Consider the following 72,089-nt stretch of genomic DNA (forward strand, 5'->3'; position numbering starts at 1 on the left):
TGTGACACTTATCAAACATGTGAAGTTTGGGGCAGATTTGACCATGTACAGTGGAGTTACATAGCACTTCCTGTTTCGTGGCGAAACATGGAAATTCGACGCCTCGCCACGCCCACGCCGTTGGAGGAAAACTCAAGCTTTTAATGATTTTTCATCGTCAAGGTCTGTTATGTACGCTGAGCAAGTTTGAGGTGGATCCGATTAACCTCCTAGGAGGAGTTCGTTAAAGTATGAACCCTGTAAATGGCCAAAAACGCACAAAAATGCCACAATCAATTCAAAATGGCTGACTTCCTGTTGGGTTTAGGTCATGGCACGTATTGATGTTTTTTGTAAGTATGGACATGATACATGTGCCAACCAAATTTGGTACATTTAGGTGAAACGTAGAGCGATGAGTATTTTTTTGAAATTTTGTAGGGGGCGCTATTGAGCCATTTTGCCACACCCATGCGCGAGACCCATAAAATACGTAATTTTTCAGCACTTCTGACGCATGTGCAAAGTTTCGCAACTTTTCCAGCACCTTTAGCCCCTCAAAAATGCGATTCTTTTGGACAAAGAATAATAATAATAATTAAAGCTGCAAGCAGCGATGATCGGGCCCTCGCACTTCGCGCATGTCGGGGTGTGCCGCAGTCGCGGCATCGTTACTGGACACCGACCGGTCGATGCGGCTCTGAATTTTTAGTATAAAACGTGTCATTTCCTGTGTTGCCAGTAGGTGGCGCTATGTCTATAACTGAATATTGGCCTGTGGATGTGTTCAGGCTGGGACACTTAGCAAACATGTGAAGTTTGGGGCAGATTTGACCACGTACAGCCGAGTTACAAACCACTTCCTGTTTTGCCAGTAGGTGGCGCTATGACTATGACTAAATATTGCCATGTAGATTTGTTCAGGCTGGGACTGTCATCAAACATGTGAAGTTTGGGTCAGATTAGACCACGTACAGCCGAGTTACAAGCCATTTCCTGTGTTGCCAGTAGGTGGCGCTATGACTATAACAGAATATTGGCATGTAGAAATGTTGAGGCCAGGACTCTCATAAAAAATGTGAAGTTTGGGGCAGATTTGACCACGTACAGCCGAGATCCAAACCACTTCCTCTTTTGCCAGTAGGTGGCGCTATGACTATAACTGAATATTGGCCTTTAGATGTGTTCAGACTGTGACACTTAGCAAACATGTGAAGTTTGGGCCAGATTTGACCATGTACAGTGGAGTTACATACCACTTCCTGTTTCGTGGCGAAACATGGAAATGCGACGCCCCGCCCATGACTATAACTGAATATTGGCCTTTAGATGTGTTCAGACTGTGACACTTAGCAAACATGTGAAGTTTGGGGCAGATTTGACCATGTACAGTGGAGTTACAAACCACTTCCTGTTTCGTGGCGAAACATGGAAATTCGACGCCCCGCCCATGACTATAACTGAATATTGGCCTTTAGATGTGTTCAGACTGTGACACTTAGCAAACATGTGAAGTTTGGGGCAGACTTGACCATGTACAGTGGAGTTACAAACCACTTCCTGTTTCGTGGCGAAACATGGAAATTCGACGCCCCGCCCATGACTATAACTGAATATTGGCCTTTAGATGTGTTCAGACTGTGACACTTATCAAACATGTGAAGTTTGGGGCAGATTTGACCATGTACAGTGCAGTTACATAGCACTTCCTGTTTCGTGGCGAAACATGGAAATTCGACGCCTTGCCACGCCCACGCCGTTCGAGGAAAACTCAAGCTTTTAACAATTTTTCATCGTCAAGGTCTGTTATATACGCTGCGCAAGTTTGAGGTTGATCCGATTAACCGTCTAGGAGGAGTTCGTTAAAGTATGAACCCTGTAAATGGCCAAAAACGCACAAAAATGCCACAATCAATTCAAAATGGCTGACTTCCTGTTGGGTTTAGGTCATGGCACCTATTGATGTTTTTTGTAGGTCTGGACATGATACATGTGCCTACCAAATTTGGTACATGTAGGTGAAACGTAGAGCGATGAGTATTTTTTTGAAATTTTGTAGGGGGCGCTATTGAGCCATTTAGCCAAACCCATGCGCAAGACCCATAAAATATGTAATTTTTCACCACTTCTGATGTGTGTGCAAAGTTTCGCAACTTTCCGAGCACGTTTAGCCCCTCAAAAATGTGTTTTTTTTTTACAAAGAAAAATAATAATAATTCCTTGAAATACAATAGGTCCTCGCACCGGACGGTGCTCGGGCCCTAATTAAAGCTGCAAGCAGCGATGATCGGGCCCTCGCACTTCGTGCACGTCGGGGTGAGCCGCAACCGCGGCATCGTTACTGGACACCGACCGGTCGACGCGGCTCAGAATTTTCATTATATAACATGTCATTTCCTGTGTTGCCAGTAGGTGGCGCTATGACTATAACTGAATATTGGCATGTAGATGTCTTCAGGCCAGGACTGTCATCAAACGTGTGAAGTTTCGGGCAGATGTGACCAAGTACAGCTGAGTTACAAACCACTTCCTGTGTTGCCAGTAGGTGGCGCTATGACTGTGATTGAAAATTCGCATGTAGAAATGTTGAGGCCGGGAGTCACATCAAACATGTGAAGTTTGGGGCAGATGTGACCACGTACAGCCGAGTTACAAAGCACTTCCTGTTTGCCAGTAGGTGGCGCTATGACTATAACTGAATATTGCCATGTCGATGTCTTGAGGCCATGACACTTATCAAACATGTGAAGTTTGGGCCAGATTTGATCATGTACGGCCGAGTTACAAAGCACTTCCTGTTTCGTGGCGAAACATGGAAATTCGACGCCTCGCCACGCACACGCCGTTCGAGGAAAACTCAAGCTTTTAATAACTTTTCATCGTCAAGGTCTGTTATATACGCTGAGCAAGTTTGAGGTGGATCCGATTAACCGTCTAGGAGGAGTTCGTTAAAGTATGACCCCTGTAAATGGGCAAAAACGCACAAAAATGCCACAATCAATTCAAAATGGCTGACTTCCTGTTGGGTTTAGGTCATGGCAGCTATTGACGTTTTTTGTAGGTGTGGACTTGATACATGTGCCTACCAAATTTGGTACATGTAGGTGAAACGTAGAGCGATGAGTATTTTTTTGAAATTTTGTAGGGGGCGCTATTGAGCCATTTTGCCACACCCATGCGCAAGACCCATAAAATATGTAATTTTTCACCACTTCTGAGGCATGTGCAAAGTTGCGCAACTTTTTGAGCATCTTTAGCCCCTCAAAAATGCAATTCATTCGGCAGAAAAATAATAATAATTCCTTGCATTACAATAGGTCCTCGCACCGGACGGTGCTCAGGCCCTAATAATAATTCCTTGAAATACAATAGGTCCTCGCACCGGACGGTGCTCGGGCCCTAATAATTCCTTGCATTACAATAGGTCCTCGCACCGGTCGGTGCTCGGGCCCTAATAATAATTCCTTGCATTACAATAGGTCCTCGCACAGGTCGGTGCTCGGGCCCTAATAATAATAATAATAATAATTCCTTGCATTACAATAGCAATTACAATTACAATAGCATTACAATGCTCGGGCCCTAATAATAATAATAATAATAATTCCTTGCATTTCAATAGGTCCTCGCACCGGTCGGTGCTCGGGCCCTAATAATTCCTTGCATTTCAATAGGGCTTCGCACCGGTCGGTGCTCGGGCCCTAATAATCGGAACAATTACAATAGGGTTCCCAGCACTACGTGCTAGGACCCCTAATAATAATCGGAACAATTACAATAGGGTTCCCAGCACTACGTGCTAGGACCCCTAATAATAATAATAATTCCTTGCATTTCAATAGGGCTTCGCACCGGTCGGTGCTCGGGCCCTAATAATCGGAACAATTACAATAGGGTTCCCAGCACTACGTGCTAGGACCCCTAATAATAATCGGAACAATTACAATAGGGTTCCCAGCACTACGTGCTAGGACCCCTAATAATAATAATAATTCCTTGCATTTCAATAGGGCTTCGCACCGGTCGGTGCTCGGGCCCTAATTATGATGCTAGCTATTATGGTTTCGATTTTAGAGCCATCTAAACAGCATGATGCAAATGAGGCGGCCTATCTGAGTTTTAAGGGTTAAATGACAAAACTTAATTATCATTTCTAGATTTAACAAAGTCAACAAGAGAATTCTCTGAGAACATAAAACAGCTTTTCAGTACAGAAAGACATAGAAGGCGAAGCAAGTTCACAGAGTCAGTCCCACCGGCAGAGGGAGCCGGTCGTGCCCAGGGAAATAGTTTATTTGTATTTTATCTTGACTCAACATGAATAATTCAGTGGCTCAATTTACCCACTTTCTAGGATCAATTTACCAAAATTCAGCCAAGGGACCACATTTTTTTTAAAGAAGTTGTATTTTCATTGTTCTTTCGCTGCATTCGTCCATTCGTTCATTTGAAAGTCAACATCCTGAAATATCGCATTTGTTTTAGTTCTGTCTCATTGTTTTAGTTCTGTCCCTTGCCAAGATAACATTTTCAGTAAGAACTGGCTCATCTTACCCCACTCTCCCCTATGTCTCCTGTCTTATCTGAAGGACTTGTGCATGTGACTTAAGTCACATGAGTTATGCCAGCCAGTCATAACTCCTGTCTAGGTGATTCTACTCCATTGATTGAAGCTACACCCCCAGGTTTTACTCATTTACATCAACCCAGGCTATCTGGTCGTAGTGGCGGGGTAGCTGTTGTTCACAAAAATCACATAAAATGTTCCCCTATCTTTAATGGCACTTTATCCACTTTTGAATCACTTAGTTTCCTGGTAAATGGTAAGGCTCCCTTGCTATGTGTCTTAGTCTACAGACCCCCTAAACTGAACCATGATTTCATCCAGGAATTCTCTGACCTTCTGTCTCTCATCATGCCTAAATATGATAGAATTTTAATACTTGGTGATTTTAACATCCATGTGTGTTGCCCATCACATGCACTTGTCACTGATTTTATGCAGCTTATCCTTATTCAACCTGTTAGTGAGCCTACTCATGTGAAGGGCCATACTCTTGACCTTGTACTCTCATTTGGTTTGCCCCTAAATAATCTTGAGACAAAGGATATGTGTGTGTGTGCGACCACAAGGCAATTGTATTTGATGCACAGGTACTTCCTTCTACCTCAAAGCCATCCTCTCTACTTGGCTCTCGCATTTTTAACACAACTTCTGCATCCAAATTCTCTGAGGCTTTCTTGGCGACTCACAGTGATATATCTTTAATGACATCCTGCAGTCACACTGATGAGCTAGTCACTCATTTTAATCAAACCTGTTTGGTAGTACTCGATTGCTTCTCTCAAAAACAGGAGGTCAAAACCTCAAGCTCTTCCGTGGCTCAATGATAACACTCTGGCCTTTCTAAGAGAATGGAGAAAAGCTGAGCGTAAATGGAAGGCTAATAAATTACAGATCTTCCATGATATTTTGAGAAATCGAATGCTCACATGTCAGAAAATGGTTAAGGATGCAAGAGCTCAGACCTTATATCTAAAAACTGTCACAACTCTAAGGTTCTGTTCAAAGGCATAGATTCTGTCATTAGCCCTTCCACCAGCCACAGCCTTGAAGCCTCCCCAGAGAAGTGTGAGGAATTTTTCATTTGTTTTACTCAAAAGGTTGAAAATATAAGATGTCAGATCTCCCCTGCTGACGGACTTCTCTGTTATGTCAGATAATTCAGCTGTTTTAAATAGTTTTCAACCAGTTTCTTTATTGTTTTTAAAGGATATTGTCTCGCAAATGAGGTCCTCTACTTGCTCTTCTGATGTTCCAACAAAATTCTCAAAGATGTCTTTGACACTATGTCCTAGCATTCTGTCTATTGTCAACAACCCAGCCTTGATCCATCTAATCTCAGTAACTTTAGACCCATCTCTAAACTGCCATTTTTATCAAAAGTTTTAGAAAAAACTGTTTTTACACAATTAATATCTTATTTAAACCATAATGCAGGGTTTCCCATTAATGTATTAAACGGTGGTGCACCGCCACGTCGCTGAGAAAGAAATTTTGCCATTATTATTAATAGTTTTATTATTGTTTTTGCGGCTGCGTTCACATTGCGGAGCGGTTTCCGCTCAAAACGCCATTATTTCCTATGGAAGGTCGCGGATTCCGTGCTCACGGCCGGCTGCACGGCGGATCGCAGATTTTTCCACCACAGTTGGTCGCGCAAAGAGTTGAAAATAGTTCAACTTGAGCGGATAAGATCCGTGCGTCATGCGTCACTACTCAAGACAACAACTCAGCGCTACTTTGGTTACCTGGCAACAAACAACACATTACGGCTGCGCTTTGTTTCTGCCACTTTTTTCAAAGCGAGGCGGGTCGCGGTTTTCAAGTGGAAAAAGCTTTTTGGCTGCTTTTACTCTGTACTCTTTTACTCTGTAGGCTTTACTCTATGTAAGCTGATTCTATGTAAGCTAATGCAAATGAGGGATGAAATGAGGGATAAAAGGAATGTCGTCTCGTGTATAAGGGGCAATAGCTAGTGTTACTTTATCCTAAATGTTCATCCAATTCGACATTTGTTTTAAGCAGAATGAGTATTTTAAAATACTTCAAGAAAAGGCAAAGAGATGAGGGAGTAGCAGTATGAGTGAAAATTCAACTCAATTCAACCATTATTTTTAGCTGCATGCTTACACCCTTAGTTTTTGCTGTATGTTTACACCCTTTACTTAAACAAAACAGGAGATGATGAGAAACAACCAACATCAGAGGTAGCATGGTAATAATCGAGCATTTTCATTTTTATGAAAAATATAGGCTAACTCCACAACATAAATATATGCATTAATCAATAACATAGGCTTGTTTGTATTTATAATATGTAGTCATGAATGCATTGCTTACAAAAGCACAAAATTCATAATGGATCTAGGATCCGAACCCAGAATATAATAGAGAGTAAGGTAAGGTAAAGAATGGAGCAGAAAATAAGGAAAAAAGCATGAATGTCTCTGGAGTTTGGAGAAGGGGTGGTCAGGAAGGGAGGGCTACAGATTGAATAGAACAGAATAGAATAGAGTGCAGTCTGTCCTGGTCAGGACTAAGCTGCTTCAGTCTAGGTTAAGCGTGAGTAATCTGTAGTGGCTCAATAGCCCCCCAATACCCCCAGTACCCCCACTCCCTGCCTCGTCCTCTGTCCTTAATCTGCTTCTCACTACCTGTCCCTCTGCCCTGCCCCCCTCTATCTGCCGTCACCCCCTGCTAGACAGTTGAAAGAGTTGATCAACCTAGTATTAGTGGTGGTGGTGGTGTGAATGTGTGGGTGGGGGAATTGGGGGGGCTGGGGGGGCACTGGAACCACCGACAAGCTTAGCAAGCATTTGTATTCTCATTTATCAAGTTTATTTAAGACAAATTATCAAAAAGTCCAAATATTATTCCAGCACTGGCAGATGATTTTCTACGTCTTAGAAATGCCTCTTTTTAAATATTTAAATGTGACTTTTTCATGACTCATGAAAACATCTTGAAACAAGAAACTCCATTTGAATAAACTTTGCATTTTCATAAATCAAGATAAAATCACCTGCTACGTTTTATTGCAGCAGTAAAAGAGGAAGAGGAGGAGAAAGAAAGGGATGAAAGGAAGGGATGAGTTGATCATTTTATCTTCATAGTTGATTAGTCGGCAATGAAAACTGCAGGCGCAGAGAGAGATTGTTTTTTTCAGACATTCAAATACTGCAAAACCTTCAACATGAGAAGGTTGTCATATCCAATCTATGAAGAAATCATTGAAAATCAATGAATGCTCTGTTATTAGCAAAAGAGTTTGCAGTTTACATTTGCTATATAGTGAAGTGAACCAGGCCTACTGGGCAGGCTGTCACCTCGCTCTACTCCATGCTCCACAGGACAAGAAAAGAGGGATGAAAGGAGGAGTTAATTTTTTGTCAGGGGATAGATGTCTCTATCTCTCTTCCACATTCTCCAACCTCAAGCCTTTTTCTCCCTTTCTCTGAATTTCTATTTTCATACTGTTTTACTTAGTCTTTCTATCACTCTCACTTTATCCATATCTCCCTCCTTCCCTCTTTTTTATCCCTTTATCTTTAAGTCTTTTTTTATGGCTTCCAATTAAAACAAATGTTTATTTTAAAGAATGTTTTTTCCAACATTTTCAAGAAGATAAAAGGTTGTTTTAGAAGTAGAGGAAGAACATTACATTATTATTATTATAGTGCTGTAGTAGTTGCAGTAGTACCAAAATTCTCTCTGTAGTTGTACAAGTGCTACCTGTTAACTGAGAGCCTTGTAATTACAAATCAGTCAGTGTGCAGGGTGCTCTCAATGATTTACACAAGCCATTATCGCAATCGACTGAACAGTGCTGTTGAAAAAACCAACAGCGAGCACTTTAAACAGTAGCTTTGAGTTTGTGACACCGTTACAATGGACTCACTGGTTTGGTTATTAGTTTATTTCCATTGTATGTATAGTGATTTGCACAACAAAAGGATTTGTGCAAACCACTGCACAGTGCAATGTGCAATCAGTCAAGAAGTAGTTGAACAGTTTTGTCTAGTCATTCTAGTGAAATTAGTGGAGACACAAACCACTCTACATGGATTTGAAGTGTTAAGTGATTTCTACAACAAGTGATTAGCTGAAGCCACTGAGCAGTGAGTTGGGAAATAAACCAAATTTAAATTGTATCTACGAGTCTCACACATGTATGCAGCCTTCTACAGAGTCAGCGGTTTGATTATTGGTGTAATTCTAGTGTGTTTAGTGAGTTATCCAACAAATGTTCACAAGAGACTGAGAGACCAGGGGAGGGACTGAAAGAGAGGATGAGAGAGGGACATATTTGTAGTGTGTTTAGCAATTGACATTATCATATGTAAATTTAAACAAGTGTTTGCAACAGCTGAAGCAGAATTGGTTTAACCATTATTTGCGTCAAACTTTCCTCTCCCTCTCTCTCTGACATTTCCATATCAGGACCAATTTGTTACACCAGATGAACTAGCCCAACTGACAAATCATTTCTATTGGCAACAAGACCCAGAAACAACCAATCAAGTTTTTTGTTATTAAAAATTCTGGCCAATGAAGGATGTCTCCACCCTGCAGTTTGAGATGCTGCCCTCTGTGAAGCACTACTAAGAATGTTACACTGAAAAATAATGTATAATACAAATGTACACTGAAACAAGAGTAAGGGAGTCATTCATAAAATTCGCAAAGTCTCACAGAACACGCAAAATCTGCGACCCGGTAATTTTACCTGATTCATAAATTTACCATAGCCGTGAATACCGTGTCGGAGCCACATTACCGCTGTGTTATCCTCAGCTGTTGGCCCGGTGACAGTCAATCAAAACCAACATGTTAATTAAGCTTTACATATTTAACAGCTTGTCCATGCCTGTGTGTCAGTGCACTCCTACCGCTGTAATGTTGGCCATAATAAACCGAATGTTTACGATATTACTTACTGAAATTGACCATAGGTGGTGATCTTGACCTGATGAAGACCTATCAAAATGTTATAAGATAAATAAATATATGGGAGCATTGGCAGCAGTGTGCAGCGTTCTCTTTCTTAAATACTTTAGCTGTAGTTCAGCAGCTGCTAAAAAGTTTATGGGATGTGCGTATGGTCATCATATGGAAACTTTATAAACACAATCAGAGTGGTAATTAATAATTGCAAAGCCAGTGTGTGACTCATATTAAACATTTTCATGTTTTCAATGATAATTAATGCCCTGGGACACAATGTAAATTTATCTATTGATTTTTTAAATAATTAATATGTTTTCATTATTTAACATTAATTTCTACCATCTGACTAGAGCAGGTGGTATTTTTTGCATTGCGGTGTGGTTTTATGAATTGCTTTCACAATATGTAAATGGTAAAAAAGGGGTGGAAGTACGGGGAAAATGGTAACGCTAATAACATTCCGGTATTTCACGTTTATGAATGAGAAAACACCCTACTGTGACGGTATCTGCCATACACAGAACACTTGAAATGAGAGAGGAATAAGATTGCATAAGAAAAAGGACAAAAACTTTTGGATTATATTGTTATTGTCAATTACTTGGCAGAGCAATATATTCATACATACACACATTACATTATGTCATTTAGCAGACGCTTTTGTCCAAAGCAACTTACAATAGTACATTTTGTCAACAGTAGTGAAACCAACTGTGCATCACAGTCTTCATCAGCTAAGCCTGTAGGCGAGTACCAGTGTCTTGAACTTGATGCGTGCAGAGATGGGAAGAACAGTGAAGCGACCGGAAGAGGGGAGTGACGTGAGAGAATTTTGGTTGGTTGAACACCAGACGGGCTACAGCGTTCTGAATGCGCTGTAAAGGTCCGATGGCAGAGGCAGGTAGCCCGGCCAGAAGAACGTTGCAGTAGTCCAGGCGGGAGATGACAAGTGCCTGGACCAGGAGTTGTGTCGCTTCCCTCGTAAGGAACCTGTGAATTTTGCAGATGTTGTAGCGGGAGAACCTACAGGAGCGGGTTGTCGCTGCAATGTAGGCAGAGCAGGACAGCTGGTTGTCCAGGATCACCCCTAGGTTCTTGGCAGTCTGAGAGGGTAACACAGTAGTGTTGTCAATGGAGAGGTTTTTGAGAGGGCAATCTTTCCCTGGGAGAAAGAGTAGCTCCGTCTTTTCAAGATTGAGCTTGAGGTGGTGCACAGACATCCAAGCACTGATGTCTTTGAGACATGCGGAGATGCGTCCATCAATTTGTGTATCTGAGGGGGGGAAGGAGAGGTAGAGTTGAGTGTCGTCGGCGTAACAGTGATAGGAGAAGCCATGAGAGGAGATCACATGGCCGAGGGATTTAGTATAGAGAGAGAATAGCATGGGCCCCAGGACTGAGCCCTGAGGGACACCGGTGTTAAGAGTGCAGGGTCTGGACAGAGATCCCCTCCATGAGACCTGGTAAGAGCGGTTAGACAGATAGGATGCGAACCAGGAGTGTGCAGATCCAGTGATTCCCAGTTCAGATAGGATGGAGAGAAGGATTTGGTGGTCAACTGTATCAAAAGCAGCAGACAATTCAAGGAGGACAAGGACAGAGGAGAAGGATGAAGCCCTGGCAGTGTGCAGGGCCTCTGTGACAGCAAGGAGTGCAGTCTCAGTAGAGTGAGAAGACCTCCTGCATTGTCCCGGTGCCCAAGAAAGGACGTCCCAGCGCTCTCAATGACTACAGGCCAGTCGCTATGACTTCACACGTCATGAAGACCTTTGAGAGACTGATTCTGCCACATATCAGGCCCCTGGTGGTCGGCTCCCTGGACCCCCTGCAGTTCGCTTACCAGGCCCACATTGGAGTGGAGGACGCCATCATCTACCTGCTCCACAGGGCTTACTCACACCTGGAGAGGCCAGGGGGCGCTGTGAGAATCATGTTCTTTGACTTCTCCAGTGCCTTCAACACCATCCAGCCCCTCCTCCTGGCAGAGAAGCTCTCAGAGACGCAGGTAGACCACAACCTTGTGGACTGGATTACAGACTACCTCACCGGCAGGCTGCAGTACATCCGGCTGCAGGGCAGCCTGTCAGACGTGGTGGTGGGCAACACCGGCGTACCCCAAGGAACTACATTGTCACCATTTCTTTATACCCCCTACACCTCGGACTTCTGCTTTAACTCTGGATCGTGCCACCTACAGAAGTTCTCTGACGACTCCTCCATTGTAGGCTGCATCACGGAGGACAATGAGGAGGAATACAGAGAACTGGTAGAGAGCTTTGTAGGTTGGTGCGACAACAACCACCTCCAGCTCAACATCATGAAGACCAAGGAGCTGGTGGTGGACTTCAGAAGGAGTAGGAGGCCCCCAACCCTTGTCACCATCCAGGGGGAGGAGGTGGAGATGGTGAACTCCTATCGGTTCCTAGGAGTGCAGCTCAACAATAAACTGGACTGGTCGGACAACACTGAGGCCCTCTACAGGAAAGGACAGAGCAGGCTGTACTCAGGAGACTCAGGTCCTTCAATGTGTGCAACAGGCTGCTGCAGATGTTGTACCAGTCTGTAGTAGCCAGTGCACTCTTCTTTGCTGTGGTGTGCTGGGGAGGCGGCGTCAAGGCAGGGGAAGCCAACAGACTGAACAAGCTGGTGAAGAAGGCTGGCTCTGTTGTTGGAGTCAAACTGGACAGTGGAGGCAGTGGCAGAGAGGAGGATGAGGGGAAAGATCAATGCCATCCTGGAGAACCCCTCTCACCCTCTCTACGACGAGCTGAGGTTGATGAGGAGCAGCTTCAGCCACAGGCTCCTCCTCCCACGATGCAGGACAGAGCGGCTCAGGCGTTCCTTTGTGCCGGCGGCCATTGGACTATTCAACAACATCAGCGACCCCTGTGCCGGCCAGTCATAACTCCTAAACCCCCCACCACACACACATACCCCCACACCCTGCACATGACTCAGACCTGGACTTGGACCCTAGCCCCTCAGACCCCCCCCCCTCTGCTCAGAAATTGATATTGGAAAAAAGTAACTTGCCTGGGCAAATTGACAATTATTATTGAACCCTGGTGTGTTGGCACTTTTAGGCATGTGCATTAGGGCAGAGCGGGGTAAATTGTCACGTGGGTAAGTTGTCTCAGTGGCTTTATTTCTGAAACAATTTTTTAGAGCCAAAAGTCCAATTACAAAAATGTTTACTTTCTTAATAAGAGTTACCTATGTTGATTACGACAGTCTAAGTCAAAATACTCTAACATAAAAGCAATTTGTATAGCTGAAAGTAAATAATGAAAATCTTAGTGTTTTTCTTTCTCATTTTTTTCTTCTAAAGGAATCAAAATAATTATACATTGTGACACATAAAAGGGTCAGCTATAACCTGATAATACATTTGAATGGTTTAGTGAAACTATGTGCTCAGGAATGCTTTGTTGGGGCATGTTGTCACATTGATTTCGGGGCATGTTGTTATAACTATCCAAATCCTTTTTTTGATTCGAAAAACATTCTTTCTTGCACCCACAAACCTTTGGCTTGTGTATCAAGTGGCCTCTCTGCTGGACCAGCCTCACATACAGTCACAGAGGCAGATTACTATTATTACAGTTTTCTTTAAGTGATTAAGAAGCCATTTTACATAATAAAACATCAAATTAAATGTGTATATATTACATGTACATTAATATATCATACTGTTAGAAATTGTATGAGCATCCAAGGATAGGTGACGGAGGGGTTATTTTACCTGGTGTGTGGTGGGTGTTGATTTCTGAGATGAAGTATGTTGTTTACAATATTCAGTATATTTTTCATGTTATTATTGTACATATACTTCAGAGGAAATGGAATTGTGTACAAGAACAGCATACTTGTCTATGTGACAACATGCCCCGTCATGTGTGACAACATGCCCTGATATGGGATAAGTTGTCAAATGGTATTTCATCAGTAATAACTTTTTCTTCCAGTAAATTATTTGAAATGTGAAAATGCCATTTTTTAGAGAAGACCTTAATCTAGCTAAAAACATATATATCAGTAGTAAGGCACTACTGAGAAATACAGCAATGAGTAAAAAGTGTGACAACATGCTCTGCTCTCCCCTACTGTTCTACTGACAACAGGCAGACATTAGAAACAAAAGTCAAATTAGTCATAACATCAACATTTACCATCCTTCTACTGCTTCATTTTGAAGAGCATTCTCTGTCTCACTCCTCTCTGCTGCTGAGGGACAGCTTGATAGGAAACTGTGTGGTGGCATCAAATGATGTAAGGTCAAGATGCTGTCCTCCCAGAGCTCCCGCCCAGAGCTCTTCAAGTTCATGCTGACCTCCTCAAGAAGTTGGGCCAACATAGCTGTCATTCTCCTGACAGCAATACCATGGGAAGGACAATGCTGATTAATATCTTTTTTCACTGTTAACTGCAAAGCAGGTTTAACAGACTATTGAGTTAACATGAACAATTGTGCTACATGTTTACCTTAGTTTAGCTAAGATGTCTTCTTCTTACTTTGCGTCATGCAACATTTAAACATGACATAATTTAGGAGCCCCTAAGTGGTGAAAAGAGTCAACAAGAGAATTTACCTTTCAGATGACGTAATCTTGGTCAGGTCATATGATCCTGTGCCTGGACCATACATGTCTTGACCTGAATTTTTCAAAATAAAAATAAAACATAACCAATACTAATAATACCACAGCCACTGGAAGTTCAGTAAACCTGCTTTCCACATAAACTCAAATTATCTTGGCAAAGGAGAAGTGCTCACTAACACGGATTTAAACAAATTTGTGAACAAAATTTGAGAGAAATAAGCCTTTTGTGTGCATAGAAAAAGTCTTAGATCTTTTATTTCAACTCATGAAAAATGGGAGCAAAAACAAAAGTGTTATTGTGTGATATATTTTTGTTCAGTGAAAGAGTTAGCTGATAGATGTCTCTTAATAAGAGCACATTCATTACACCAGGTCAGCCAAATAGGTTAATGTAGGCAATTATATTATGAGTTTTGCCACCACAACACCAGGTGACAAGGTGGTTATTTAAACATTCGGTGGAAGTCTGACGCAACAACATCCAGCTGCTGACAGCAAGAAGAAAGTTAAAGTAACTTCCATTTAGGCTTTTGTATACAAATTGCAAGCTGAATTACACCAGGTAATTTGTTACATACAGATTTAGAGAACTGTCCGTCTACATCTGTTTTTTGGTGAAAGTAAACGTTTTTTTGGGGTTGTTGAAAAGACAGCTATGAAAAGATGTCCCTCTAGATCCAGTTTTGGTTGAAAGTTAGTTTAAAAGATGTCTAATTTATTTTTAATAATTTTTATTGCTTATTCTGCAACATTACAAAACAAATCAAGACTAAAATCTGATACTAAAAACTATGGGTAACATGTCATAAAAGCAAACTGGCCTGATTTACTTAGCACATGGATGCCTATATTTCTGTATCCCAAATCCCCAGCTCGGCCAGAGGCATACTTAAGGTGATCCCAACCAATGCCGGGGTGGGTAATCGGGAGAACCGGGAAGATTCATGGTGGGCAACTGTTGTTGTTGGTCCATGACGGGGTCGGGAAACATAACAATTTTGTAAATGGATCATTAGGCTATGTAGGCTGATCTTACTGCAGCGTGGGACGTTAATGAGACTTCTGCTCTCTGTCCTTCACATGCACACATACATTGCTACTGACGCCTCTGTTTCCCAGACAACCTGCCACAGCAAAAACTTGCTGATGAGGGGAGGAGGGGGTGAGAGTGGCCCACTCTATAGATTGTGATTGGTCTGATCTGACATGACAAGTTCATGTCAGACCTGTCGAGTATGATTTGAAAAATATTTTGAGGGCTAGACATGTTAAGTTTTGAAGCTACAGTATATTCATTTGCTGTAAAAGAGATTGTTTTCCATAGAAAAGGATACTGTGAAATAACAGAGCTGCAGAGAATAGTTCCATATGTATTTATTAAGGGTTCTTTTCTTTTGTTCTTTTCTCTAACAAAGTCGATGGAAACAAATGTTATTTTATCAATTACCTGTTGACTTTATTTTTTACTTTACAGTATTTATACCTCTTGACTATGATTAAAAATAATAATAATAATAATAATAATAATAATAATAATAATAAAGTAAGATTATCAAAAGAGCTAGGACTGTCAATTTTTCACTGTGGTCACAAGTGTCCAGACAGCACATGTATTGGGACGTACTCAGTGGCCACTTTATTAGTACCCCTGCTCTTCAGATCAGTTACACCGAAAAGATGAAAGCTGTGATACCCTATTTTTCTCACGGCGCAGCCGAGGGCATGAGGAGCCACATTCAGGTCAGACAGTCAAGTCCAACACCTGTCGCTTTGTTAGATGATGCGCTTTGTGAGATGGCCTCTAGGGGGCGTCTTCGACTAAGAAATCGCCTCTCGCCTATGGGCTAAATGGCACATTCAGTCTCACACACTGATAAATGCCACAGAGCCCCACTTTCCGCTGATTTACAGATCCATCTCTTCTGCTGTCCTGCAGACCTTAACTGGAGGTAATGTAATTGTGGTATTGAAGTGACGTTAGTGGAATATGTGGTGGAATAGGTGATTTAACTGATAACTGTGTCGCGCTAGCTGACCATTGCTCCCCACACACTGAGCCACACTCTCCACTGTTAATTTACAGAAATCCTCTTGTGCCACCCTACCAACTTTAACGACAGGTAACTTTATTACCTGTGGTATTTAAGTTAATAATGGCGACAATGATCCATTGTGTCTGTCCGTCTCAAGGAGGTTCCGTCTTTCTTTCTTTTTATTTCAATTCATTTTCAATAACAACAAAGGAGAAGCCATGCACGCTGCTTCTTGACAATCATGAGTCGCATCTGTCCATTGGTGGCCTCAATTGTGCCAAGGACAATGGTGTGGTGTTGCTCTCGTTCCCTCCACATTGTTCACACCCATCACCAGCCACTTGATCAGTCAGTCTATGGCCATTCAAGAAACATATAAACACCTCCTGTGACTTCTGGATGCTGAGGAACCCTGGGAAGACAATGAGCATTTATGACATTCCAGAGGTTGTTGCAATAGCTTATCCACTTGCAGCAATACCTCTGAGCATCCAGGCGGGTTTCAGGGTCAGCAGAATTGATCCTTTTGATCAGAATGTTCAGAATCAGAATTTGTGTGACTGATCGTCCAGTGCCAAGTCCCAGTGGCCCTCCTCTCACTCCCAGCCACACAATATCAAGGAGGTTAGCTTGGACTCAGGTTCCAAAGTCTGGCTTGTTCATTCCGCTCCTCCACCCTTGCAGGTCGCCTAGCCCCTCCATCGCTCCGTGGACTCTCATCCCTGGCACCACAATGGTAGAACAAGCTCCCCCCTTCTGTCAGAACAGCTGAATCATTACCCATCTTTCGCCAGAGACTGCATGCAGAGACACATCTAGTCAGGTTACACCTGGACCCCACTTGAATTAATCTTTCTATCATTTAACAATCTACTTCCCCTTCTACTCTTAATAAAATACAATCTCTACATTGCACAACCGGAAATCCTCAAAAACTATCTTCAGATGACATTTAGTAACAAAACGATTGTAAAGGAAGGGGATAACAACATTGGAATTCAATCTGAACACATTAAGACCCGACCCCACACCCCACCCAAGAGTACAAATCAAGTTTATGGCTATTTTTATATTGTTTTATACTGTTGGCGTTGGAGAGAAATAACATGGTAACATTTGAAACAGAACTGTAACAAACATTCACTCAAAGTTATATTCAATTGTTTTCTTTGTTTGGCTGGCAGAATAAGTTGTAGTCAAGCCAGTACCACTAACAAGATGATGTTAAAGCAGGAAATCCGTGTGTGTGTGTGTGTGTGTGTGTGTGTGTATGTGTCTGTGTTTGTGTGTGTGTGTGTGTGTGTGTAGCTTGGTGACACTACTGGAGGGAACTGTTATGACATGCCTATTGCTATAGCAACTCCAGGTCGAAGAGGGAGGGAGGATCTGTCAAGGACCATTTTACACTCCCAGAGGGGGGGTGCATAAACACACACACACGCACACAGGCACACACACATAGTTGTTTACCAGTGTGTGGGTGTGTGTGGCAGGCTGAAACATGGCGGAATCTCTTGGGTTTTCACTGTGTGTCAGTTTGGCCCCAGGGGCCCCAAGGAAAACAACTGTACTCCCCAACTAAATTATGACAAACATTGTCTGGGAGAGTGAATGTGTGTGTGTGTGTGTGTGCGTGCGTGCATGCTTGCTAATAGGTGAGAAACAGAGTTTCAAGCAGCTTGACTCCTGCTCATTACCCTGACCCAGTGGTTATCAGTGTTTCTCCCTGGAGAGCCAGTATTAAAAAGATAAAAAAATTCAAAACTGCTTTTCTGTACACCTATTAACATATTTTTCTGAAGGTTTGTAATACATGAAACTGCAGGCTCACTGACTTGAAAAGGAGGAGAAAGGGATAAACACAATGTTGGTTGGGGGTCGAGGGAGAAAAAAGGCCATGGTGTGAGATTCTGTAAAATTCACCGGTGTGATACAGGGTAAGAGCTTACATCAGTTTGATTTGTGCACACTGACATTTATCACTATAATGATTTGGCAAATTAAAAAGTAGCTAGCCCATGCCTACATCAGCTATCTGCACCAAGGCTAAATTTATTAAAATGTATTGTACTGGTAATATGCAACATGATTAATATAATATGATTGTTTATAAATGGAGATTAAAGTTTTCTCTGAGCACGAAAAAGCTTTCACAGGCTGTGCACTGCACAGCTATAATGGCTACTGAGTTCTTCTCTTCATTTAAAACAAACCGCTGATGCTCAGGAACTTGTGTCCACCACCTGGTGGTCAAAGTCGGTATTATCGGTGTATCAATCAATCAATCATCATTTATTTATATAACACATTTCATACACAGAATGCAGCGCAATGTGCTTCACACAATATAAACAGCAAAACATTGAATTAAATAAGACCACTGGTATGTCATATTAAAAGCAGGAGAAAATTGCCACAGATTACCATACAAGATAAAAACAAAAACCAACTAACATGGTGGGTAAAAAGAGATACATAAGTTAAAATAAACAAGAGAAAATTGCAGCAAATTATTACACAAAATGAAGACCAACAAATGGATAAAAGAGATATGTAAATTGAGATAAGATAAGCCAGTATTTTGCCATATCAAACCGGTTTTCATTTTTAGCCCCGCTCGCTCTGTTCACCACTTTATGGGTCACATGGCCCGCAGGGAGTTAGACAGCAGACTCTCAAGCGGGAGACCCAAGTTTGATTCCCGGGCAGAGACACTTCCACAAAATTCAACGTCGCGGGTCTGTTAGACTCTTAGTCTTGTTTGTTAAGTGGTCATTGAAATGTTGTATTGCAATGAATGCAGGCACAGGCCTAACATAATAGAGACAGTTAATGTTGACTGCGGCTAATAAACAACAGCAAAACCTACCCGTCCAAAAGAAAACGCACCACATCTGCATTGCTTGTCACCGTTCCTTCTAATCTTGGAGTATTTTTCATCTTGGAAAGGCAATGCCAATATTTACTGTAGTTTTGACTCAAGCAAAACAGTTGCTTTGCTTTACTGAAATTAATAAATGCTATACAAAATATATTTAATATATATTGTTTAATAATATGTGTAAAGTCTAGTCTTAATGTGCTTCACAGTTGACCTGATAATTAAATTATTAATCCAGTTTGCCAAAGTCAAAGTGTCATGGGGTACAGGCCTTGTTGAGCTGAATGTCATAACTTTGATGCTCAAGATCTCATAATTGCACTCACCCACATAGAACCTAAGAATTCCAAGCTCTCAGTTAATTCACATCCAATTTCCTACACACACACACACACACACACACGCACACACACACGCACACACACACAAACGACACTCAGTACATTCAGTACATTTCCATGGATATATGTTATAATAGAAACTTAATCACTGGAGGCTTAAAGACATTTGCTAGTATTGAGTATTGTGTTTTGCTATTACACAGAAGCTTCACAGCTTGAATTCATGCTCTATTTTATTTTAATAATATCGAAAGAATAATTGGCAGACAACAAAGATCATGCCAATTATAATGTCTCTATTGTTAACTTCTCCTTCTGTGTGTGTGTGTGTGTGTGTGTGTGTGTGTGTGTGTGTGTGTGTGTGTGTTTGTGTGTGGTAGGATAATACACATTTGGACAAATGACCCAGTGGTTTTTGGCGGGATTTTGACTCAAAACACACACACACGCGCACGCATGCACGCTCGCACGCACACACACACACACACACACACACACCTCCCAGAGGATCCCCCATAGCCTTGTATCTGCTCTGATTTAAGTCTTGTTGGCCTGTAGAAGCAACATGCCTCGGTGAACACACAAATACAGAATGTTTTTATTTTCTGACACTACAGTGAAAGGAAAACTAAACTAAACAGAAACAGAAAGAGAGTAAACAGTGATTTGTACAATGTACTTAAAATCAACTTAAAAGAAAAAACAACAACAAAATGTTAAAAATATATTCATTAAACATGTTCATTAAGAGGCAAAAAAGACAACAGGTTTAGTTTTTTCTCTCCTTTTTCTTTTATGCAAGGCACCTGTTTGGGGCTTCATGCTTGATTTATTACTTGTCAAATGGACACTTAAAGGCAAATGTCAATTATGGATCAAATATTCATGTTTCAATGTATGTATTTTTGTATTTGAAAATACAAATTACATGTATTCTAGATACATTTTACTGTATTTTTGCCCATCTGAGTACTAGTAGCCATATGTTTTAATGAGAGATTTACTGAGTCATTTACTCAGTTTGGATTCTGGGGTAAAAAAAAACTTGAAGCCCTGGTTTAGCCTTTTGTTTGTAGGTTAGTCTTTTAAGTTACCAGGGTGGGCTGAACATCTCTATAAGATCTCTCTGTGTAGCTGTCTATTGTACTGGTGTCATGTATTTAGCGAAAGCCTCTTACTAGACCTCCCTCCCTTACTTTAGCCCTTTAGGTTAGCCACAGTAAGCAGAACACTTCTATTGGATTTCTCCATGCTCTGTATTGTTTTGATAGCACACAGCTAGCAATGAGCTAAAGCCTCTTATGCTAGCAATGCACCCTATTTGCCACAATGAGTAGTAACATATTGAGACACTTTGCCCTCTCTTCACATAGGATAGCTCTCATATCAGTAAACTCTCCTATTAGTCATCCTCCTCAGGCTTGCCTCCTATTAGTCGTCCTCCTCAGGCTTGCCTCCTATAGCAGGCTATTACGGTTGGTTACTCATTTAGCTTAGCTTTTAAGATTTGCGTGGCTATAGTGTGGTTGTGGAGCTATTTTATTGTTGTCATTTAACTAAATGCTAATAGTTCAAACCTTATTCTAGGGGTCCGTTACTTGCTGAACCTTCTGACTGTGCACCGGTCCTGTGTTAACCTTTCATTGTTGCTTAGTCTTAAATTGTCATCTTTTATGATGAACCTTTTTATGCTAGCTATCTTTTCACTAGGACTTTTTTTTTTCCCGAAATTTAAAATTTATTGAAAACAATGTATAATACAAGACTGGGACAATATACAGAACAAACAGAAAGAAAAGATACACCAGGAGTGTAGTAGAAATTAAAGGAGAAAATTAAACAAAATAAAAATAAATATGATCACAAATTAAGTTATGAGGCGCATAAACCCATCACATATGCAAGGACATCACAATAACATAAAACACAATTTATCAATTGATGTTTGCAGATATGTCAATTTGAATTTCAATCAAAATTCCAGCGGCCCCGTTAACAGATCATTGTTCTATCTACCTCTCCCTCTGTATAGAAAAAAATAATAGGATCTTCAAGTCATATTGGAAATTTAATTCAACCCTGTTAAAAATGAATCTTTTTGTAGTCTTAAATCTATAAACATGGAAACATCACATACTGCTGCTAGCAGATGTGAATTGATGGCATACAAAGTACTATGTCTGACTATAAGTTATGGAAAAAGCTACCTCAATTCAAATTTTCTAAACAGATGGAAATAATAACTGAAATTAATAAATTTAGCAATGCTAATAACCTAAATGATGAAAAAAATGTGGAGCTTGTAAAATACCAGTGTGACCTGGATGATATTTACCGTGAAAAAGCTCAGGGTGCTTTCATTTGTTCCAAAGCAAAATGGATAGAGTAAGGTAATCTTTTCACTAGAATAGCTTAACAGTATCATAGTTGTTTTCACAGAACTCAGACATGTGAATACTTTTGACTGTAATGTGTGTCCTCCATTTGGTACTGGTAGCCTACCATATAGCAGGAGTTGCCAACCACCCCTTATAATACAGAATTGTCCTGTAATTGAGAACAAATGTTGCGTCCCTTAATAAATCAATACAGATGTTTTGTTTTTCCATATTTTATGCCAGGGTGATCAAGGTGAGAAAAGCATATTTATGAATCAGTGTAGGACTTAAGTTTCATCAGCAGAAACTACAGAAAAGAAAACAAATCAACAGAGTGAAAGTGACAGAAATGGGAAACAGACTGACTTTCTATCTCACTGCCTCACTGTGTTTGAAAAATGAGACAGAAATATGGGGACAAATATTAGGTAAAAGCTTTCCATCTCTGGTATTGTTTAGATGCACAGTGTCCAGAATTTAAGTGTCCAGTATGTGAAGTGTCCAGTATATGAAGTTTCCAGTGTATAAATTGACCAGTATGTGACGTGTCTAGCAAGTGAAGTGACCAGCATGCAGTCCATAGTAGCCTGGTAAAGAATACTGTAGACTTTGCCTTAAAGGGAAAACCACTCTGAAAAATCTGTTATTGCTATTACTCCGGAGAGTCAAAATATTAACAGCTCTCTCTCAAAGCAAGAAAACAGAACTAAAACTTGAATTTGCTTCTGAATGATATATGGTATCTTTTCCAATTAATTCTCTATGGAGCATCTCCAGATCTTTGTAATACTGTAGGTTCAGGTATATGTTCTCTACTTAAAGCTACAATAAACTGGAACTCAAGCTAGCGCTAGCCTAAAGTTAATAAAGAAAAGCCAACTCCTCTGCACCCAGCCCCTACCTCTTTCTTTTTTTGTGAAGTTTTTTTTTTTTAGTAGTAGTACCACCTATCTAGTCTATCTAGCTAAGCTGTAAGCTTCAAAACGTCTATCCTGCTGGCAGAATTGGCACACATCCTATTTCAAATAGATAACCCCTCCTACCTGTGGTTGCCAGAATGGTAAAAACCAGTAAAAAAGTACAGTGAGGCAAAACGCCAAGCAGACAAGGCTCGTTCCAAAATGAGAGTAAATCTGTTGGCTTTCACCTGTTTTGTATTTAAGGAGAGGATGGGGATGAAGAGCGACGCAGAGTTGGCCTGTTTTCTGTTGGACAGGTAGGTGCCGGTTAGCTTAGCTATCAGCTTTTCTACTACAACGAAGCTATGCTAATGGTAGCTAGCTGCCAGCTCACGATACACACTAGCTCTGACCAGTTGCTCTGTTTTAGAGTTCGGGACCGCTACCGTAGCCAGCGTGGCTTTTATATATAAAACGATTTAGCAGTAGTTTTGATTGCACACCTGCTGCCAAAAGATTGACGCCTGGAAACATCCCGAACATTCAGAAATAAGAAAATCCAGGCAGAAGGCAGGGTCTCTGCAAACACACACACTGTCACAGACTACCAATGGGCCATAAGTAATGATTGAGTAGGATAATTTTTGGATGAGTTTATGTTATTTCAAGGGGGAAAATCCTGCTCAGTATGCCTTTAAACATTTATTTAACCAGCTAAATCCATTGAGAACCAATTCTCCTTTGCAAGGACACCAATGAAAATATGGACTGATAAGCAGATGCCAGTCACTTCCGTTGATGGCCAGTCCATTAAATTACTCCACTGGGGAGCACACTTGTTCATTCTCATGCTGTAACCATGGCTGTAACGTTATTACGTTTGATAAACAAGCACAGAGCCTGTACAGGTTCACGGCGCGTGTTCAATTCAATTCAATGCGCTGCATTGAAGCATTGCCACACGGTTATCTGATAAATTACCTAATTCCACTAATATTACTTAAATACCACAGGGTAAAATTGTTACTGTTTCTGCTGCTGCTATGGATTTTAAGGGTATGTAACAATTTAACACATCTGGAGCAGATTGTCAAAGTTTGGAGCAGATTGTGGAATTTTAAGTTTCACTTTAATTTTCACAACGAGAGATTCTGTTGGATTGAGTACAATGCTGCTGGTCTACTGGTCTGTGTATTGCTGTGAAGGACCGAGCAGGTAGGAGGTAGGCACAAGAGGCAAAAATAAGGTGCAAAAACTAAGGGTTTTTATTAATCCAAAAATATGTACAAATAGGATGGGTAACAAAAACCAGATTTAAAGTGCTGATAAATAGAAAACTGAAATGCAAATTAAGTTATGTACAACCTACCTCCTATGTGAAGCTATAAAACTGTTCTAAGCCTCAAACTGTAACTGATGTCAAAGAAACAGAACAGAACTTAAGACAAAGCAACATAACCAGTGCACAACTAAACCAAGACTGCCCGGCACAAAGTAGGTCCTATATATACACTGAACAAAAATATAAATGCAACACTTTTGTTTTTGCTCCCATTTTTCATGAGTTGAAATAAAAGATCTAAGACTTTTTCTGTGGACACAAAAGGCTTATTTCTCTCAAATTTTGTTCACAAATTTGTTTAAATCCGTGTTAGTGAGCACTTCTCCTTTGCCAAGATAATCCATCCACCTGACAGGTGTGCCTTGGGCTGGTCACAATAAAAGGCCATTCTAAAATGTGCAGTTTTATCTTGAAAAATGACATTTATTAGGCACTGAACTATGGATCTCACATGACTAGGGCTACAGATATGCATTTTTTGAAAACCAGTCAGTATCTGGTGTGACCACCATTTGCCTCATGCAGTGCGACACATCTCCTTCGCATAGAGTTGATCAGGTTGTTGATTGTGAGCTGTGGAATGTTGGTCCACTCCTCTTCAATGGCTGTGCGTAGTTGCTGGATATTGGCAGGAATTGGAACACGCTGTCGTACACGCCGATCCAGAGCATCCCAAACATGCTCAATGGGTGACATGTCTGGTGAGTATGCAGGCCATGCAAGAACTGGGATGTTTTCAGCTTCCAGGAATTGTGTACAGATCCTTGCAACATGGGGTGATGGCGGTAGATGAATGGAACGACAATGGGCCTCAGGATCTCGTCACGGTATCTCTGTGCATTCAAATTGCCATCAATAAAATGCACCTGTGTTCGTTGTCCGTAGCCTATGTCTGCCCATACCATAACCCCACCGCCACCATGGGGCACTCTGTTCACAACGTTGACATCAGCAAACCGCTCGCCCACACAACGCCATACACGCTGTCTGCCATCTGCCCGGTACAGTGAAAACCGGGATTCATCTGTGAAGAGAACACTTCTCCAAAGTGCCAGACGCCATCGAAGGTGAGCATTTGCCCACTCAAGTCGGTTACGACGACGAACTGCAGTCAGGTCAAGACCCTGGTGAGGACGACGAGCACGCAGATGAGCTTCCCTGAGACGGTTTCTGACAGTTTGTGCAGAAATTCTTTGGTTTTGCAAACCAACTGTTGCATCAGCTGTCCGGGTGGCTGGTCTCAGATGATCTCGCAGGTGAAGAAGCTGGATGTGGAGGTCCTGGGCTGGCGTGGTTACACGTGGTCTGCGGTTGTGAGGCCGGTTGGATGTACTGCCAAATTCTCGGAAACGACATTGGAGACGGCTTATGGTAGTGAAATGAACATTCAATTCACGGGCAACAGCTCTGGTGGACATTCCTGCAGTCAGCATGCCAATTGCACGCTCCCTCAAAACTTGTGACATCTGTGGCATTGTGTTGTGTGATAAAACTGCACATTTTAGAGTGGCCTTTTATTGTGACCAGCCCAAGGCACACCTGTGCAATAATCATGCTGTTTAATCAGCATCTTGATATGCCACACCTGTCAGGTGGATCACTAACACGGATTTAAACAAATTTGTGAACAAAATTTGAGAGAAATAAGCCTTTTGTGTGCATAGAAAAAGTCTTAGATCTTTTATTTCAACTCATGAAAAATGGGAGCAAAAACAAGTGTTGCGTTTATATTTTTGTTCAGTGTATATTATGCTGGCCAGTCCATAGTACATCACAGATCCAGAATACTCAAGCAAACTTATACATCTTAAAGTTTAAAATTCAGTTATGTTATATTAGTTAATTTACTTTCTAGTACAATATAAATTATCACATATCATACTGTAAAGGACACAGATTAACTCCAAATCCCATCAATTACACTACATCTCCCGGAAGATGGTTCGTTTCACCACCCCCACAGACAGTATTTGGGATCTGGTTCCTCAGTTGTGTCAGGTTATGTGTCCTGCCTTCTGCTACCTTGATTGGCCGTAATCGCCACATACAACTCCATACTCGGATTATGTTACTTGATGTGTGTTTAGAGTAGTTCATTACTGCAGTTCATAGCATCAGAATAGTAAAATGTTGGATAGGCTAGGTTCACGACAGTGATCCCCCAAACATCTGTTTATCCGAATTCTCACAATAGCAAACTACTTAATAGTACAATTCTGTCTTTAGGAATAATATAGGAACTAATGCTTGAGCTACAGTTATCTGCAGCAGTACTTTGTTTACATATTCCAGCTGTATGGAGGGGGGTATCGTAAACGCCGCCAAGATGTCGCAAAGACTTTTGTGACAGTGTCTTTTTTTAGCACTACCACTCAGAGTTGCCAAAATCAACAATTTTTAAATCCTACACATAGGGGCTTTAAATTCTCACCTCCAGTTCTCGCTGAAGGACGAACAACCTGTGTTGCCAGACACAGCATTTTATCCCAAGCATCTTACAGTATTATATATACAAAATGTGATGGCAGTAAAATCGACAGAGTGCAGTTGCGAATTCTGACCAGAGTAGCCGCTAACGTGCTGTTATCACATGGAGCTTTAAGTTTCTCCTTATGTGTGTGATGCAACCCAATTTCAAAATCGGTTAGGATTTTAAAACTGCTGTAATCTGAGCCCAACATTAGAGTCTCTGAGTTCACTGTTGGAGGCTACTGTGGCAGTACTGGACCTGTGGTAAGACAAAATTCCAATGAGTGAACTGACAATGACATATGAGTTGAATAACTGTCAGAAGGGCAGTTATATTTAGTCCTTTATTATCTTTTTGACAACTTATTTCAGCACTTGAGATAATGTTAGAATGCTCCCAACAAATCTATTTAGTTACATAGACATGTCTATGTAACTAAATAGATTTTTTGGGAGCATTCAACAAGAGTTGCGAGCCATTACTCTACAAACCAGATGCCTGTGATACACACAGTTTGGCTCAGCACCAAAGAAGTGGGATGTGCGTAAGGACTGTTTGAAAATCATTTCTCCATTGCATACACATTGTGAGTAACCAGCGAGTGAGAAGAAAGCTTTTTCATCAGCAGGGGGCAGAGCAAGCTTATTCATGGCCTAGATCCCATTTCACACTCAATCTCCAATGTTGTTGTTGTTGTTTTTTTTAAATGCTTTCTATGCTATTTTTAATTAATGCAATTTTTACATGGTGCTATTTATTCTTGTGTTCTTTTTTTTGTACCAATAAAGGACCAAGCATCTACCATGTAATTATTTGGTTTGACTCTATTCTGCGGGCATGTATTCAAGTTTATTTTGTAGTCAGTCTACTTAGTTTCAACTGGAAATATAGCCGCATGCGGCAATGAACGGGGTCCAAGCACAATGTGCTAAATTGTACTAAGATGAGAATCCTTAGCTTGCAGAGAATAGCACCCTCATGTGACAAAGTGTCTCAAGACTTGGCAAGTTACCTATCCTTGGACACAGTGATGTTCATTTTATGGGAATAGGCTATAACACCTTGTAACAACGCATTATGTAATAACACTGCATTATGTAATAACTCAACAAAATGTAATACATTTTCACTTCATTATGTAATAACACCCGCATTTTGTAATAATCTGCCGCATTTTGTAATACACTCCCACTTGACCTGAGAGGCCTGGCAGGAGTGTACTCCTTAAACATGTCTGTAATGTATTTGGTACCACTCCATGTATTGATTTATAAACAAGCAGCATTGCCTTATATTCAATTCTGTGGCTGACAGGAAGCCAGTGTAGTGACTTAAGAATCGGGGTGATGTGGTCTGACATTTTGGTCCCTGTAAGAACTCTAGCAGCTGCATTTTGAATAAGCTGAAGCTTTTTGATGGTCTTTTTGGGGAGCTCTGTCAAAAGACCATTGCAGTAGTCTGCTAGAAATAAAAGCGTGAATGAGTTTTTCCAGGTCGGCTTTTGACATGAAGTCCCTGAGTTTGGCTGTATTTGTAAGATGATAAAAAGCTAATCTTGTTACTGCTTTTATGTGGCTATTTAGACTAAGACCAGAGTCAACTATAACACCGGTCTAATTTCATATTTGGGAAGTTTAATTTAGCTTAATTGTTAAAAATATAACGTGTACAGATGAAGACATCCATTTTGGTTGGTTATTACATAATGCACTGTATTATTACATTTTCATCATAAAAAAAGTGCAACTCCCGCATTTTGTAATAACCACCGCAATATAATAATTTATTACAAAATGCGGGGAACTTTATTACATATTGCGTTCAAGCTGTGTATTACAAAATGCGGCAGATTATTACAAAATGCGGGTGTTATTACATAATGAAGTGAAAATGTATTACATTTTGTCGTGTTATTACATAATGCGTTGTTATTACATAATGTGTTGTTACACACCTTTTCACACTCATTAGCACTAACACAGTCACAAAGCGACACGTCAACTATTAGTCATTTGACACCTCAGGTACAATGGAAGTGAATAACGTGTAGTTTTGAACTAACGACCCTTACCTCTGAATGCAGTTGACATACACACTGAGCCACTGAGGCAGTGACACCATTGTTGCGTTTCTCACACCATGACTTTACGAGTGCTTGGCTTTAAAACTGATGAATTTTAGAGAACTTTGATGGTCTTAATGTCCAAGATTATCTTTTCTTCTTCAAAGTTTTTTTTATTGAATTTCCATCAAATCACAATTAGTTACAATGATCAGGTAAAAGGTGTACAAACAAGGTTATACTCAAACCTCATACTAAATCTACCCTCCTCCTCTTCTATCTCCCCTTCACTCGAATCTTTTCAAGCTTCAAGTTTAAGATCATGTCCCTGACCCATTGAGAAAATGTGGGTGGGGCAGCCTCCTTCCACTTCAAAAGTATTGCGCGACGTGCTAAAAGTGAGACAAAGGCAATGGGCCTCATTCACGAAACGTGCGTACGATCAGATTTGATCTTGAAGTGTACTTATGAACGTTTCCACGAACATTTCGGCATTCATCATTTTTTTTCTTACCTGAATTTGTTCTTTGGTACGATCAAAATCTACATGTGTTTGGAAACATGCGTGGGGCATTACGCATGAAGTGGTTTCTGCTTAAAATGCCTTATTCTTTAAGGGAAATCTATTAAAGCAGTCCCAGACCTCATATCAACACCAATGTGTTTCAGGCCATTTGTAAGCCTGGTGATAATAACCATATTAACAAAGCTAGGCCGATATGAACAAATTCATAGGCAATTCTATTCAATTGGAAACATGAGTGATTAAAGTGATTAATTAGTATCGTATATATATATTATATTATTATATTATGTATTGATCAATAAAGTTCTATCTTATCTTACCACAGGAGCAATAGACTGTGCACATCAAAGCACCGTCTCCAAACGCTTTCCCTATTTAAATCGCAAACAATAACACACCATAAACATTCAATTAATTTGTGACGCCAACCTAAACCTCCTACATGTGGTTTCCAGCTGTCCAGGAGGGATCCACGACTCGTTGGTGCTGCAGAACAGTAGGGTGTCGTGCGTCTTGAGCAGGTGCTGCTGGAGACGCACGGCGCATATAGGACTGAATGGAAGTTAAATTAACCAGAGTCTCAAGACTAACTTGTCTCTAGGTGATAGAGGTTATGCCTTGACTACATTGCTAATGACACACCTGATAAACCTTCAGACCCCTCAGCAGAGATCATATAATTATCATACGTGCACTTGCTCTGCCACAGAGCAAGCGCAACATACTGAGCTGGAAGGCTGTGATGAGTTTGGACACCGCAGGAAGAAAGCTCCTGTCAAGAGCTACAGTCAAAACCAGCAATATTATTATAAAGCCTAAAGTCTGAGCTTACCATCAGATGGAGATGCTGCTTGAATTAAACCAGTGTCCAACTCCACTGATGACTGGACACCTGACAGCACAGTCTCCATATTATTTCCCCAAACATTTTGGCAGCGCCCTGCCGTCCGTCTGGTGCTAATAAACTGCATCTATTCGGAGTTAGACTATCGCCCTCGCTTTTTATATTCTAACTGTAAGTCAAACGGTTTCTTTTTAATTTAATTCAAGGTGTGTGTTTCTGATGTTGCAGCATTGACAGCATCAGTAATTTCTTGCCATGTTTTCTTTCTCAGTTGCTGTCACTCCACCGCTTACACTTTTAAAAAGTATTTTTTTTTTTTTCTCTCACTCCCGAATACAACACTTGTATTTCAGAGTTTGAATTTTTCTTCTTGGGTCTGTTTGCCATTCTCCACTACTCCAGTAATGCTTTCCATTTGCGCACGACCCTTCAGACAGCAGACCTTTTATGGAGTTGCCAGGGCGTCTACCTATGCTAATCAGCATCAACAGGCACGTGCATCCAATTAAGGAACAAGTGGCATTCATCATCAGATACACCTGGAATACGCAAAAATCGAGACTCTGCGCATGCTTCATGAATCCCACGTTGGTTTTGGGTAGGCATGTTTCTTAAGAACAAAGGTGAGAACAATTTAAGAAAAGTTTCGTGAACGAGGCCCAATGACTTTATGTCCCCCCATTGGTAACTGTATTCCCTCTGGTACGCTACCAAAGACAGACACAAGGGTTTTTTTTTTAGTGTCAATGACACCGCTTGGTGGCTTGTGTGGAAAATCAAGTTCTTAACGTAATGTCTGACCTGTAACTATCTAAAGAAATGCTAGTTGGGGATGTTGAATTTATTTGATAGCTGGTCAAAGGAAGCAAACATATCTCCAATAAAAAGATCACTAAAGCACTTCAAGTCTTTCCTATGCCAAATGTTGAATGCTGTGTCCTGAGTTGAAGGTGGAAAAATGGTTAGAAGCTATAGGACTCAGCAAAGATGAGGCCTGGAAGCCAAAATTCTTCCTAAACTGGGACCAGATTCTGAGGGAGTGTTGTACAATAAGAATAGCACTTGTGGCAGTATGCGTCATAGGGAGCGCTGCCCCAACTAATGCTGGTAGGGAGATAGAGCTACAGGAGTTAGTTTCCATAGTTGCCCATATTGGACTTTGTGAGTGAAGATGCTAATGTTTCCAGTAAGCGTATGTTGGCCACCCAATAATAAAAGCGAAAATTAGGGAGCGCCATCCCTCTACACTGTTTAGATCTCTGGAGAAAAGCTCTCCGTAATCGCGGTCATTTACTATTCCAAATATATGATGAAATCATAGAGTCTAGAGATTTAAAGTAGGAAGCAGGAATAAATACAGGTAGACATTGGAATAGGTACAAGAATTTAGGGAGGACGGTGCTTCCAATGTCAACCATCTTGATTGAATTTACACGTCCAACAAGGGAAAGGGGGAGGGGGGACCATTTTCCTAAATATTGCTTAGTTTGATTAAAAAATGTAACAAAGTTCTGTTTAAAGATTTGTGATTAGTGATTCCCAGGTACGTAAAGCTATCCTTTGATACTTTTAAAGGGAAACCAGTATACTGAGGTTCAGAGGTGTCTTGGTTAATTGGAAATAACTCGCTCTTATGCAGATTCAACTTGTAGCCCGAGAACTGACCAAATTGCTTCAACAAATCAAGAATTGCAGGTAGGGAAATATCCGGATTCGAGGCATAAAGGAGGAGATCATCAGCATAATGATGATACCTTGTGTTTGATGCCCCCTCTCCATATGCCAGATATCAACTGGCTATTCCGTATAGCTAACGCCAATGGTTCAATCGCCAAAGCAAAGAGCAATGGGCTCAAAGGACAGCCTTGTTTTGATCCACTGCAAGTCAAAGGGGTCTGAGTATCGGTTGTTTGTCAAGATAATAGCTGAAGGGGATGAGTAAAGCAATCTAACCCAAGAAATAAATACTGACCCAAATCCAAATTTTCCTAAAGTGAAAAAAAGGTGCTTTCTCTGCATCCGTTGAGAGAAGATATTCTGAATCACACTGTTTTGGGGAATAAATTATATTAAACAGGTGGCGAATATTAAAGAAGGAGTAGCGGTTTCTAATAAAGCCAGTTTGATCTGGAGATACCACAGTAGGAAGAGCGTCCTCTAATCTACAGGCCAGAACTTTAGCTAAGATTTTGTAATCTATATTCAACAAAGAAATTGGCCTATAGGAACCGCACTCCATGGGGTCCTTTCCTTTCTTAGCAAGCAGTGTGATACAGGCCTGATTAAGGGAAAGCGGGAGAGATCCCGCTTTCAAAGACTCCAAGTAAACGTCAACTAAAAAAGATGAGAGTAAGGGAGAAAACTTCTTCTAAAATTCAGACGGCAGCCAGTCGGGGCCTGGAGATTTCCTGCATTGAAGAGATGGCCTCCATTACCTCCTGCTGTGTTATCGGTTTTTCTAAGCTAGCCACTTGAGTCGACGATAAACAGGGAACTTCAATATCCTTAAAAAAGTTTTCCATAGTTGCAGTATCAGATGTGTAGAGTTTGGAATAAAAGCCCTTAAATCTATCACTGATGTCCTGCTGATCTGAGGAGATCCTTCCGTCCTCCATATAGATCCCACTGATAGTTTGTTTAGTCCTGGCGCCTTTCAGTTGATTAGACAATATGTTCCCTGCTTTATCACTGTGTTCGTAAAAAGTGCTTTTGTTTCTAAGTAACACATTTTCCACATGGTGTGAAGTTATAAGGTCAAATTCTGCTTTGAGCCTCAAATGTTCCTTATACAAATTTGGAGATGGTGAATGTGCATATTCTTTATCAATTTGTACAATTCGTTTAGTGAGGTGTAATTGTTTAGCTTCCCTTTTCCTTTTCTTATTAGCCGCAAAAGAGATGATCTGTCCTCTTAAAAAAGCTTTCAGGGCAAGCTTACAGTTGCTTTAGAAATGTCCGAAGTTACATTAATCTCTAAAAATAAAGGGATAGTTGTTCAGATATGAATTTAATATAATCGTCATCTGCCAATAACAGTGAGTTATAGCGCCAATTCCTCCAGTATTTGGTAAAACTAATTCCAGTACCAGAGGGGCATGATCAGAAATGACTATACCTTGGTACTCACATGAGTGAATGTTGGACATCAACTTATTGTCAGTGAAAAAATAATCAATTCTAGTGTAAGTATGATGAACCTGAAGTTCAGGAAGCGCCATGCGTCTGAAATACCATACTCTGAAAGAAATGCCTGAATGTGTTTTGAAGATTTAGATATTGTTGTACATGGTCTAGTTGAAGAGCTGTCCATCTTGGGATCTAAACAACTATTAAAGTCACCTCCTAGGATAAGTAAAGCGAATTCAAATCAGGAAGTAACTTGAAAATATGGTGAAAGAATTGTGCATCATCTACATTTGGAGCATATATATTGGCTAAAATTACCTTAAAGATGTATAACTGACCAACAACAATAATATAGCGTCCGTTCTGGTCCGCAATGGTATTAGTGGGTGTAAAAGCTATGCTTTTACCTACAAGTATGGCCACGCCTCTTGCCTTAGCCTGAAATGTGGAGTGGAAGAGCTGCCCCATCCAGCCCCCATGAATGCGACTGTGTTCTGACCTGCGGAGATGAGTTTCTTGTAGAAAGGTGATTCCCGTTGTCAGATGCTTCAGGTGCAGGAGAACCTTTTTCCTTTTAACAGGATTATTTAAGCCATTGACATTCCAAGTAACAAGGTTAAGATCACTGCTCTTGCTGGGTTTCTTGACATCAGGGCCCAGTTGTTCAGAAGTAATCTGATCGGATTTCGGCTATCGGATTGGATCAAATCTTGAAAATGGGTTGTTCAAAAGAAAAAAAGGATTCTGAAATCGGATTAGATCACGTAATCCAATCTTGGTTTTGATCTGGATCAAACCTTCAGTATGTGTTGTTCAAAACTTTTTAGTAGGATTGGGATACCTTTGATCCAAAAAATCAGGATTATCCTGATCCCAGCAGAAGGGTGGATTCAGGGTGGATTTCAGGAACAAAATGTAACAAAACTTTAAAATTGGTCACATAATACAACATTTGTATCATGTAGTATATATACATTTATTTATATTTTGCACTTGATTTGTTTAACCGTTACAGTGATAAAGTAGATAAAGTAGACATTAGGCTACCTATTAAGCCTTTCAGTACAGTAAAAAAAATAAAAAATGATGATGCCTATAAGTCACTTCTTAAACGAGAAACTGAAAGAGCAGAAGTACAGATTCGTCTGGCAGAGGAACAAATCACTCTTACCCAACTACAGCAAACCAAAGCCAGACTTGAGATCTGCCTCCTAAAAGCAGGGCTTCAAAAAGCTGGTCTCTCGACAAATGAAGAAGAACTCTGAACGTTCTTTATTTTGTTAACTATTGGACATTTAGCCTTTTTATGATTTAAAACTCATGTTCAAAATATCCACAATGTATTTGTGAATAATGTATATTTATTTGTTTTTATTTATTTGTTGTGGGTCAGATGAGGGGTCTGACTGTTTAAAAGAAATTGAAAATGGAAGGGGATGTTTGTATTGTTTTATTGTACTGTTTTCTGTCTCTTCAAATAACAACACTTAAGGTGACCCCATGCTGGCTATTCTAGTTGTTGTTCTTTACATAGCTAATAGCCTACATTGTGATATGTAGTCCTATTTAGAGCACTGGTAATCCGGATTTGGTAATCTTGAAAAGTTTGTATCTGGATCAGGGTGATCCAATCCAATGTTGCTTTGAAAAACCGGCACAAAAGTAAGATGGATTACCTGATCCTGGATAGCAAAACATGGGATTTCCAAATCCGGATCATTCTGATCCAGATTAAACTTTTTGAACAACTGGGCCCTGGATACATTCAACAAGTAACACATGCATTGTGTTGAGGATGTCCAGCCCCTGCAAAAAGGCAGACCAGTATCTGTAGGATTGCAAAGTGTTCGGCAGTACAAAGCAATGTGACAGCAAGAAAAAAAGCAGCTGTAGCTCTCAACAGCCCACACCCCCTGACAACCTTTGGTCTTACCGACATCCTTGACATCTGTACCTCTTTCCCCCTCGGTGTAAACTGTTTGAGTCACCCTATACAAAATAAACAATCAAACCAAAAAAAAATAATAATAATAATATAGCAGCTATGATCCCTAACCATTACAATACAACCAGCAGTACAGAGTAATGATATCTTGTAGCGGTAATACTAAGCTATTTACCATAAGGCACTTTCAATAAATCATTAAAATAAAAATTGCCAACATCAAGCCCCAATAAGGAACAAAGGTGCAATTTCCAAAACCAAACATTTGGCTATATGTGTTACTACTATTAGATCATTAACAACAATGACCCTGTAAACAACAGATGAGAATAGTGTAAATAACAGAACATTCTCTAAACCTAGTCTCTCTCCAATGACAGAAATGGAGATAACAAAAATGCATGTGTGTATATGTATATAAGTAGGCCTATGTATAAAGGCTATGAGGTAGCTTAAAGTGATTTAGCTGGTGTAAGTACACACATACACAAACGAGGAAGAGAGAGAATGAAAAAAAAAGTAAAATAAAATCAAATTTAAATATGAATCAACAATGAGTTGCTACTAAAGTGCAGTCAGCTACATTTTCTTCAGTACTGACAAAGTTTACATTTTCAATGAGTCAAGTTCCAGTCAAGTAATTGTCAATTGGAAAGTTAGCAAACCATCAACAGTTCCTTTCTGGTTGAATCCCATAATTAGTCCACCTTACGATGTGCTTCTATAAACTTAGCGGCCTCCGCTACAGAGCTGAACCAAATCCTCGATCCGTCCGGCTGAATGATATGGAGCTTCGCTGGGTAGAGAAGGGAAGGTTTCAGTTCCATTTTGTAAAGATCGGCCATGACTCCTCTGTATTCTACCCATTGCTTGAGTACCTCAGGGGAGTAGTCTTCATAGATGTGGAATTTGTTCCAGAGTCCCCCTTGTCCGAGCCTCACGTATCACCATATCCTTGACTTGATACCGGTGAAAACAAAGCAACACAGGACGTGGCCTCTCTCCAGGCCTAGGCTTGGGCACTAGGCTACGATGAGCTCTATCCAGTTCAGGAGGAGAAGACAGAATCTGGTCTCTGAGGACATCTTTCAGGAGTTGGGCAAATAAGGCAGAGGGACGAGGTCCTTCAATAGATTCGGGTAAGCCAACTAAACGCAGATTCTGCCTCCTGCTTCGTCCTTCTAAATCACTTGACGCCCAGCATGTAGCCTATCATAGCACGCAACAGGTAGCTTCGAGGACCTCAATGTGTTTGTGAACATTTTCTGCATTTTCCTTGAGTGAAGTTATTCGTTGGCCTGGACTGGATGCTGTAGCTTGTATCTCGTCTAATTTAGCGTTATTAGTTCCAAATGACGAACCGAGATCAGCGAGAAGTGTGGCTCTGTGCTCCTCTAGCAATACTGAAATCTCAGCCCTGCTAATGCTAACATTACTGTCCTCCTTTTTGCCATGTTTCGCGGTTTTAGATGCCATATTTATGACAAATTCGCTATCACACACTTGCAACTGTGTACTGATTCACTAAAATTGCGCTGTTAACAAAAGACCAAGGGTGCCTTGGTCTTTTGTTAACAGCGCAATTTTAGTGAATTGTTTAAAGAAATAAAAAGATAAGAGGGGAGCTAGAGGTTTGTGCGTCTACTCCATCCTCACGCCACACCAGAAGCCCAAGATTATCTTTTGCCATTGTTATCATGGAATTTGCTTGAACAAAGGAGGCAGTGGAAAAACTTTACAATTAAATTGAACTAATTTTGTAAAAATGGTAGCTTGCAATATAATTTACTACTAACTCATTTGCATCTGCAAACATAGGGGAAATATGCAGGTTCTACCCAGAAAGTGCAGGGCAGAGATTCCAGCCCAGAACCTTGTCACTGTGAGAGGACAGTGCTGATAACAGGATTTGAACTCACAACCTCATGTACTGTAGACCTGTGCCTTGTGGGGAAACAAGACAAAGGGACACCAATGTTGAAAGTCAACTGAATGTGTTGTGGCCATTTAAAGTTAGAATATTGCTATAGTGTCAACTATGATTACAATACCACCAAATTTTGCATGCTACCTCAGAGTTGACCCGTGCACATATGTACCAAATTTGTTTAAGGTAGGCCAACAACTTCCTGACTTATGGCAATTTTTGTATACATTTGAAAGCCAACTGTATCAAAAAACTGCTTGATAACCGTTGTGCAGGACTGTCAAGATAAGCTGTGAGTGTGTGTGTGTAATTTTTATATTTACAAAGTTTTGTGTGTGCAATAAAAATGTGTGTTGGTAAACATACTGAAAGTTTCTCTGCAGGACACTGCTGCTTGGGTACCTTGTATGCACAGAAGCAGATTTTGAAAAGCCTGTCAGTGATATCAGATTGTGCAATATGAAGTAATGAAAAGATTGACTAACTTTTCATGTCTGAGCTGCAATGAGTCATTCCTGTAAAAAATTCTTAAGACAATAACTGATGTATTCAACATATCGTCTGCCAGACCACAAACCTGTGCTTCTGATGTGATGCTGCAGAGTTTTCAGTGATAGCTGTGTGCCAAGTGGTCTATCACTGGGGGGGGGGGCAGTCTGGCAGCCAACATGTTGTACCATTGGGAATGTCTGAGATCTGCTGGCCTAATAGCCTGGAATAGAAATGTTTAATGCAACCAATTATCTCAAATACTACATTACCACAAACTACAGCCTCAATAATTACTATGTATTTGAATCTAAATGTTTCCAACACAGTCTCAAGAAAAATAGGACATCATAACCTCCAGAAAGGTAGCATTTATTGTAGTATCGGTGTTCAGGTTTTCTAGCAATTTTTTGCCACAACCCCAGCTGATTACAAGACTAGAGTTACCAGACTAGGTGCAAAGACAGAACGTGAAATGTCACATTTCATCAGCCAATAACTCCCTTCCATTCATTTGGTGTTAGAAGTGAAATGTTCACGGTGACCAGAGTCCCCGATAAACAAAGTAGTTTAGCCATGTTACAGGTGCGGTTGTCTCGTTTAAGGAGATGTGTCCGCAAAGTGAGCCAGAGGAGCTAACCATAGCTAACGCTAACGCTAGATTAGCTAGCTGCTAGCGGCACTAGCCCCTAACCTTGATAATAGTAGGTTTGTCCTAACGGCACCGGGTTAACGAGACGAGGGGCTCATATTGGCCGGTTGAAGTACAGCCGACTCTGGCTGCACATGTTTTTGCCCCAATTGCTAACTGTTGTCGTTGTGGCCAACAGACTTCCTCTTATTCATATCAATTTCTCACTCTCAAGATACTCTCAAGCGGACACATCTCTCCACACAAGGCAACTGATTTAGCAACAAAGCACCATAGAGTGTATTAAAAAATAAACAAGAAAACAATGTCGCAAACAAGAACATAACTTTACACACGTTAGCAAACCGTGACATGTTCTCAAGCCCAGCTGACTGTACTGTAAATATTATCACAAGGTGGCGACACTTACCGATTGCATGTTTGCTGTTGGGCCATGTCCAGTTGGGATAGATACTTTCAGGAGCAGTTTTGATGGCAAATCCTGCTTTGCACTGATACTCGTTTACGAAGCAGTCTGAGTGAGGCAAAGCCATTAGCACAAACATGCAAATTTGGACTAAGTTAACTGTAGTCGAAATGTTATTGTCAAAATACATTTCAACCACTCTTTCCTTTTATCTTGCGATACTAGGAGGGAAGAGATTTGTGTTCAGCCATACAGCCAACAACTGGACATTTAGCGTGCTTTGCTCTTGCTCTTGACATCTTCTAAGCTGTAGCAGCTAAGTCTGTCCCTGAATCCACAGACAAAGTGGAAGTTCACTGTCAGACTGTCTGGGTTGCCAATCCGGGTTGCCAGATCTGATATAAGTATCAGTTTAGATTTATAGTTAATAGCTCCAAAACCTCGAGACAGATCTCTTAGAAAAATACAAGCACTCGCCCGACGTAGGGCGCACATTTTGATGTATGATATGTCTATGTAACGTAAAAATTGTAGACGAAGAAAGGTGGCAAAAACATTTCCGGAAGAAAAAAGACAATAGTAATAGTGTGCTTTGCCTACAGCAAGCACAATAAATATAGCCGCAAGCGGCAATGGGCGGGATCCAAGATTATTCCAATATTATTATTAGTTAGACCCTCCAGGATTCCGCGATTCCGCGATCACGGAATTTACCGCAGAAAATAGGTCCAGACATATGTGTTAATCTGCGGAAAAAGCAGCATTCACAATCGAAAACATGAAATTTTCTAAATTACCACTAGATATCACTAGGGTATAGGCCCTTTTCACATTGTCATGGTAACAGCTTCCGAATTGAGAAACAGGTGCATTACAACTTGCTGTTGCCAGCTCTGGCCTTCACTAAATCGCTCCACAACCTGCCCAAAATTAACATTGGTGAAGTACAAAGACTATTTTTATTGACTCCTGGATCTAAACTAGAGAAAAGGCTACAAGTTCCCCCTTCAATTATGAAGGTGAGTTTTAGTTTCAGTTTCTCCTCATCTGCTGTCATCTCTTGGCAGTCATCACCTCATTTGCATAACGTTACATTATGGGGCTCATTCATAAAACTTACCGGCAGGTTTAGCGTGACGTTAGGGGCAGATACCGTCATGGTGTTTTCTCATTTATGAACATGAAATACCGGGACGTTATTTGCGTTACCGTTCTCCTCGTACTTTCACCCCTTTTGACCATTTACATATTGTGAAAGCGATTCATAAAAGCACACGTCGCCACAAATGGCAGTTTCCATCTGATTTGATTCAGTTTATCATGAAGAGAAGATGACCATACGCACGTCCCATAAACTTTTTAGCAGCTGCTGGAGTGAAGTAGAGCTAAAGTATTTAAGAAAGAGAACGCTGCACATTGCTGCCACTGCTCCCATATATTTATTTTACAGTGGTTAATTTTTTCATTCCATCTTGTTAATGTTTACACATGTGGAGGTTCAACCCTCTTATTTTTCAAGAGTTCCAGTTGAATACATGTACAGGAGTTTAGAAGGAGCATGTTTATTTTATGAATTTATTACAGATCCCCTTTAACTGGATTGATGAATAATTATATATTTTTCAGAATAATTGATCATTTTTAGCTGTTTTTTCTAATGTCCGTGGAGTATCGCAGAATAATGATTTCTAGCCGCAGAATTACCACGGAATTTGGGATTTTTTTCCACGGAATCCTGGAGAGACTAATTAGTTACCATCTAATTTTGCATGTTACCTCAGAATTGATCGGTGTACATGTGTACCAAGTTTGGTTAAAGTAGCACCAGATGCTCATGACTTATGGCAATTTTTGTTTATTAGGCCCCGCCTTTAAACTTTGAAAGCCAATTGTAGCAAAACGGTATGGATATATGGAATATCAAAACACTGCTTGATAACTGTTGTGCAGGACTGTCCAGATAAGCTGTGAGCCAAATTTGGTGGAGATTGGATCAAATTTGTAAGAGGAGTAGGGAACAATGTGTTTTTCACAAAATTCAAAATGACGGAAAACCTTGTTGGCAGAAATGGGCGTGGCCTATACGGATAGATGCGGCCTGACCCAAGGAATTCAGCAACAAAGGAATTGTGTTTCTATGATTTTCAGTCACCAAGTTATGGCCATTTAAAATTTAACAGGTTTCTGTGGCGCCCCCTATCAGCGCAATGACATCAACTTTGGAACATCACCTCATAGTAGATGCCTGCATACGTGTACCAAATTTGGGTAAGATAGCACAATGCCTTCATGAGTTATGGCAATTTTTGTAAAAAAAAAAAGACCCCACCCACAACATCTGACCAAAAAAACAGTCCAACAGTCCAGAGATGCTGTGTGCCAAACTTGGTGAAGACTGGACAAAGGAGGAGTAGCGAAAAAACTGTTAATGCTAAAATGCTAATTTTTGGTAGTATTATCATCAATTTTGGACCACGTTTTTGTCATCCTTGTGGCTGTGAATCCATAGAGTTTCTAAACTGATCAGACACAGCCACAGTCAGCTGTTTACACTCAACAAAGAGAAATAAACTTCAATTTCCACTGTGTTTGAGCTTCTGTTACTTTGCTTCAGTAATACTTAGAGTAATTCTGACTCTTGAAAAATAAACTCCCAAGGCTTACCTTTCAGGAAAGACCAAGATTATGGCTATAGTCACAGGGGTTCAAGAACAGTAACCATTTAGGTATGTTATTTTCAGCCTCTTGTTCAAATTTTTTGTTAGCAGCTTAATACATTTTACTTTAGGCAAAATTGCTAGCTCAATCTAGTTGCAAACTAAAATACTTGCCAGCAAAAATATTTCCTGTCACATGTAAATTAGCCACTGAAGATGCAAATACTGGGTGAGCGAGCATCACTCAATAAAAGGTGAGAGAGCACTGTTTCGTTAGCAACAGTTTGGCAGACATAATGAATTCCACACCTGTTGAGCAAATTTTTTTTTAAATATTTTTTTGTCACACACAGATTAGCTACTGCAAGGCAAGCCAGCAGCATCACTCAATATGAGGTGTCTGAAAAATAACGAAATAAACTTGTGCCTCCATGCAAGTTTATTTCCAGTGCCATTATTCAGTTTGCATTATGACAATTTCACATCACCTCTTCTTTATTGTCTTCTTTCTGCAGAACATTACCACTAACATTACCACTAAGGGACTCGAGTGTTCGTCAGAGTATCAAGTTTCAAATTCTACTGGTAGTAGCTTTAAGTCAAGAGAGAGTAGAGAGTAATAGAGTTACATGTTTAAGTGTTACAAGTTATTTTTCCCAGAAACGTATGTTGTTTTACATCGTGATGACAGCTATGATGCTACATTTGAAATTGACAAGAAATCTGGTGTCTTAAAACCCTAAAGATAGCTGAGATCGATAAGATAATGGGAGTGGAGTTAGACTACTCATTCATTACACTATACCTAGGAAAAATACCAGAAACTGTCCTACACAAGGATAAATACTTATTGAAGATACTTTTGGCAAGTAGTAGGAAAGCCATAACTCGTAAATGGTTACAGGTTGATCCTCCGACAGGGGACCAATGGCTGGGGATTATAAATGAAATATACTGTATGGAAAGACTCACATTTACTTTAAAGACGAGATGAAATGAAAAATGCCTTTTTAACCCTTTTAGATCACATCCCCGGTCATACTGTGCACCTATTTAACAATATATGCCAAAAAAAATACCAAAAATCAATTTCAGTATTCTTATATCAAAATTCAATCATGTTTTCTTCCTGTAAAACAAAATATGCCGTGTGCTTACGTAAGCATGCCCGTAACTAATTTCAACCAATAATATCATGACATCCACCCATCAATCAATCTTCAACTTTTAGCGCACAGAGCTAAGAGGCTAAGATTCATTAGTTAGCTAGCTAGCAACAGCATGGTACTTCGGTGTGTCTTCGGGTGTTATGACACACCCACTTTTCAACGTTCAAATCAAATTCCTCCCAACGTTATGTCCCGCCAGTCTTTCCTGTTTCACTCGGAAATACGTCACGATACGGAAGTTAGATACTCTCGAAATGCCGTTTCATCTCGACTTTAAGGCTTAAATTAGAAAAATGTATCGAGTACTGGGAAAAATGGATTATGTATATACACCATTGAGAAAAATGTGATATTGTATATCAAGATGTATGTAGAAAAATGTACTGTGATCTGACATTGTAACACCCATGATGACCTCCTGTTCTTTGTTTTCAAATTAAAAAAAAAAAAAGTGGCAAAAAACCCTAAAGATGATGATACATATGGGTTTTGGGGCAACATTAGTTGGCACACGTTTTTTGTCACATACTTCCCATTTCTGCTGAAAGCAATAATTTATCAGTCGAACCAAATGTTCGTTATCTAACATTAGTGTGCTGTCTCTGTCAGATTCTCCCCGTCTCTCTCTCTTCCTGCCTCGACCCAACCACCTCCATGTGGTAGAATTAAAATGTGGTTCCTGCACTGTTCTAAATATTTCCCAGGATTTGATGTTTTTTAATCTTTATTGTCCCTCCTCTTCAGCTGTGTAAATCCACCTCCATTTTATTAATGAAGTTTTCATCACAGTAATTGTAGGAGCTGTGTGTGTGTGTGTGTGTGTGTGTGTGTGTGTAGGATATTTTAAAAAAAAAATCTAGGGATTCTTAAACCTTTCACCACAGCACTTCCACTCACTGTGGAAACTAGTCTCATGACCATGACCAGACCAGAGTACTAGTAGCCTACTCTGGTCATGTGGGACCCAAACTGATAAACGTAGTACACTGTTAATGTGGGACCAAACTGAATAAATGTAGTGTCATTATAAAATACTATTACCCTGGTCACCAGAAACAGTCCCATGGCTTTAGCATTAGGTGGTAGCGTGGCGGCGAGTGGCAATGTGGCTGCGAAGGCCAACATGGTGGCGAGCTGAGCACACGCATTGATTCTCGCTCCCACTGCATTCAGCGATATATCCTTTATTTGATATCCTAACACTTAAACAACAGTCACAAAAACTCAGTAGATGTTTATAAGCTCTTCTGATTCGAAATGGCCACTCGTACTTAAAAGAAAAAAGCAGGAACAACGTGAATCTCCGGTTGTCAACACCAACTCAGACGCCGAAACCTCCACCATGCCAGCTACCGAGAGTGGGGCCAAAGCACCTGATGCAGGAAAGGAGATTATGAAAGCCATCTCCGACTTGAGGGACGACTTTTCCACAAAACTCACAGGTGTCCTAACCGCTATACAGGGGATTAAACAGGACATTTTTGAGTTCTCCGGCAGGATGTCCGAAGATGAACAACGCATCAGAAGACAACCTCACTACCTTACAAAAGACGGTGCCTACTCTCCAGAACCAAGTAGAGATACTCACCTCAAAAATGGAAGACCAAGAGAACCGCAGCCGCCGCAACAATCTTTGCTTGGTCGGCCTTCCGGAGGGCTCTGAGGGACGCGACGCGGTGGCTTTCCTGCAGAGATGGCTACCAGAGGCACTGGGAGGCACGGGTGCCTTTCCATCCGATCTCTTGATCGAGAGAGCGCATCGTTTACAAGGGCGTCAGAACCCCAACTCTCCCAGAGTACTCATAATGCGCTTTTTGAACTTCAGAGACAAGGAACAGGTGATGAAAGCAGCCAGAACAAAAGGAAAAGTATTGTTCGACGACCAGGAGGTTACATTTTTTCAAGATGTCGCCAAGGAAACGCACATCAAGAGGAGGCAATATGATGGGGTAAAACAGCAACTTAGAGCTTTGAACATTCACTATGGTATACTCCATCCAGCCGAGCTTCAGATCACACATGCAGGTTGGTCGCAAATCTTTTAATCCCCGGCTGATGTTGCCACCTTTGTTGATACGCTCCAGTCAAACGGAGCTACTTGAGGACGGCATGCATCTATGCTAGGCTGCTACTAGGTCAGTGACTGAGACACTTTAGTTTTCACCCACGAGAAAACCTCCGAAAGATAACGACAGCTGTGTAATAAGCCAATAATTATAGTTTTTGGACTTAATCTTCATAATTTTTGCTATGTTTTATATTCTAACTGGGAAATAGCTTTAATGGAGTCTTCTAGGAGGAATGAACTTTTGATTTTTGGACATTTTTTTTTGTCACCCGCCGCTGTGTGTGGGGGCGGTTAAGGCGTGTAAACATGCAAGTGAGTGGACTGTTCCTCTGTGTAGGATCAGTGCTGCGTTGTGTTGCGCCCTTCTGCATTTGGGGGGAGGGGTGGCGCTGTCGTGTTCTGGGAGACAGCGCGGGGGAACCTTTCTCATCTCTCAGTGGAGTGCAGAATTTCCTTTCAGAAATACAGTTTTTCACTTATTATGCAATTATGCAGCATCTTCTTTGCCTATGACCATTAATGGCCTGGAGGTAGAGAGAGTGGACAGTTTTAAGTTCCTTGGAACAACAATCTCCTCCTCTCTGAAATGGGACAACAACTCAACCTTCATCGTAAAAAAAAAGCCCACCAAAGACTCTTTTTTCTGCACCAGCTCAAAAAGTTTGGTGTGTCTAGGAAGGGGATGCTGCAGTTCTACAGGGCGGTTAAAGAAAGTGTGCTAACCTTCTCAATAACTACACTGAAAATTGAAGACCCTGAGCACCCGGCCAACCCCCTCCTAATACCCCTTCCCTCAGGGAAAAGACTCAGAACGATCAAAACTAAACCACCCTCTTCCTCAACAGCACTTACTGTAGGACCACCCAGCTACTGAATGGCTCCCCAAACGTACAGCAGCATCTTATATGAATTGACAATGCAGTGAGGAAATAGGCTTTTTAATACACCCAACACTTTTATTGCACTGGTTACTTTACCCTAACACCGTACCAGATCTTTATTATACCTCTAAGGTGATCTGCCACTTGCCTAAGGGGATCTGCCACTTGGACGTTACTCTTGTACTTCTCTTGGTTTAAGTATTACATCCATGGATGTATGCACCTTTCGAATTATGGGGTGGGGTGGGGTTTTTGTCATGTATTTTATCATGTGCCTTATGTGCTTTTGTCATGTTTCGATGTTATATTATGCTTGTGGTCCCTGTTGTTAATGTTCTTTTATGAGCACACCGAGACAAATTCCTTACAACTAAGGTTGTATGGCAATAAAGTATTGAATCTTGAATCTAACATCAGTAACAGTAAAGTGTAAAATATTGCTTCTTGGTAGTAAGAAGCCCAACACTATTCCTGGCTCATAGTTTAAGAAACTAGTTTGTAAACAGTGAATGGGTGGATGGTTGGCTCTAACTGTAAGCTTTATTCACATGCGTTTGATCACTTGACTTGAACCGAAAACTAGTACCGCAAATTGTGTTTATGACATACAACCAAGTTTAATGCCACCATTACCCAAAAGAAAGCAGCTGAGTGATAGACCCAGTCATTACGATTAATGGTTTTGGTTGACATCTTTCTATAATCCACCCATTATGATTAGTGGTTAGGGTTAGGGTTAGCCTTTTATAAACATATAAAAGTCAGATGCCATTTGTCAGTGTTATGGGTCACAAATATTCAATGGACATTTTTCCCAAAGTAGATACTAGGAGAAGGGAGACACTTACAGGATGGAGTCCTGCTTGAAGCTGATTGGCTTTGGCTTTACTGTCACGCAACTATCTTGCTCAAATTGAAAAATTTGCAACTGTAGTGGATACCTCTTTGCTTAGAGTGAAGTTGTGTCCATCTTGCCACACCAACTCTATTTTTAGCCTCGCAACTCTTAGTCTTGTTGTGTTCTGTGTGATGATTAGAGTAAGTGTTGGAGTGTTGCAATCCCCCCCTCCCCCCAACACACACACACACACACACACACACACACTCACTCACACACACACACACACACACCATATGCAGTGACACACATGCACACATAGAACTATACAGACATGCAAAGTATTGAGGACATTGATCAGATGGAGCTACCTTTTACAGCTGTTTACGAGTGTTTGGTACAACTGGGGTGGACAGAGAGAGCAAACATTCATAAAACTAATACTGGCAATTGTCTGATTAGCATTTGTCTTTAGTACAGAGTTTTGTCTGTAGATCTAAAACCATATTTCTATAGTTATAGGCACCATACTGTAAGCTGGTGCCCAGCCATTTATTCATTCAAAGGTAATCAATATCATCTTAAAAATGATTCTAAATTCCAGTGTAGACAGTGTAAAGAAGATAAAATGGGAGTTATTTGATCTCTCCTTTTCTCATTAAAAGGCTAGCCCCTATATTCTGAAATAGTTGCAAATGACAAAGTGCTTTACTGTTAACGCGTTAATATTGATTGTACAAAATGAAAAGAAAGTAAATGAATATTTCTTTTCATGTCAGAAAAAAAAAAATAGAGATATAACCTAATTTTAGAGATATTCCTTTAATGACAGACCCAAAAGTAAATGTGTACGGCATTGTGAAGGTAAAGTAGAACATAGAATATAGAACATTCACCACCATCTTTTATACAATTATAACTATTAGTAAAGCAGTCCCTACACTAAGTTTAGAATGCAAACCAGATTGGAATTTGTCAATAAATAATTTATGCTCATGTTCTGAATTAATTGTTCATAACAGTTTTCTCTAATACTTAATTAGATAGACATGGGAATGTAGGGGTCCAAACTCAACATTTTTAAGAAAAGGCTGGACACGTGCATGTTTGAATTACGGAACAGACAAACACACTTAAATTAGATTATTTTTGCTTCGTCAGCAAATGACAAGCTCAAAGTTTTTATTCTTGTATTCAGACAGCAGGAGAGAACATTGAGGAGACAAACAGAATCACTATCAGCAGTCTAAACAGAACCAGTACTTACCCTAATGGTATTATTGACAAGGGTAAATATTTGTACTCTTTATTTGGGGTAAATGTTGATACTCGGCAGTGTTAGTCATTCTCAGGATGTATGAAGCAGACCAACATACTTCAGTTAGTGAGTGGTGACAACTATTCAGTTTGTTAAGTCAGCGTTCAGCTCCTGTTGTTATGAGTCAAGCTGAACTCTTGACTGAGCATCACAACTGGAATTTGGTCCATTCTGTCATTCATTCATCCAATAGGCCACAACAGAAACAAATAGACCTCACCATGCTGAAGGCTTACAGGTAGCCGGCCATCGAGTGTAGAACAGTGAATCTGAGCTGTTGAATGGTCTTATAGAACTGCATTGAAGCTGTATTTAGATCTACTGAAGTTGTATTGAGATGTACTGAGCCGTATTAAGATGTAGGGATGGTGTATTGAAGCTGTTTCTGAGATGTATTGAGATGCATTGAAGTTGAATTGAGATGTTTTGAGCCGTATTAAAATGTATTGAAGGCGTATTGAAGCTGTATTGAGATGTATCAGAGCACAGATAATTGAAGCTGAGCAGCAGATAATGTAGTGCATTGTAGCTGGAAGGGATTGTCCATGCTGCAGCAGCACAGCATTGTAGTTAAAAGGGATCCTCCATGGTTTTGTGGCTAAAGGAGATTGTCCATGACCAGAAGCAAAAGGAGAAAAGCCATGAAGAGCAGGAGCACTTGAGCTGCCAGAGGTGATGTAAGCCTGTTCTGCTGTGTGTTGTTTGTCTGAGCTCTCAGTCCCAATAGGAGAGCAGAGGTGAGATTAAATGTGTCCTAATGTGTGGCCCAGTCCAACCTCCCTATTGGATGTGAGGCACAGCCAACCTCCCTACTTGATGTGTGGCCCAGACCAACCTCCTTATTTAATGTGTGGAACAGCCCAACCTTTCTATTGTCACATTTCACTGTAGTTTCCAGGCATTTATGCGTGCATGTCACACTTTAGCCTATATTCATATGATGACATGAGTGTGTTGGCAATTTGATTCTGCACGTACATTTTTGAAAATAATAAATAGATTCAAGTGGACAGTTGTCTCATTCTGCTTAGTGGTAAAATTTGTCTTTTTTAGCAAGAAGCAGACACTTGATACACTCACTAGCATTATGCATCTTTTCCTGACCAACCCCTAATCCCTTGCTTGCGAACACATCTGTAATTTTACAGCATTTGGCGCATCGCCTTCAAGAGCCTTTCTCTTGTTTATCCTCTCCCTCTTGGCTCCACTATGACTGTGACTGTCCATCTTTTACACAAATTTCATATGTTGCACGTTGTCAACCAGTATGCATGGCATGGCACGGACAGATGAAGGTAGCAATACAAACAAATTGCATCTGACTATTTATTTATTTAGCACACAAGTGTAGTAAAATACCCATACTATATACCGTCCATTACATATCAAGACCAAACACATGACAAGTGATCATAATCATGATAACCATGTGCAACAAAGACCAAGAAACCCTGAGGGGCTTATTAACCCTCTAGACCCCAGTAGAATTCTAGAATGTTGCTGCAGTTCACTGGGAACCCTCACTTAAATGAGCATTTTCTTACTCAATCCAAACAAACAGCTGTATCTCAAAAACAAAAAGAAATTGACAATCACAAGTTGTTTTCATTTTAAAAAACACAACTTTCTCTTTAATTTGGCACCAAATATGTGGCATGTGTAGCTTTTTAGACTGAGTTTAATTCATCACATTTAAAAAATACCCTTTAAAACAACATATAGCACTAAAGGGCAGTTTATAGTACAACGATTTATGATCGCCCGATGAACATCGCTACAAAGTCACCAACATTCCATCATCGCTCAACTTTGATTTTGGACGCTGTTGCTCATAAAAAGTATAAACACTAGAGCGATTATAGAACGCATCGCAGAGGTTCAGTCATTTGCTCTCATCTAGTTACTTTATTTGTTACTATAGTTCTAAATAGCAAGTAGTTGTAGCACTTTACTAAGTCTTAGTCTTTATTAAAAGTAACCCAGTTGAGTGCTTTCAAGTTACCCGCTTAAAAACTTCACAACCTTTATGTCTTCTGGTGATGTTCTCACTAGTAGGCTATAGAAATCATCACCGAATACACTGCTGTTATCTACTTATCTGTTAACAAGCAGCTTTCATTTATTCAGGGTCTGATCGTCTTTATGGTAAACTAGTATGATCACAGAGGCAGCCTTGATTAATCATGTCTGGTCTAAAAAATAAACAGCGGATAGCGTTCACAACACATTGGCAAGTGCTTTCAGTTCTCAGATGTACAGGTAACAATAATGTTCTTACCCTTTTCTTCCATCAGTTCAAAGTAATGCAAATATTCCCAGGTTGTGAACTTTATTGTTGTGTCCGTTCTGAAAGCGAGTTGGAGCCTACAGACTCCAAGTGTGTCAACCAGCTGCTGCAGTCTGCTTTTAATAATGCCATGTAACGAAATATATTTTCTTAATTGCACTAATTGAAAATGTAACCACTTGAAAGGAAAATAATAATAATGCAGTTTGTAAACCAGTCTGCAGAATAGCCTAATGTACCTACATGTTATGTAACTGCTTTTGCAATGTTATTTTTCACTCTTTCTTTTTAAATAAGAAGTTTCATTCAAGTAAATCTATTGTCTTTATCCAGGTCTAGATAAATAGCATAAATTGTCTCCTCAGTGTACATTTTATTCTACAGTCTATTACAAAAGTACGGTCTTCCAGAGCTGTTGATTACGTTTAATTTGAGCTCAGAGAATTAATCGACGTTAGGATAAGAGAGTTCCATAATGTTGTCATGACAACTGAGCCAGCGATGGGGTCAAAGTTCAATCCAATTTAAGTCTCAGCGATGGCCGCAACGACCATCGCAACGATGACAGATCGCCTGTTACTGGAAGTATAAACAACATGTCATTGTGACCGACGATAGAATATGATCATCGCCGGTGGTGACGATCATAAATCGCTGTACTATAAACTGCCCTTAAAACTGTTAAGAATTTGTAAATAGCTATTTCATTTAAAGCAAGTGGGCTTTACAACTCACTTGAGTAGGGAATAACCATAACCATTTTCATTTGTCTATATTTCAATGTGACTTTCAAAATATGTAACAAATCTAGAAACAGTAAAAAATTATGTAGTAAATCACAGTCGATCACAAACTTTTAACAGAAAATTCATAGGAATAGTTAGCTTCAAATACATTTTCTATAAAATATGGTAAGAATTGGGCATTTAGCTAATTACAATAATATTAATTTTACCAAGAGTTAGAGACATCACTAAAATAGACCAAACCATAGAAATACAGACTCAAGATCAAATTGTTGAATTTGAATTGAACAAACTGCCATGCATTCAAACAGCCCCATCATCAGGCAGATACAGCATGCCGTGAAACTCTTGGAAACATGGTCCCAGTTTGCACAATGGCACTGCACAGGTGGAGCATCCAAAAGTTGTCTCTACACCCTGCCCACACTTTGCCGTCCGTCCACTTCTCCGACAAGCAACACACCCTCTCTTGCGTCCATCGAACTTGACGAGAGAGTGACCTGGCCTCAAATTTTTTATGATGACCGCACAGCTACATCCGCCACACCCTTTACCCCCCGCTTCCTCCCATTGTAACCATCACACAGGGCATGGACAAGCTTCAACTTGAAGGCCTTGAGGGAGAAAGGTTTCAGGTTATTGGGTAAAGGCCTCTGCAGGTTCATCCACACAATGTAGGCATTGATGATGGTGATGTTTAGCATCCCCCAAAAAACATACTTCCACCACTTCTTTCCTGTGCGACCTACATCATAATAGCTCCTAAGCTGGTCCAAATGGTCAACTCCCCCCATCTTGGAATTATAGTTGACAACCAATTTAGGCACAGTTATCAAGTCATCCTGTCAAAACCTGGTTGCTGGTTTCATCACATCATCCCCTGATGAATTTGTGGTGACAAGAAACATCCCGTTTGTCCTTCCAGCGGCAAATCATAACATCTCCTACTGACCACTTGATACTCTCACCTCTCACTAGTTTTCCATTTGTGATGGCCATGGGAAAGTCCTTTCTATTTGGCCTAATGGTACCACAGTAATAAGTGTCAGCCTGCAATAGGTCACTTGCAAGGGAGATGGAGGAGAAAAGGTTATCTGCATATAAGTGGTGGTATGACAGCAGATAGCCTCTCATTAGGTTCATGACGACTGAATATCCCAAGCCGAGTTCAGCCTGTTCCTGTGCCTCATCCTTCCCTGTGTAGACGCTGAATGCCAGGCAGTACCCGCTGAAGCTATCACAAAGGCACCACAGCTTGATGCCCCACTCCACTGGCTTTTTGGGCATGTACTGTTTCCACAGCAGTCTACCATCAAATTTAATCATTGCTTCATCAACAGAAAGGGCTTGCCATGGATTCAGGAGCTTTGGAAAATTTTCCTCCAGGACACGGAGGAAAGGCCTAACCTTATGCAACTTATCAGATGCATTGATGGAAGCAGGATCTGACAAATGTATCTATTTGCAGAGCTGTTCAAAGCGGTTACGGGGCATCTTGCGGGAAATGTAAGGCACTCCGAGGGCCTCATCAGTGGACCAGTAGTCAATCAGTGCTGGGAGCTTATGGATACCCATGAGGATGTTTATCCCAATGAAAGCTGTCATTTCCTCCTTGCATGTCTCAATCCATGAGGCAGAGGAATTTGCAGCTGACAAATTTGTGTAAAACACCAAATCACTAAAAAAACAGGCACCTACAAGTTGCAGAAATAAACTAAGTACATCCCCTAGAGTTGTCTGAGGACCAGGCTCAGTGGTGCAATCTTATGAATTGAATTCTCAGCCTGTTGTTTTTTCAGCCTATAAGCCAGCAATTTACTGGCTTTTCCTCCCCCTTCATAATATTTCTGTTTTGTAAATAATAACTTTTTTTGTATATCTTTTGTGTAGATCTCATTTATTTCATTCTTTTTCTTCATTAGTTGTTCTCTAATTTTTTGGTCAGCTGTGTCTTTGTGATCTCCTTCAATTCTGCTTGTAGATGATCTAACTTTTTGTGCCAGGACCTCTTTAAGTGAGAACTCTAGCCAATTATTTTACCTCGTAGAACAGCTTTACCTGCATCCCAAAGTATCAGAGGGGAAACCTCCCCATAATCGTTCTGTTCCAAGTACTCTTTAATATCTACCTCGATTTGGTCCTTCATATGGTTCAGGATGTGAGTGTTTAATCTCTAAGTATTTCTTTGATCCTGTTCAAGATTCAGTTTTAAGTAAAGAGGACTATGGTCTGACAGGTCCATAATGCCTATGTCACAGTCACCAACCCTATGTAGGTCTTTGCCAAAAGTAATAAAATAATCTATCCTAGAGTATACCGAGTGTGGGTTGGAGAAATAAGTGTAGTCCCTCCTTAATGAATTTAATTCTCTCCAGACATCTGTTAACCCAATATCATTCATCGCAGAATTAATTTTCTTGTTTATCAGTTTAGGCTGAGTTATGTGTGCATTTGAAGAATCAAGTTTAGGATTTAATCTAATGTTGAAGTCCCCACCGCAAATCAGGACCGACTGAGTGTCTACTATTATCAAGTCAAATAGTTGTCTAAAAAATTTCCATTCAGAGTTAGGAGGGGCATAAACGTTCAGTAGAGTTATCAATGATCCACCCAAATTCCCTCTTATCAAAACTTATCTCCCCTCTCTGTATCTTTCTTTTCAAATGTGAGTTCAAAACTAATTTTGCTGGAGATTAGTATCGCCACTCCTCTCCTATGGCCGGCCGAATATGATGATGAAAACTGGTACTTAAAGCCCATTCTTTTTAGTTTAACATGCTCTATGTCTGTAAGGTGTGTTTCTTGCAAAAAAGCAACTTCGACTTTATTTCTTTTCAGTTTGGATAATATCTTACTTCTTTTGATTGAATTGAGTCAACCATTCACATTATAAGTTACAATTTTAACTGCTTGCATTTACCGTCCGGTAAAAATACCAACACAAATATCAATAGTAAACTAAATGTATCAAAGGCAACACCCCAGAGGCTGCAGGGAACGGCAGCGAACATAGTATGAACAACAAGAACTGAAGAATTGACTTCCAATTGTGGGGTCTTCATTGTGACCCTAAATAAGCCCCGATGGAAAAAGGGCTTTGAGGGGGGGCCTCTCCCCCCGACTGGTGGGAGAGGGCCTTCGTTTGCCACTTCTTGCCACTTCTTTGTCCATGCTGGTGGTGACCATTTAGTTATGTGGCTAAGGAACAACCCCCGACCATTACATGTGCATTCTTAGTTATAGCCAACAAGATGCTACTCTAATATGCAGTAATTATTTACATTCTGTCCTCCCTTGACTGAAAACCATATCCTTGGCTCCCCCTTTTTTTAAATATAAAGACTCACTCTCTCTTCTCTGGGCTCTTTGGCTTTTAACCAATTCCAAAAGACGAGATCATATTACTCCCATCCTTGCCTCGCTTCACTGGTTGCATGTGAGTTTTAGAATTGATTTTAAGATTTTGTGATAACCTTTAAAGCAATACGGGGCCTGGCTCCAAGCTACATCTCTGACTTGTTAGCCCCCTATGTGCCCGAACGCAGCCTGCGATCCTCAGGTATGGCCCTCCTCAGTGTTCCAAAGTCGCGCCTCATTATGAAAGATGACCGAGCTTTTGCTGTCAGGGCCCCTCGATTGTGGAATTCCCTGCCTGAGGATCTCAGACTAGCAAAGTCAGTATAATCTTTTAAATCTCTCCTTACAACTTACTTTTATGTAAAGGCTTTTTCTTAGTGTGGCTTTTATCCCTTCTCTTGTTTTATTATTTTATTTTCCCTTTTATCCCTGTCTAATTCTTTTTACTTCCTTTAGGTCAACTTTTATTCTTATGTTTTATGACAAATTTTGAACTCTGTTGTTTTGTAAAGCACTTTGTAACCTTGTTTTTAAAAGTGCTATATAAATAAAATTATTATTATTATTACATACTGTATGTCACACAAGTGTGTTTGTGTTGTTACATATGTTACACAAGTGTGTGTGTGTGTGTGTGTGTGTTGTTACATATGTTACACAAGTGTGTGAGTGAGTGAGTGAGTGACTCATTAAAAAATTGAATGGCAGACGCAGGAACGACTTTGCATAGCACTAACTGGAGCAGTGCACCTGAATAAGCCTGTTACTAAAGGTGCTTTCCTGTTTAGTCAAAGTGACATGTAGTGGATGAGAAACATTGTCTAACATTGACTGTATCTTATGAAGTGTCCTTTGTTCCACCGCTGCCTCAACAAAGTCCAAACTGATACCCAGAACAGACCTACCGTTCTTGATTAGTTTGTTGAGTCTTTTGGTACCTGCCATACTGATATCATTTATTCCCCCAGCATGTTGCCGCATAGAAAAGAGCACCTGCTACCACAGACTGATAAAACATGGGTAGTAGGGGCCTGCTAACACCAAAAGATCTAAGCCTTCTCAAGAAGTACAGATAACTCTGTCCCTTCTCGTACACAGGATGGGTGCTGGCCCAGATGACATTACAATAATTAATGTAAGGTTAAATCATAGAGTAGTACAATATCTGAGTTGTTTTTTTGTTCAGACAATAGCGAATTTTACTTAAGATACCACTATTTTTGGCAATTTTGCCAAAAATATGGGGTTTCCAGCACAGTTTGTCTCTCCTTGCCATGCTAGGTAGCAAGCAAATTTTACACTATAGTAACTTCAGTTACAAAGGTATTGTCATGGTCCCTGCCTGGCCCTTATGTTTTCCTTGTGTTTCCCCTTCCTTGAGTTCCTAGTGCTCCCCTGTCGGTCTCTCTCCCTGTCCATGTTTTGTTTGTGTGTGGGCGTGGTCTCCCTTCCCTGTTCTCCTGGCTCCCAGCTCGGCTGCCTGCAATCAGCTCATCACCGGTCTGCTCGTCTGCTCACCTGCTTCCTATCATAACCACCAGTATATCTACCCCGGCTTGCCTTCCATTCATCGCCAGATTGTCAGAGAGACACACTCTCGGTCGCGCTGCATTCTCGTATCTGAGTTTGTTCTTGTGTACCTAGTTCTGTACGTTTGATCGTATTTCTCCTGTGTCCAGGATTTCCCTGTGAGTCTCTCCGCCTGCCTACGGCACACCTGCCAGTCTCTCAGCTTTCCTGCCTGTCCGCCTGCCCGCCACACATCTGCCCGAGCTCCAGCCAGCCTGTCCGCTCTCCTGCAAACCCGCCTGCTCATCTGCTGGTCAGCCAGCCCAGTCCGGATCATCTCCTCTACTCCGACCTGCTGCCTTCATCCCACTACACCCAGTTCCAACCGCCAATAAACCTTTTTCCTTTCTCTCCTACCAATTGTCCGTGTCTGCATTTGGGTCCACGAAAACAACCCCCTTAACAGGTATGAAAATGACATGTCTGTTTACAAGTTAAATTCACTTGAACACATTGTTTTATCACTCATATTGGGTTGAAAATAAGACAGAATGTTTAGTTTGTTCTTGCTTAACATTTTCACAACACAACTTGCCAGCTCCACAGCTCAAGTTAAACTGCCAGTACCTGCCATTTGATTGTGCATTGGAGTTTCAGCAGAATAGATTTGTTGAAATGACCCCCTTAACCAACATATTGTCTTTGCAAAGATTTGCAAAAGATTTTTGATTTGTCAAAATCAACCAACGTTCTTAGTAATGTTGGTAAATACGCTGGCTAATCATAGATGTAGTGGCTAACTGGCAACCCAACATCAGTGTCACTGAAAATAATGTCAGAGCGGATGGATACATAAGTCGATAGCGATTGGTTAGGAGAAAATACACACACACACACACACACACAGAAAACGGCTAACGAGGAGGCAATTTCAGGCTGAATAATGTGTGTGAGTGAAATGGCCATTCAGTCTGAATGTCAGGCTAGTAAAGTGCATGCATCAGGATGTAACCTACATGACCACAGGCAGCTTTGGGTTGGTGAGCTGCCATTAAATTTGCACGGTGAGTGTGTGTTTTTTTTTTTTTTTTTTTTTAGTAGTGTTGTATTCATAGCCTGCATCCCTCTGTGTTTCATACCAGAGCTTCCAGTGCTGAAAATGTATGCACTCAAGCACTAAGGCACTTTGGATAAATCCACCAAATGCCATTTGTAATTCTTTGCTGTTATACTCTTCTCCTCATAATGCTAAATCTGCCTGCCCAGTATCATCTGCGTAGGAATGAAAACCTATACCAGATTTATGAATAAGATTGCTGAGAGGCAGCATGTTAATGGAGAAGAGAATTGGACGGAACCCTGTGGTACACCATAACTGACCATAACAGGGTCTGAAATGCAGTTGTTGTGGAGAACAAAATGAAATGTATTAGACAGATATGATCTGAACCATGAAAGAGCAGTTCCAGTGATGCCAACATGATTCTCTACACGATGCAAGAGTACATTATGGTCGACAGTATTGAACGCCGCACTAAGGTCGAGGAGAACCAGAATTGAAGTCAGACCAGAAGCAGTAGCAAGCAGCAGGTCGTTAACCACCTTGGTGAGGGCAGTTTCAGTGCTATGAAACTGTCCGAAGCCAGATTGATAAATCTCATAAAGACAATTTCTAGACAGGTAATCTGTGAGTTGGTTAGCTACTGCTCTCTCAAGAGTTTTGGAGAAGAAAGGCAGATTTGAGATTGGCCTAGATTTTGCTTTTTCAACAGGGGCTTAATAACTGCTTTTTTGAAGGCAGAGGGAACAGTGCCAGAGAGAAGTGAGTTGTTGATGATGTAAAGCATTGGTGGGCCTATAATTGGGAGGAGATCCTTCCTAAATTTAGACGGAAGTGGGTCCAGTAAACAGGTGGTAGGCTTAGAGGAAAGTACCACTTTAGAGAAATTATCAAGAGAAATTGTCTCAAATTGGCTGACAGGACAGGACAGGGGGCGCCGGCTAGGGTAAGGCTCAGTCCTTCCCGCAGCAACCCGGGTTCGACTCCGGCCCGCGGTCATTTGCTGCATGTCCTCCCCTCTCTCTCCCATACCTTCCTGTCTCTCTCACTATCTCTGTCTAATAAAGCATAAAAATGCCCAAAAAATAAATCTTTAAAAAAAAAGAGGACAGGACAGAATTCCCTGAGATGCCACAGATGAGCCCTCTAAGTTGAGAAGCAAAACAGAATTGATTGATGTAGACAAGATTTCATCCCTGATTTGTTCTACTTTAACAGTAAAGAATGTCATGAAATCACTTGCAGAACAGGGTGCTGTGCACACGTGTGAAGTTTTGTTAAGTTTTAAGTTTTGTTACAGTGCCAAATAGAAATGTTGGGTTATTTTTATTTATCAACTCTGAAAAGTAGGCAGTTCTAGCAAGGAGAAGAGCACGTTTATACTCCATCAGGCTATCAATCCATGCAAGTCTAAAGACCTCGAGCTTGGTTGATCGGCACTTGCATTCCAGCTTTCTACAATTTTGTTTTAGCATTCGTGTTTCAATTGTGTACCATGGGGAGGGTTTAATTCTGGTAAATTGTCTTGTGACTAAGGGCGCAATAGAATCAAGTTTGTTCAGCAACAAATTATTCAGATCATCTGTGAATACATCAAGAGGGCAGGAGTGCTCAGTAAAATTAGCAAGAGCGACTTGTAGTCATCCAGAAAGTTTAGCAATGGTAGTAGGATCAGTGCGACGGCTAGTGTGACTGTGGGAAACTTTTACAGGAACTAGTCAATACAACATTAATTCTGATAAAAAAGCGATCTGATAGTACATGCAGAAAGATAGCTAGCTCTGAGCACTCGCGTGATAGAATCAGGTCAAGTGTATGGCCATGAAAATGAGTTGGATTGTGGACATATTGTGTGAACCCAGTGGAGTCAATAAGAGCCAAGAAGGCTTTGCTAAGTGGATCGGACTTGTCATCGACATGTATATTAAAATCATCAACAATTAAAATTAAAACAATATGAAATTAAGGTAGTTTGAGCGCATAATAAGTACTTCAAATGACAGAAATGCATTTGTTGTGATTTGAATCAGGTCTTGACGTGTGGAGTCATAAAGTAATGCCACTCCTCCAAGTCCTGCATAGGACTTGAGTCGTGACTTGAGACTTTTAGAGTCTGGGCTAAATGAGTTGGGACTTGCTCTGGTTAGGGAAGAGAAAAGATAAAATACCAACTCTCTGTTTTGTGCCCAATTCATGCTGTAGCTGTGGTGGCAAATAGACATGCTTTTACATGCTGCTTTTGTGGCATTTCTCTTAACACAGTTAAAGGTTATGTTGACCATCAGATTTTACACAGGCATTAAGCAAATCAACAATATCCTTGTTACAAATTTATTGCAGTCATACCAAAATATCAGTTACATATATGGGTAGTATGGACGGGTCTTTTGAATGCAATAATACAAACTGTCAGAAACCGTGCCTAGATCAGAACAGTCTTCTAGCACATCTTAGGACTCATTTGTCTAATCAGGAGCAGATACACTGCCCTTTTCCCCACTGTTTAAAGTGTTGAGATCATCATTTACAGCCCATGTTTCCAGAACTCACAAACATACAGAAGTGGGCACAACTGAAAGTGCAAGAGCAACATTTTCCGAGGAATCCTACCTCTGTTGCTGCTGAAACTGAAAATTACAACTACAATCAAAGTATTTCTTTCCCTCATCAACCATCCAGATGATTGCTGAAGAGATTAATGATCTGAATGACATTTGTAACCAGTATAGAGACAATTCAAAGAGGTACTAAAGGCAAAGACAGACCTCGCAGAGGCCGATATTGGTGTGGTCATTGGAAGTAAAGTAATTTGCATTCAACCTGTAGCTCTTCTCTTTCTTTTACTTTTGTAGGAATTTCCTATGTGCAACAACAAAGGGTATACCTTGGCACTGATGAAAATAGAAAGGACTGCTATGCACACTGCATCCCTGTAAAAGAGACAGTGCAAAATCTATGAATCTTGAATCTTGTTTGGCAGCAGTGTGCCAAGTCTCAAAATTCTTTGGCCCCTATTCATGTGCTGCATGAACAAGTCCAATGACTTGTTCAAGGAGTCAGTGGTGAGCTTGAAGCTCATCCTCTATCAGGATGTAAGATATGTAATTGTAAATCCTCTTGATCAGCCAAGAAAAAACACAAGATCGTGGGGGTATACTTCACTCTAGCCAACTTTGAGCCATTTTATCGCTCTAGTATTGACCACATGCTGCTGTTGCTTTTGTGTTATGAACGAGACTTCAAATTCTTTGGACAGGACAAGGTGTCTTCTCAGATGTTGGTGGATCTTAAAGAACTTAAAGATCATGGATGTGGGACTTTGTCAGGTCATGCAACAGTCTTGTTCATTGTCAGTGATAATCTGGGTTCTCACTGCACTGGTGGTTACACAGAAAATTTCAGTACTTCTAAGTACTGCTGTAGGTATCACCTGGTGCCTCGTGAACAACTTGACACAATTAGTTTAGACTTTTCTGCGTTTCTCTGTTGAAGCCTACAAAGAGGCAGTGATGCAACTGAAAGAATCAGAGGAAGCTGATGTGAATGGTCTGAAGTTTGACTCTGTTTTTAACTCACTCAAATATCATGTTTCCCAGCCAAGTCTACCCACATGCCTAGGCCATGATTTATTTGAAGGGGTTGTAGCCTATGACCTTGCCATCTACCTGAGAGTCTTTGTCAAAGTAAAGAAATGGTCATACACGTAACTGAACAGATGGTTTTGCATTGCACAAATTCAAGTACCAGGACTCTGATGCTAGTTCTGCCCCTGCCCAAGTAAGTGATAAAGGAAACAGAGTAGATGGACAAGCAACTGAAAATTGGTCTCTTCTCCGTCTTCTGTCTTCTGCCAGACAGGGTAGATGTTCAGGACCCTGTGTGGCCGCTTGTGGTCAAGCTGGAAGAGCTTGTATGTGCGCCCAAGATAAGCACAGGCCAAGTCGCTTACCTAGATGTACTCATATGTGAGTACTTGGGCATACAAAGGGAAAGGTTTCCAAAAGAAAGACTCGAACCAAAACACCACTATATTCTCCATTATCCGCCTTTGATTCTCAAACTTGGCTCCCGTATTCAGTTGTGGTCTATGATGTTTGAGAGCAAACATTCCTATTTTAAAAGGTGTGTAAGTAGTCAGAACTTTAAGAATATTTGCAATGCACTTGGAAACAACCATCATCCCTTTCAGACCTAGCTCACCTCATGCAAATTTTTTCCATCAGTTCTGAAGGTGATGTCATGCTCACTCGTACAGTGATGTAGTTCGTTCAGCTGTTGAGGCAAGCATGCACATAGCGCCTGACTGCATCCACAGAGCTGCAGTATACGGGCACTCTTTATAGAAAGGGGGCCTTTCTCTAATTGCTTGGCAGCTATATATCAGCTGCTGCTGGGGCTTCTATTTTGTGTGTTTAAGATTGCTGGTAATGAGGAGACAGCAGCATGCAGGCAGGCAGATGTGCGTATGTCAGTTGGCAGATCGTTATCAAAGTGGCGAGATCCTCTAATCCCTAAGTGTGTGAGTGTGTGAGCATTTTTCCAAGTCTTTTCAGTCAGGTGTAGCACTAGTGTAGTGTATGAGTGCAGATTGTAGGTTAGGCATAGCATTGGTAGGCATTGGTAGGCATAAAGGGGCTCATTCATAAAACTTACCGGCAGGTTTAGTGTGACGTTAGGGGCAGATTCTGTCACGGTAGGGTGTTTTCTCATTCATAAACGTGAAATACGCTATTAGTGTTGTTATGACCGCCGCTGTCCTGAAGCGGCGCATCCTGGCAGACGAGGCAGGAGGAGACAATTATCCACGTGAAGTATTCTGCTCTTTTCTATTACTCACGGGAAGAATGTAGCCTGTGTCATCCTATTGCCGCTCTCCTGTTCTCCTTTATAATCCCCTCTCTGCCATTCCAGCCCTGCCGAGTCTTGGTCTCACATAGCCAATCTGTGTCCCAATTCTCAGCTCTGCATCATCAGTAGTATAGCGTTCTAGTCAGACTTTTTATTTTTTTATTTTTTGTATTTTGTCACTGTCGATCCTTATGGCAGTTAGTGATAGGTAAGTGTCAATTTGTTTGTTATTTTTACTGTCGTCCATCACGGCAGTTAGAGATAGGTAAGTTTACAGATTTTGAGTTTTTTTTCTTAGATTATTTGTTAGTATAGGTAGGTATTCTACTTCCCTGCCTGTTCCAGTATTTCCTGTGGCTCTAAATAAACCAGTTGAACCGTTCTACTGCCTCTTGTCTGTTCTCTGCACTTGGGTCCAATACTGAAAGCCTATCAAGTGTTAACATTTTCCTCTAACTCCCACCCCTTTTGATCATTTATGTATTGTGAAAGCGATTCATAAAGGCACACCGCGCCACAAAAAATACCTAGTCAGACAGTATATTGTAGAAATTAATGTTAACTAATGAAAATAACTTAAAATTATTAAGAAAATCAATAGATAAAGTTGCATTGTGTCCCAAGGTATTAATTATCATTGGAAAAATGAAAATGTTTCATAAATATGACTTGCACACTGGCTTTGCAAGTATTAATTACTGCTCTAATTGCTTGTTATAAAAGCCAGTTGCCATCTGATTTGATTCAGTTTATCATGAAGATGACCATACGCACATCCCATAAACTTTTTAGCAGGCGCCGGAGTGTAGGAGAGCAAGTACAACAAACGAGCAAGCAACAAGTAAACGGCACAAGTATAACTGCCAATTGCACAATATCACCTGAATCTCAACTCAGGATTTACAGCTCAGAATTTAGGCTACACACTCAAAGCCAACAGCACGTTAGAAAAACACCTATCTAAATATAATTTTGGAATCCGTTTAAGTCACCTCTAACAACTGAATGCAAGTCATATTGCATATTAAATAGCAAAAACAGGTAGACCTCTAAAGGCTAAACGAATCATAAAATAGTCTTACCTAACACACCCATTAATCTAGTGAGAATGGAAATGTGGAAGCCTACACAAGCTTATCTTTTTTGAAAGATGACGATAACATATGTAGGGATACTAGGCTATTAAAAATTGCATTCAAATTCATATTCAAAACTTTTTGAAAATGTTTTTTAAATACAAAAGTGAGATGAACATAAAAAAATATTGTATGCCCTCATTGTGTAGGCTATATGCCTACACAATGAGGGCCCAGGAGGATTTGTTCCGGAATGGAATTTGACAACAAGCTGTAGAAAATAGGTGAAAACAGCAACACAGCTGGCCTGCATGTGTAGATATTGGTTTATATGATTATGTCTCAATGAAATCTCCACATAACACACATTAGTTTCAGGGTTGATTATGAGGTCTGATATTGCTTATTGCAAGTAAGAAAGAGAAGGCCGCACACTGCTGCCAGTGCTCTCATATATTTATTTATCTTGCAACGGTTTGATAGGTCTTCGACCTACCTATGGTCAATTTATCATTTCAGTAAGTGACATCATAAACATTTGGTTTATCATGGTCATCATTGCAATTACAGCAGTAGGAGTGCATGCAGGAAGAGGTTTTCTCTGCCATTCTGACTTTTTATTGGCTGTCTCCCAGGCTACAGCTGGGGATAGCACAGGGGTAATGTGGCTTCGTCACGGTATTCACAGCTGTGGTAAATTTATGAATCAAGTAAAATTACCGGGTCGCAGATTTTACGCGTCACTATTCTATTACCATGGAGTTTTATGAAAGAGCCGCAGCCTTGTTTCAAAAATGTGTGCAAATTAAGTGGAGTGGAGTATAGGTGTAGCACACACTGCCTTTACACGATGAGAAAACGCCACTTCAATGCTACATGTACACTACACCTGATTAAAAGACATTTCACCTGCACTACACCTACGCTACGTGTGTCTAATGTCTGTGTGTCTGTTGTAAGTCTGTCAGTTCTTTGGGTGATCCCATATGTTTGGTCAGAGCGTTTCAGTGACTGGAGCTCTATATATGTATATATATATATATATATATATATATTGATTCTTTAGAGTTCCTAAAAAGGCAAATAGTGACCATAAAATTAGTCCAAGCACCAGTTTGTACAGCGTAATCCAAGTGTTCTGAAGCCAAAAGATTGCACTGTGTACACCAGTATTTAGCACAAGTCTTCACTAAAACCATTGTTTTGAAAACATTCACACTTGCATGCACGATGCGTATTCACACATCACCATTTCCGGTTTTACACTCCTACACAGAGGTCACCAGAAAGAGCTTGAATCCCATCTACTGATTTTTTCATTATTTCATTATTTTAACCTTTTTTTAACAGCTAACTGGTGGGAGATTGAATAAGTGAATAATTGCTTTGGTAGGAATAGTCTATTGACAATATAATTCTCTATTGACCATTAATATATGTCATTGTGGTCACATCCACAACATCTTCCATTTTGGCGTCATCGGTAACTGCAAAACAACAGCGCTGATGACAATAAGGGTTTATTTATTAATCTTTCTGTGTACAGAGCTCTCTCTAATGAAGGGATTCCCCTGTTTAAATAAAGGTGTCAAACTGAATCAAATATTCAACTGATTCCCATCTGGCCTCTATGGTTTTATTTTTCTTTGGCTTTATTTCTCTGTCTTTCCTCTATCTCTTTATTTGTCTCTGGAGAGGCAGACAACAAGTTCCTGTGGCGCTGCTCCGCTGGCAACACGGGCTCACATGTTGCTGCACTTTATCTGTTTGTTTGTTTTATACAGTATAATTTTAACTGTGTTTTAACCATGTGTTTGCTTGGTTGTGAGAGTACCAACATTAGTTCAAAGACACTATGGCAACTTTTTCGCAAGTTCTCCTCCTGTTGCTGACTGCCGGGGAACTTTTTATTGCATACCAAACATTTCCATCCGGCGGGGCAAGTCTGGTGACTCAGCTTACCATCAGTTACACCAGAGAGGCACTACTGGCTCTCCGCCCTGCAAGTTTTAGTCTCACTCCCATCGCAGATCTGCCCAACGAAATAAAACTACAGTCTGGACGACACAGGCGTCCGCGGAAAAGAGGCAGACGAGGTGGTGCAAGACAGCATCTTCGACGTCGGAGAGACAGAGCTCCATTGCCCTCCATCATACTGTGCAACGCGAGGTCACTAAGGAATAAAATGGAGGAACTTTGCATCAACGCCAGGGCTTGCTGTGAGTACCGTGAATTCAGCGTCATGGTGTTCACAGAAACCTGGCTCCACAAAGATATCCCAGACTCCCTGGTCGGACTTGCAGGGTTCCCCCTCACCCGGGCAGACAGGAATGAATCGTCGGAGAAGGACAAGGGCGGAGGTGTCTGTGTGTTTGTGAGTAACAACTGGTGCAAACAATACACAGTGGTAAGAAACTGTATGTAAACCTGACGTTGAACTGCTCTGCCTGAGCATGAGACCGTTTTATCTCCCAAGGAATTCGGAAATATAATTATATGTGCAGTTTATGTTCCACCCAGCGGGAATGCAGCAAGAGCTGCAGCCTGCATAGCAGACTGTGTCCACCTTCAGCTGCAGAACACACCCGGAGCCCCTGTTTTCATTCTGGGTGATCTTAACCATTGCAAACTCGAGCTCTCCCTCCCGGGTTTTGATCAATATGTGAAGTTTGCAACACGGGACAATAAGGTCTTAATGCATACACCGCTAAACCAAACCTCCTCTGGCTAACTCAGACCATTATAAAGTACATATAATACCAACATACAAGACCTTGCTTAAATGCAGCAAACCACAGGTCAAAACAGTTACTTTGTGGTCTGAGGACAGCATAGAGACTCTGAAAGGATGCTTCCTGTGCACAGACTGGGATGTTTTTCACAACTTAGATGTTGATGAGGCCACAGAGACAGTAACCAGTTACATAAACTTTTGTGTGGATAACGTGGTCCTCAAAAAGGACATAATTGTGTACCCCAATAACAAACCACACATAATAAAAGAGGTTAAGGACTGTATCAACAGGAAAAAAGCAGCCTTTAGGAATCACGGTTACAGCTGAAAACTGTACAAAAGGAACTTAATAAGCTGCTAAAGGAAGCAAGGAAGTGGCAAAAGGACATGATTGAGCAGAATTTCTCCACATCGAACTCTGAAAGACTGGGATTCTTTGAAAGCCATGACTAACATGAATCCAAGCAAGAGGCAACTCATCACTACAGATGATTCTCAGAAAGCCAGTGAACTGAATGACTTTTACTGTAGGTTTGAGACTCAGGATTTCACTTGGGAATGTAACTCTGTGTTAGAGACCATTTCAACTGACTCTAGCACCAGGCTGGTTGTTGATCGACACAAGGTCCAACTACTGGACCTTGTGGAATCATCCATTTGATTCATAAACATATGGAAAACACCAAAGCTTATGCTGGACTGCTTTTTATTGATTTTAGTTCGGCTTTTAATACCCTTCAGCCTTATTTATTAATTCAGAAAATGAAACAGATGAATGTCAACCTTTTATTATTAAATGGTATTTCTCCTTTCTGACAAATCGCACCCAGCATGTAAAGGTTAACAGCATCCTCTCTGACCTCAAAACCATCAGCACAGGTTGTGTGAGCTCCCCAGTATTATTTACATTCTACACAAATGAGTGTGTGAGCAAACACTTGTATAACTATATAATCAAATTTTCTGATGACACTGCTATTCTCAGCTTACTGGATAGAGATGACGGATAGAGGATGATACATCATCCTATCACTCTGAGATAGACAACTTTGTGCATTGGTGTCATGCCAATCACCTCATTTTAAATGTTAAGAAAACTGAGGAGATGGTGCTTGACCCTAGAGCAGTGGGGGACCACAGGCCAGTGATTATCCACGATACTGCTATTAATCAGGTGTGCTCCTACAAGTATCTTGGTGTCCACATTGATAATATGTTTACTTGGCAAGTCCATGTTGACAGCCTATGCTCTAAACTACAGCAGAGGTTACACTTTTTAAGAAGGCTCAGGTTGTATGGGGTTAACCTGAAAGTTATGTCCCTGTTCTACCAAGCTGTCCTGGAGAGCCTGATTAGATATTGGATATAGGCGTGGTATGGCAATCTCTCTGTTCACCTAAAATCTAAGCTCACCCGCCTGGTACAGACTACCATGAAGATTATAGGGAAGAAAGAGCACCAGTCTCTTATGTTAATATATCAACACTCTGCGCTCAGAGGTGCTTTTAGAATATTGGCTGACCCATCTCGTATCCTCCACTCTGAGTATGAGCTTCTGCCCTCTGGCAGACGATACAGAGTGCCCAAAGGCAGACTCAATCGTTGTAAAAATTCATTTGTCCCGTCCTCAGTTAACATCTTAAATAGGAGGGGGATAGCATGAGGCAATCTGGACTGTGCAATATAGCTTCATTCTTAGGTAGAACTGTGCAATTTTACAGGGTTGTGCAATAATTGGAACATGTGGGTGTGTGCAATATGTAGGGTGCGTTTTTTTTGTTTTTGTTTTTTGTTTTACGGCATTTTAGAGGTGCTATAACCTTTTTACTAATGCTCTTACTTTTACAACGAAGGGTTGACTGCGTCATGTGTCTATGTAGTGTGTATCTGTCAATTGTCTGTCTGTTAAAGTGCAATGACCCCTGAGCCCAAGACAAATTTCCCTACGGGGACAATAAAGTATATCCTATCCTATCCTATCCTTGTCACAATACCATCTTGGTGTGATTACCATACAAATGTATTTCATCAGGATGTAAATGATCAACATTATGATGATTTTTAATTAGAATGTTAATGATGATTATTTGTATGAAGACATCAACAGCTGTCAGAGAGGACTGTGACAGCCAACTGTTGTTTCTCTGAATGGATGGATGTCTGCTCTTTCATTCATCTATTAACATTTTTCTTCTGTTATTCCCACTTTCATCTCTCCCTCTCTGTTATTCTTTCCATTGTTTCTGCCTGGGGAGTTGGGGAGAACACACACGCACACACACACACACACACACACACACATACAGATTGAGTTCATTCACTGGACACCAATTACTTGCGCAATATTGTTTCTTCAGTGAATCGCACTGAGGTGGACTGAAGTTAACTAGCTCTATTTACATCCAACTGTCATGTGCAAACCTTTGAAATATCACAAAAAATAAAATGTCAATTAGTTGTGTCTCAGCTGGGTTGAAGTGAATAAATTGATTTTCTGTACATGAGTTCAGAAAATAAGAATTTATCCAGCAGAAAAATGGAACGTCTTTTAATTGATTAGTACAGATTAGTATTGATTAGCATTGGGCAACTTGTTCTTGTTCTTTGGTGCCAACAAGACTGTGACTGTCAACAAGACTGATGACTGTCAACAAGACTGTGACTGTCCAATAAAGCAGAAATGCCAAAAAAGAATGGTCATACAACTGTGATGGAGACTTGTACATGTTAGAAACAACACCTATGACATTTCTAGAAGTGGTGGTAGAGAGATATTTTACAGAAAACCTATCAGAAAGTCCAAAGCCACTTTTGAACTGTTTTCCAATAAGATTGAACAGACTTTTTTTTGTCAGGCTGATCATGCCAAGCCTACAATATTATTTATGCAACGAATGCATTTCCATTGCTATTTATCTAACTGATAACTAGCTAATTTATCAACAAAAAATGTCCACCTTAAGTGAGTGTAAGGTTTTTATTTTGCGATACTGAGGGAATTTTATTAAATATAGCCATTTCCATTCAGCTTTTCTAATTTTATACATCATAATTCTCAAAAAAAAAAATACATAAACACTTGTGGAAACCCAGTTAGTCACTGGTTTGTGTTTGACACAGAAGAGGATACAACAGGTCTTTCTTTTCATTTAGTTAGCCAACTCACTGGTTTCCTCCTTGCCTTGATTCATCTGGTCCTCGGCCTCTGAAAGAAAGTGAGGCAGCCAGCATGTTTTTCTGCTAATGTCTGGTGTTAAACACAGCTGGGAACTATGACAGGGAACTTGAAGTAATAGTCCATGGGCCAGACCAGATATCAGTACCATCTGAGTGGGCAAAACCTTACCTATACTAAATTGTTTATAGGGTCAATATAAGTAAATTAATATATGATAGCCTTTCCACAGGAACTGACTCCGCAGGCCTCCTGCCAATTCTGTGCTCGACTGCCTGTGGAGGAACTGCAGCGGCGGGCGGACACCTTCACGGCGCTCCAGGTGGAGGGAAGCGGCGACGGTAGCTGGGCTGACCACGGCGCCGTCTCTCCGGAGGACGAGCTGGACAAGATCCTCTGCAGCAACGACTTCCCGAATATTCCGGAGGGCACGAGTCAGCCGGCTCGGCTCCTTCCATCTCGGGCTCTCCTCCCGATTCTCCCGTCTCCCCGTCGGGAGACCTGGAGCCTGATCTTGAGGGCGGGGCTCCGCAATTGCGACTTTCCCCACCGCGGCAAGGAGCTCCGCTGCTGCAGTCCTCTCCTTCTCTGCTCCAATCTGCCAGCCACATGCCGGCCGCCAAAGGACTTCTCCTGGACTTACCGGACATCATTAAGCAGGCGGCGGATTTGAGGGGCATAGCGATGCCAGCAGAGCAACCTGCACCTGCTCACGGCCTCTTAGGCAGGGATGTGTACGTCCAGGAGCCGCCGGTCAAACGCCCCCTGCTTTGGCTCTCCTTTATGCGTTTCCCCCAGTTCCCCTGATTTCTCACCTCTTAGCGCGCGTTAAGGAGGAGAACCTAGCAGTTATTCTGGTGGCACCAGAACGCACGAGTGCGTCTTGGTTCCCCGACCATGGTGCAGCTGCTGGCGGGGAAACCGTGGCAGCTCCCATGGCGCAGAGACGCACTGTCACACCTGGACGGTGCGATCCTCCACCTCCCGGTAATAGGCCAACAACTGTGGGCCTGGCCGCTGAACCGGAGCGCTTGGAAAGGATAGGTCTGCCCCCAGCGGTGGTGCACACTATCCAAGGTTCGAGAGCCCCTTCTACTACAGCGTGTTACGCGGGTAGATGGTCTGCTTTTCAGCGCTGGTGTGTGGAGAGAGGCTCAGATCCCACGTTGTGTCCTCTGCCTCTCGTGTTAACGTACCTTCAGACGTTGGTAGATAACGATTTGGCTCCATCTACAATCAAAGCATATTCTGCAGCCATTTCATCCTGCCACGAGGGCTATGGAGAGAGATCGGTTTTTGCGCATCCCTTGGTGAAGTGCTTTTTAAAGGCGGAGTCAGACGACAGAAACCTGTCGTACGCTCTCTAGCTCCGCAGTGGGATTTACCTTTGGTGTTGCGCGCTCTGGGGGGTCCCCCTTTCGAGCCGATAGCCCAAATCTCTCTCAAGATGCTATCCCTGAAAACAGCGCTCCTCCTAGCCCTGACATCGGCTAAGAGAATGAGTGACTTATGCGCGCTGTCGGTCTCGCCGTCCTGCCTTTCTATTAGAGAGGACGGGAGCGCAGCGACTTTACAGCCAAATCCCTCATTCACACCTAAAATCCTAACAAACTCCTTTCGGTCGAGAATTATTTCCCTCGAGGGGTTCTTCCCCCCGCCTCACAGAAATGAGGCAGAGGAAGCGTCTCACCGACTCTGCCCAGTGCGCGCTTTGTCTCAGTATGTTTTGCGCACAGCAAACATCCGACAGACACAGCAGCTGTTTGTTCATTACAGAGGGCATTCACAAGGCTCGGCTCTGTCAAAATAGCGTCTGTCGCACTGGCTGTGTGATGCCATCACACAAGCCTACAGTGCCGCCTACAGTGCCACCGCAGATGCCAAACGGTGCGCCCCCAATCTAATCATCATGGATTAGTGAGCTGCATGAGGGATCATTACAATACATAATCAACGTCTCACAATCTGCAACGGCAGTGTTGTGTGAAGCGAGTGTTCTATCACTCGCCTTTTTTCCACACAAGGTTGACATGAAGTCAACCATGGCACAGCCGGTGTTTTCCTGCCTTATTATGCTTCGCATTATAGGGTTGTGAACTGGTGTATGTTATCTGCTTGAGGTCCGTGGTGTCTCAGTGGGCATTGACTACATCAGCTTCGCCCTTAACCCAATAGCGACAGCTCTTAGAGGGCAAAGCCTATACGAAATAGAACGTTAGTTATGTTACCATAACTCCAGATTCTATGAACATAGGCGTAGCCCTCTAAGACTTAGGCCCCCTGCTCCACCGACATTGGCCGAAGAAATTACTGGTTTTTGGGAGCAGAGCTCAGGTGCCGACACTGTATATTCTATAGTTGAGGACCTGAGTGTAGCCACTGTAGCGTAAAGTGGCGGGAAAGAAAATGTAACCCTCTAACCCTAGTCTTAACACATTTTGAATGCAGCTGTTCATATACACATTAACACAAATAAAACTCTTTTTGACTGAGACGTGCCAATTTAGTAGACACTATGTAGTATAGTATATCTAGACATGTCTGTTGAACATGTTTCTACATGTAATACTAACAGTCAGTAGTCCAGACACACCCTAGGGAGAGGATATAATGAAAGAAAGATGATTTCCAGGGAAGGCACTTTCCCGGTCCATACTTTAAGAGGGGATAACCACTAATAAGCTGCCAGTCTGCAAGGTCTATCATATCAAAACATAATCTAGGGATGTATAGGAATTAAAAAATCACAACTAGAATTTGCCCACCCAGATGGTACCGGTACGTTAAATTTTGGGTCTGAGCCCATGGACTATAAGTCAGTAAGAGATCTCAACAGTCAGTAAGAGATCTAAAGAGTCACTAGAAACATCAAGCTAGAGAAGGCTACATTTTCTGAAGAAAATTTAAGTGTGCTTGCTGTCCTAGCAACAGTCCCAAATTTGACTTGGTGTTTGTACATGCGCTAGGTAGCGGTGGTAGTTGCAGAACTAGCAGTAGTGATAGAAGTGGTAGCAGTAGTAGTATGCATAGTAGTAGCAGTAGTAGGCCAGTTGTAGTAGTAGTAGCAGTAGTAGTAGTAGTAGTAGTAGTAGAAATAGTAGTAGTTGTAGCAGTAGCAGTAGCAATAGTAGTAATAGTAGGCTAGTAGTAGCAGTAGTAGGCTAGTAGTAGTAGTGGTAGTAATAGTAACAGTAGTACTAGTAGCAGTAGTAGTAGCAGTAGCAGTAGTAGTAGTAGTAGTAGTAGTAGTAGTAGTAGTAGTAGTAGTAGCAGTTGCAGTAGTAGTAGTAGTAGGCTAGTAGTAGTAGCAGTAGTAGTAGCAGTAGTAGTAGTAGTAGTAGTAGTAGCAGTTGCAGTAGTAGTACTAGTAGTAGTAATAGCAATAGCAGTAGTAGTACTGTTCCCCCTCCGTATACATATTAAAAAACTTATGGTAACACTTAAACCAGTCAGACCAGCAATTATTAAAATATCAAGCCCTTCGCTGCAAACAACATTCCCTACAATGTGATTCCCTGAACCAGCTTGTATCAGACCTCAGCAGCATGTCAACACCAAGATACACCTAGAGACCAACACACACCAACAGACCAAAACATACCAAGAGACACAATAAAGTGCATTGACACTTACAAATACACTTTCTGTTCTCATGTCCAATGACAAGATAAGAGAAACCTATGACCCTAAATTTAAAGAAATATTCTCTGCTCTCTCTGCTACTATAAACTTATTTTATTAATAATATTGACTGTATATATTTCCAAGCTATCTGAATGAACATAAACAGATAGGAATTGTTGTTGTACAATATGCGCTATTATAATATTTTAATATGTATACTATTTGCCTTCTTAGAGAGAGAGAGAGAGAGAGAGAAAGAGACAGACAGACAGACAGACAGATAGTTCAGTTTATATGGAGGGAGAGATCGATCATATCTGCAAGCTCAGT

This window comes from Centroberyx gerrardi, chromosome 4, assembly GCF_048128805.1.
Source record: "Centroberyx gerrardi isolate f3 chromosome 4, fCenGer3.hap1.cur.20231027, whole genome shotgun sequence".
NCBI lineage: Eukaryota > Metazoa > Chordata > Actinopteri > Beryciformes > Berycidae > Centroberyx > Centroberyx gerrardi.